This window comes from Dermacentor albipictus, chromosome 3, assembly GCF_038994185.2.
Source record: "Dermacentor albipictus isolate Rhodes 1998 colony chromosome 3, USDA_Dalb.pri_finalv2, whole genome shotgun sequence".
NCBI classification, from domain to species: Eukaryota; Metazoa; Arthropoda; class Arachnida; order Ixodida; family Ixodidae; genus Dermacentor; species Dermacentor albipictus.
In genome coordinates this window covers 155,172,352-155,233,299 of record NC_091823.1, presented here as the reverse complement: position 1 = coordinate 155,233,299, position 60,948 = coordinate 155,172,352, and the positions used below count along the sequence as shown (strand labels likewise).

At 45.6% G+C, this 60,948-nt stretch overlaps 2 long non-coding RNA genes across 2 annotated transcripts; one reads left to right on the top strand and one right to left on the bottom strand.

Moving 5' to 3' along the window:
- Positions 1–14,673: 14,673 nt before the first annotated feature.
- Positions 14,674–17,139, top strand: LOC139056997 (uncharacterized). The gene is made up of 3 exons (XR_011512507.1): positions 14,674–14,697; positions 15,885–15,941; positions 17,004–17,139. It is a non-coding gene; the product is annotated as an uncharacterized lncRNA (long non-coding RNA).
- An 8,799-nt stretch (positions 17,140–25,938) lies between these two features.
- Positions 25,939–43,180, bottom strand: LOC135920585 (uncharacterized). Its single transcript, XR_010570279.2, has 2 exons — positions 42,868–43,180; positions 25,939–27,017 (listed from the first exon to the last, which is right to left on the bottom strand). It is a non-coding gene; the product is annotated as an uncharacterized lncRNA (long non-coding RNA).
- Between the last annotated feature and the right edge of the window lie 17,768 nt (positions 43,181–60,948).

Genomic DNA, 60,948 nt, shown 5'->3' with positions numbered 1-60,948 from the left:
TGGAAGAGATCGTCACAGGATGACGTAGCAGCTGTGTTGGGGAGTCGCATGATGTGCTGGGATACCTGGCAGCTTTTAGCATGCTCGAGACGGCGGCACTCTTTGAGGATGGTATCGACGCTGGTGACGTTCTTAAACACCAGTAAATTGAAGGCGTCGTCAGCAATCCCTTTGAAGACATGATTACCCTTTTCGTCCTCAGTCATGTTCGGGTCAGCCTAGGCACAAAGGGCCAAGACGTCGAGAATGTACTACCCGTAGGACTCGGTCGACGCCTGTACACGAGTGGCAAGGGCTTTCTTGGCATTGACTTGTCGACCAAACGAATTGCCAAAAAGGTCGCATAGCTTCACTTTGAAGAGATCCCAGCTCGAGATATCCCCTTCGTGTGTCTGGAACCACGCCAATGGAGCTCCGTCAAGGTAGAAAAGTACGTTGGCAAGCATAATTGTCGGACCCCACCTGTGACTGGTGCGGACACGTTCGTATAAGCGGAGCCAGTCGTCAACATCAGGACTGCCGACTCCGTTGAAAACACCAGGATCCAGAGGTGGGGAAGCGGCGACGTAGGTAGGGGCTGCAGGCGGAGACGCTTGCGAAGATGAAGTGCCGCCAGCAGGAGCCGAAGTTGAATTGTCGTCGTTGCGATTGCTGCGAAGCTCCATGACAGGTACGGGGAATGTCCACCTCCACCAAATTAATGTTACGTGAAGCTGAAGCCGAATACCATTTACAATTTATTTACAAGGAATCTCACGGAGGCCAAAATGGCGACGCTGTATCAAGCCGGCACACACGTCGCCTTCGTCCTCCTCAGTGCAGTCACACTCTGGCGGCTGTTCCGTAGCAATATTGACACGTGTACTTATCTTTATCGGCCGACCACGTTTCGCCACCTAACAAAATGTTATCGCACAGCGCGGCACGCGCCTGCATGCATCCGAAGTTATTGGAAAGTTATCGATGCTTCTACCTGGCTCTATGTTGTCGGCGAACCTTGTATTATCTGATTTCATCGCGTAACGCGAATGGTGTAGAACTTTGTGGAAGGCACGCGGGTCCGAACGTTTAATCTGGAACATTCGATGATTCCTGTATGAAAGCCGACGCGCTTGACCCGCTGATCAGTTTTTCCGACGATCGCCGACCGTGTTCGCCGCTATCGTTGTGTTATAAGTGTAGCCTGTTTTTTTTTGTGGGCACAGGTTCGCCCAATAAAAGCTAGTTTTGTATTCCACCGTATTGCTTCTTTCTTCACCGTCACTACCACGTGACAATATAAAGGCAATAACTAGTCATAGAACTAAGCCAGTAGTTAAGGAATTCACAACAGAACAAACTAGGTGAACAATCCACTAGATGGACTCTTACAGAATACTTTCCAAGAATGCGTCCCCGGGAAACGGAACGAGCGATCGCATATTTACGCTAACGCGCTTGTTTTCTACCATGATACAGCATAAGCGATCAACCATGTGGTGATGAGCACCCATTCTATACCACGTTATCTCTATCTCGAGAAACCAAAAGAATGAAAATCCTAACCCCAACTGCCGAGAGCACTCGACAGAGATGCAAATTTTATGAACGCGTGTTATGAGCAAAAAAATGTCATGGCTTCGACGAAGGGGAAAATGCGGAGATGTGAATACCGCTTGGCTGCCATTGCACGTGGGTGATCATGAGTATACGCGTGGCTCGTCGCACCCCCAAAAAGTCGCACTTGGCTCGAAACACGAAACGTCGATGGCGATAGCAACTGCTTTATGAGGTAAGGCTGCACTAGTTTTATTGGCCGCATAAACTTGGAAACGTTCTCTTGCTAACTGAAATAACAAACATGGCATCAGTGCGCACAAGCAAACGCGACCACATCCCACTCGGTGAGCGCGGACACTCCCTGTGAAAGCTCTAGTGTGAGCAAGCGCGGCACGACCTTCATGCCGTCGGTGGCTTCAACGCAAGAGCGGCTAAAACACAGGGCGCACAAAGGCATGAACCATCTGCAGAACCGTTTCAAAATATGGCGCATGTGACCGCGCGCGGCCGTTTAAAGCGCGCACTTGTTGGCGGAATCGAAGCCCTCGACATCCCTCCAGCGCTGCCTCCCCACTTTCCTCCACATATGGCGCACGAGATTGAGCCGCGATCGTCGGTTCCCCTTGCGCCCGGTTCCCCTTGCGCCCGGTTCCCCTTGCGCCCGGCTACCAGAGTGTCACGCGTCACGCTCTCCCTTCCTTCCATTCCCACACGGCCTTTCGCGCGATGGAAGATGGTGTGTTTGTTCTCCGCTTTCTCCTTCGCGTGCCAGATTGAACCGCGATCGTCGGCTTCCCTCGAGTGCTTTCACTCGCACGTGCCGCATACGAGGCGCGGCGACGGTGTTATCGCCTTGGACTTTATACAGAACATCGCGGCAATGTTTTGATATAATTGCTATCGCAATAATATTAGCGGAACATTTCTGCAATGGAGGCCTTGCGCAACGTCATGCAACGTCAAATTGGTGTTTGCGAAACGGCCCTTCCTGTGACGCTGCTCACAGGCTACTGCTTCCTCCAATCAGCAAGCTGACGTAGTTGTTACCTTGGACCGCGACCACATACACATTCGCAAAATTGCAGGTGCATTGCACAGACTTCTCCATGCTGCCGATAAGTTTTTTTCAAGATCTGAAGTCTTATTATAGGTGCCGAAGGGCAGCAAAGTATTAGTCGACGAAATTGATGGTTTGACGTCAGGATAGGTTCGGACAAACTTTAGTAAATGTCGTGCATCACGCACGTCCGCGGGCATTGGGTGTCTCCCACGCAGAGACCGACAGAGAATACCTGGCGGCCGCTGCGCGAGCCTGTTGGACGGCCCATTGAGCGGGCTTCATAGGGTCTTCTCCCACTTGTCCGAGGTATAGTCGGGTGGAGCGTTTCTGCACTCCCAGAGCACGTGTGCGAGTATCGCCGTGACCCCGCACAAGGGGCAGGCATTGTCGGGGTGGTCATCCGGGTAGATGATGTGTAACATGGCGGCGTTGGGATAGGTATGTGTTTGTAACAAGCGTAGCGTTAGCGCCTGCACCTTGTTTAGATTAGGGTGCGGGGGCGGAAACAGACCTCGTCGCAACCAAACATGTTTAGTGATTTCGTTGTGCGTTACTGGAGCGTCCCTGTTCGCCTCCAACTCATCGAAATGGGGTTGCCCTCCCGGCGTGACGGCGTGATCGGTAAGCGCGCGCGCAGCGTTGTGGGCTGTCTTGTTGAGGTTGAGCTGGGCGCCCGAGATCTGACCCCGGTGGGGGGCAAACAAGATGACAGTGTGGACGCGTAACGCCTGGTCGGAGACGACTCCTCTCTCGAACGTTTTGATGGCCGGTCTCGAGACGCTGAATATTATCTTTCGCTTGCCGTCGAGCATTGCCATGGCTATGCCCCCTTGCTCTGCCACCTCGGGGTCGCATGTGTGTACCGTGGCAGAGTTCAGGGTCCGCTGCAAGGACGAGACCGCTACCGCGGCGAAGGCTCGTTTGCATGAGTAGGCGCCGACGTCCCCGAAAGCGATGTAGTCGGCTTTCTTGTCTAAGCGTTTGAGGAAAGCGGTCACCCGTGCTAAGCGCCTGCCTCGATTGTGTTCCGGATGTACGTTTCGCGGAATGGGTGTGATTGTGATATCGGATCGGATCGGAAAACATTTATTGGGCTCTAGAAAAGAGATCTTCGCGGCTTCAGACGGCCTCTTCTATTTTCTGACGGATTCTTCTGTCTGCAATCACAGGGTTGGTGCCCTAGTCCAAGGCTCCATTGAGTATGGCCAACCAGCGAGCTCGCTCTACTAGGCGCTTTTGGCCGTTCAAGCTTACGCTGGAAAGCATACTCTCCCACTGTTCCGCACTCGGGTTTTTAATTTTATAGATAGTTGGGGACTCAATATTTTGACAGGCCCATGATGTGTGGTACAGGTCTGGTTTCTCTCCGCACCATGGGCACTTAGCCTCATATTGTGTAGGGAAAATTTTACACAGAAGGTTTAGATTCGGGAAAGTACCCGTCTGCAGTTGTCGCCATGCAACAGCATTCTCTCTGCTTAGATCCTTATCCGGGGGCGGGTACTTCAATCTGACCCCTTTATAATAATTTAGGAAATCTGAGCAGCCCATGGGTACTGACTCGGGTTCCTCAAGGCTGGATGCGTCGGACGCCCGGTTGGTATGCCCTCGAGCTATCCTATACGCCTCTTGGTTCCCTGTTATGACAGTGTGCCCTGGTACCCAGATTATGGTACGCTGAACTTTGTTTCCCGGGTCGCATGAGCAGAGTATGTGGCCTCCTCTGCGCCTAGTTCTGCCGTTTGTATAATTACGGCGTGTTGCTTGAGAGCCTGTTATTATCGTTAGGGACCTGCAAGATCGATAGCCCTACAGTGCTGCCTGAGCCACAGCTGCCTCTTCGGCCTCGACTACCGTGCAGTCCTGTAGTGATGCGCTCGTGATCTCCTTGAGGTCCGAATTAACCACCGGCGCCACTGCTCTGCTGTTGTGTCTTCCGTCTTTGACGAACGTTGCCGCGTCCGTATACCTTGTGTTGTTCTTGTTCACCAAGGTTCTGTGCACGTACTGCGCTCTTGCTTCTCTACGCGCCTTGTGCAGGTTCCCGTCCATATTCTTGGGTATCGGTGCGACTCGCAGTGTACTGCGATACCTGTCCGGAATGGCGTCGGTACGCTCGATCTCTTGGATCGTGTTGCCGCCGCCATATCTTCGAAGGAGCACCCTTCCTGTGGGGGTCTGCATCAACCTACGTGCCTGAGAGCATAGTAGTGCTTCTCTTGGTTCACTGAAGGTATTGTGCAGTCCCAGGGCCAGCAGTTTCTCGGTCGATGTGCGCTGCGGCAGGTGAAGCGCAGTTTTGTACGCCTTTCGCAGTATGGCGTACGCTTGTTCTTCTTGCTTGATCCGTTTGTGGTAGGAAAGGTCTATACACCACTCTGCTAACCACGAGGCTCGTGACTAGCCTAAGTGTGTCGCTCTCCTTCATACCGTGTCTCTTGCTAGATACTCTGTTGATCATACGGGCTACCTGCATGGTGGCAGTCTTCAGCAGTGTCAGAGTATGATTGCGCCGTTGATTGGACTGAAGCCACATCCCCAGGATCCGAATGGTGGTCTTCTCCGGAAGGCGTTGTCCCGCGAGGTATACGTTGAGGCTGAGCTCATCGCTTGTAGGGACCGTTCAATTTTATTTGCCTATCCACACCCTTAGGAGCTCGGACTTCTCCGTCGAGCAGGCTTTTTGCAGGCACTCTTCTTGTTCGCTGAGCGATCTCCGGTTAACCCATACCGTGATGTCGTCAGCGTAAATGGCGGGCCGTATGCCTTCAAGTGGTTCGAGTTGTCTTGCTAGCCCGATCATTGCGACGTTGAAGAGGATGGGGGAGGTGACCGACCCTTGAGGAGTTCCCTTGTTCGGGGTGCGAAACTTCTCTGGTCTGACTGCTCCCAGGCCGATTGTTGCTGTCCGGTTATAGAGGAAGGCCCTGACGTAGCCATGAATCCTTCTGCCACAGTTCAGGTTTTTGCCAGGAATCCTTCTGCCACAGTTTTTTGCCAGGTTTTGGAATCATCACTACCTCCGAATGCTTCCACTCCTCGGGTACTGTCTCCTCCGCCCACTGCTTGTTGAGATAGTCCGTAAGTTCGACTACCAGCTCATCACTGAGGTTCCGAATCAGCGCGTTTTTTATCTTGTCTGCGCCTGCAGCCGTATTCCTAGTGGTATTTCTTATTGCTGCGTATACTTCCTCTTTGGTTATAAGCCTGTCCAGATCAGAATTTTCTTTCCCCTTGTAGGACTCCGTGCAGGCTGCTGGGTCACCATGCCCGAAGAACTTGTGCCTTACTCTTTCTATGAGCTCATACTCTGTGCCCTGAAACTGGTGAACCAGCCTCTGTATGGCCCTGTTGTTCTCCGACTTGGTTTCAGTCGGGTCCAGGAGTGCTTTGAGTATGCTCCACGTGCGGGCGGTACTCAGGGTTCCGCTTAAGGAATTGCTAAATTGCTGCCAATTCGCTCTCGCCAATTGTTCCGCATATTCTTCTGTCTTTTGCGTAATTTCCGCAATCTCCAGCTTTAGCTTCCTATTAAACTTCTGTCTCCTCCACCTTTTGGTGAGGCTCTGTCCTGCCTCCCATAGCCGAAGCAGTCTAGAGTCAACCTGCGGTATTCGCTCTGTGCGGTCAACCTCCTTGGTGTACTCGCTTTGCCTTTCCTTCAGCATATTCCCCCATTCCTCGATTGACAGTATCGCGCCCAGCGGATGTCCATCACAGGCTTGTTTAAAGGCATCCCAATCCGTTATTTTTGCTGTACCTATCCGACGCTTTACGTGAGCCATTCCGATTTGCGTCTTGATGATGTAATGATCACTACCCAGGCTTTCCAGCATATTTTCCCAGACCGCCTGTCTCGCTCTTCTTACGAAGGTGAGGTAAGGGCTGGTCAAAAGCGTGGCAGTTTGGGCGAGTTGGTATGTCATGACTGTTATAGGCTTGTAGCGCAGCTCGGAAGAGCAAAAAAGGAATAGGGTAGGGGTAATCAAAGGGAACGGGAAACAGAGTGAGCGCTCACTCTGTTTCCCGTTCCCTTTGATTACCCCTACCCTATTCCTTTTTTGCTCTTCCGAGCTGCGCTACAAGCCTATAACAGTAAGGGCTGGTGTCCTCCTGGACGCTGTTTCCCATCCTGGTGGGGACCTCTGGGTCTGGTAAGAGTTGGCTGTTTATGTTGTCAGCCGACTCCTTGACTGTCGTACCCTTTTTATCGGTGGGCTTGTATCCCCAGCTAGGATCCTTGGCGTTGAAGTCTCCAACGATTACGAGCGTGTTGTTTTTAGCCAACCTGCTCACACCGTGGAAGAGGTGCATGAATTTGCCCTTCTTCTGCTTTGGAGGACTGTATAAGTTTACAATAAAAGTACTTCCCCCGTTCTTCTTTTTCGGTATAATTTCGGTAATCTCATGATCAATGTCTGTGTCAGCAATCTTGTCGTGTGCTATGGCGGCAAGGGTGCTGCTGATCAGAATGGCTCTTCGACCAGTGACCTCGTTTGCTTGGCATGTATACCCCTGCAATTGTGGCGTGAAGCCCCAGGTCTCTTGCAGAGCAATGACGTCGGGTGGAATTAACTGCTTGTTGATGAACTGTTGTAGTTATCCTTGTTTTCTTCGGTAGCCTCTGCAATTCCACTGCCAGATTTCAAGTTTTTCGTTTTTGCCTTTTCCTTTACTGGGTCTGGCCATGATTAGTTATGTAAATATAGGCCTAATGTTGGACATCGCTGGTCAAATTTGTCTTTGACCCCTTGTGTTCTTTCTTGCTTACGCATGTTGCGTATGTCTGGGTTTTGCATCTGTATTCGTGGCTCTATTATGTTGAATTTCTGTCGCATCTCTGCCATGAACTTGACAAAGTATTCGAGTGCTTCTGATGCCTGTTGTTGTGGATGCGATGCCCTGTGAGGGGCTCCCGATTTGAGGTCCCTAACTGCTCTCATTTGCTCTTCAGTCTTTTTATCCTGCTCCTCTACCTTTTGTCTGAGGACCTTATTTTCTTTTTCGAACTGAGTCTGGTGTGTACTGATGTTATTTCGACTATTGTTACCCGAGTGCGGAACAAGCGATTTGGGAGGGCTTGCATCCCAGCTCACCTTGCCGTTGTTAATGTTGTTGTTGGGCTTCTGCTTCTTCTGGTGCCGCTGCTGCTGCGGCTGTTGCTTGCCTCCTTTGATGCCTTGGGACGACTGGGGAGCGTTGGTCCGTGATCGGCTTCGCGAACTGTTCCGTGAACGGCTCCGCGAACTCCCCCTCGGCTCCTGGCTCTGGTTCCGAGATTGGCTCTGGTCGCCCTCTGAGCTGAGCCATCTCTTCCAATGCTGCTGCTGCTGCTGCCCGCTCCGGCTCTTTTGGCGGCTTTGCCGCCCGCCATAGGCCGGCCCGCGAAGCTCCTTGAACTGCTTCAGGCACTCCTTGCGGTCCCTGGACCCGGTGACATGGTCGCCTCCACATACCAGGCACTTTGGCTGGCATTGATGTCCTTCCGGCGGGTTCCGTGCTCCGCACTGCCTGCAGGCCTTGGCATCCGGCGTTGGACATACGTCAGATCTGTGGCCTTGCTCTCCGCAGTTGTAGCACACTTGCCTCGTCGGTCGGTATGGGTGGCATTTGTATTTGCCTCCCCACCAGTTGAGAATCCTGGGAATGAAGGGTACGTCGAAGGTAATGAGGGCTGTCTTCGACTTCCCCAGCATTCTGGCCCCCAGTATGGTTACACCCTGGGTGCGCAGTGTCAGGTTTTCCATCAATTCTTCTTCCGTGGTCCTGGCGTCTATCCCGTGGATCACGGCACGCTTGCAATCTTCAGGTGTCGCTACGTAGGTGTTGACTTGAAAGGAGGGTCCTCCGAAACTCAAGCTGGTGATTCCTCGAATTATCTTCGCGGTCTCGTCGCTTGGTGTGCTGGCTATTATGATGTTGGAGCCTAGTCGCAATCTGATGATAATGTCCTTGCCGCCTCTAATCTTGTTTCCGCAGGCCGCGTTGATGGCTTTCGCTACATCGGCTCCTTGTAGTGCCTTCACCGGCAATCCATCCTTCGGTCTAATAATAACCATCGCGTCATTTTTCGGGAGCCGTGGCACCCTTTGCCTAGGCCGCTGCGTTGCTCTCCCTCGGATAGAGTTTGACGCGGTCGCGCTTTCCGCGCAGGCAGCTGCGTCGCTCGTTGTGACGGCACTCGCCGGCGCCATCTTGCCATTGTTTGCCCCAGCTGGGGCTCTCTGTGCTTTAAAATGGCGGCGTTCCGTAAACCGCGTTTTTGGGCCATAATTTGGTGCTTGGTCAGGAAGAGTGTCCAATCGTACTCACTCTTCGGATGATTTGTTGGGTCCGCTGCTTCATGAAACATAAAGGCGCCTTCGTAGTCCTCGGTTTCCACTGCCTCTAGGTCGGAGGTGGCTTCGAGGTAGTCGGCTTCCATTTCTTGAGCTTCGAGCGTATTTTCGGCGACTCCGCTCAGTGTTGATTTAGAATTCGGCAAATTCGTGTGGCGGAGACCGATTTCAGGCTGCGTCGATGCCATGGTGTCGGTCTTGCTGCCCGCAAGCACCGTCAAAGCGCTGGACGTAACATCAGGCCCAGCGCCTGCGCTCCGCTCGGCTACGCGGGAGGCGTCGAAAGTCCGATAAAAACCCCAAAAACGGGCCTATCGGCTTGAAACCGGTAATTAGGTGGTCGGAAACTTGAGCCGTATGAGACACAACCAATGGTTGATGGCTCATTTATGGGTAGCGGTCCGAATTGGTCGAAAAATGCGGAGCCCATCTGTGATTATGATAAGGTCGCGGAGCTCGTGGGGAACCGACGTAAACTCCGGTGGATCCTGGCTGTTCGGTGGGAAGAAGCCGAGCTCGCGCAAGGGCCCGTCTTGGTCGTCGTCAGTCGTATCACCTGCGCGCTCTCCTGAGACTCGGCGATCTCGTCGACCGTATTGTGCACCCCGAGCTCTGGGAGTCGATACGTTTGCGTAGCGATCGGGAGCCCGAGGGCCCGCTTCACTACCTTTGGGATGAGTGTCTAGAGCTCTTCATGCTCCGATTGTTTCCACTTGTGCGTTACTGCGACATAGGTAAAGCTACATAGGACGAACGCGTATACGAGACGTAGCAGACTGTCTTCGTTGAGGCCGTGCTGACGGTTGGCCACTCTGCGTACGAGTAGTATCGCGTTGTCATTTTTTATCGTCAGTTTGTGGACCATTTGAATGTTTGATCCGCCCTCCTCGATTATCATTCCCAGGATTCTGATGGAGTCGATCCTGGGGATGAGGCGACCGTCTCTGGTGCGAACGGTGATGTAGCGCTCGATCGGCGGTTTCTACCCCTTACCATGTTTGCCTTGTTTGTTTCGACAGTACTGTATCAACTCCGTTTTGGCGGAGGAGCACTTGAGCTGATATGGTGTTTTCGGTACCTGTGTAATCGGGATGTAGGGTTGGCGGGCCTGTGGGTATCGGCAGGCACTTATGCACAAAGGTCCTGACGACGTCATCCGGCGAAACAGTGCCTTTGGCCTAGTGAAGGACTTTGCTGGGCTAGTGGCGCTGGTTCATGTGGGTGTTGGTGTCATCGAGCAGGTGTTCGTGGAGGTTCCACGTCTTCCCGTTGCGGACCTTTCTACCGACGGAGTTACAGACATCGTCCGAATGCTGTTTGGATAAGGTGCTGCAGTGTTCTGTTATGTTCTTGTTCAGTTCGCCAATGCGTTTGCGGAGCCTACTGTTGAGATGCTGGCTCTTCCATCGTGTCAGGAGAGACTATTTGGCCTCGAGCAAGTGGGCGAGGCGGCTGTCAATCTTCTCGGTTGGTATATCCGTGCTGGCTGTTTTCGTGGCCTTACCGACGTTGGCCTTGAGCTAAGGCGTCGCCGTCTCGAGGTTCGGGGCAGTGCGTTAAGAGAGTCGTCAAGCGCGAGTCATGCGAAAGAGGTCTCAGTTGACCAACGTGCACCACTTGGACTTTCTGACGGTGTTAGGTAAGTGCACGGTCAGTATGAGATGGTTACTACCAAGATCCTCCGCAAGATTGGACCAGCGGGCATTGGCTGTGTTCATGTGCCGATGAAGGGGTAGAGAACGCCTTGTCCGCCACTAGGGATAGTTTCAGGTTGTTCGCATACTGCCACAGTGCGGTACCCTTGGAGGTGTCATACACGTAACCCCAGATGCGATGTTCAGGGTTAAGGCCGCCAGCTATCACGAGCGGGTTTGAGCCTGCAAGACGGAGGGTTCTCTGGAACAGGCGTCAGCTTTCGTCAGCTTCATGAAAACACAGAATTGTATTTTGCAAGACTTCCGCTTCTCGGCAGAAGTTCAAAGCCAAGAAACCTCTCGGCAACCAATCGGAGAATCAACATGCTGGATAATGACCACCATACAGCCGCCTTGCTTGTCGAAAGTGAAACCGCAGAGCTACATAAAAAAAAGACGGGATGCCGAACAACCGAAACAACCCCCGGAAGGCGAGTACTAGTTGAGGTTTCAAAGAACATGCGCGCTCCTTGTGGTTTCCGGACATCCCAAGATCTCGAGGAACGAAGTAGATTTTGATATTCACATTTCTTGTCATTCGGAAGATTTTATATATAAAGAAATTTTAGGGAACAGAAACTATTATTTCTGTTTAGTTATTTTTTTATGTTTGTTTTGGGGAATTTTAAATCGGGTGAAGCGCGGGAAGTGGTTGACTTCTTTGATCCGTCCAGCGTTCGTCCGCTCACACTTTTTACTCGCTCAGCGATATCACAAGTCGGATCGTGCTGGGTCATCAGCTTTGGTTGTAGTTTCAAGTATGAAGAAGGCTTCTTCTGGCCTGGTCTTTACAAGTGTCACCACGTAAGCGCGCTTATGTGAGTCATGACATCAAAAACACAAGACATTCCTTCCCACCTGTACACTACAACATGTGCTTTGCCCCATCAGACCGCTTCGTATTTCTGTGCAAGGACTTACGCGGCTCCCTTCTGCCAACAACCGCGCTAAGTCGCTGGATTATGACTGCTGTGGGTAATCGAACGCTGTATGATGAGACTGCAGGTCTTCACTCTGGTTCTGACACTGAAGTGGCCGAGTTTTTTCTCCGCGCTATCGTTTTGTGCAAGGCCGTACCTGAGTAACCTTGGAAAAGTGTTTCTTTTATGTGTTCTTGTTGAAGTACTCGAGGTATTTACCAGCGCTCATAAGACTACATCAATGCACCCTCAACAATCAAATGGTCTTACTGAACGCCTGTGCACGAAATTTGTTGAACATGACCTCTAGGTATATCGAACCCGAGCAGACGAACTGGGACAGCTCATTTTGTCGCGTTTGCTTATAACACGTACTGCCGTCCAATGCACAACTAACTACAGTCGATTTCTCCCCGTATACGGCCGCACTCTCTCTTCTGCCTTGCCCAACCTTCCTTCGGACACCCACTGCTCCATCCGAGTGCCCTCCGAGTACAGCTTGCTGCCCGCGTTGCCCGCTGACGTGAGATTGCTCGTGCCGACATCAGGGTCACTCAGCAAAAGAGGAAATCTCGTTGTGATGCGTCGTCTCGGGTGACTTCGTTCCTCCAAGATAACCAAGCCCTCTGGTGTACACCTGTCCGCCTACCGCGTATCAGGAAAAATTTTCTTTATGGTTAGTTTGCTGTATACTCTAAGAAAAAAGAGAGTAAAAAGTGAGTCTCGGCAACTTGAGTCTCTTTTTTCTTCCGAAGACCCACTTTTACGCGAGTAGAGTCAGAAAACAAGAGTCAACATTTGCGCATGGGTCGTTTGACTCTCAATAGCACGCGAAGAGTCGTCGTGGAAAATCGCCATTCCTCTGATATTTGAGATGAGTCTGGCGAGAGAAAGATTTTAATGCAGGAGAAGTAATACCAGATAAACTCTTCTGTTTTAGGCAGGCCCTCGGGTTCCTGTCCTGGTTGTAATGCGGTGTATCATTCTTTTATCCTTGTCATGTTCTGCAATTACTTCGAACTCTATATACTGATTTTCCTTGACCATGTTTGTTGATACCTCGCACGCTTAAGCGATAGCTGGTTTCCTATGCTAAGGAAGACCTGGATTTGCCACACTGGATTCTGACCATAAGTAAATCTAAAAAAAAAGTATTGGCTACTAAAGAGAGCACAGCAACGAGATAACAAGTTCAGTAGGTGCCCTCAACAGTGTCGATAGCAAGTGTAATTCCGCGACTTAAAATTGAATTTTGAAAATTTAAGTTCAAAAATCAAGATCTTGTTATGAGGCGCACGGTAATGGAAAGCTGCAGATTTATTTTCAGCAGCTCGGGTTATTTAACGTGTACGGAATCCACGGTATACGCGCATTTTCGCATTCTGACCCCGTTGGAATGTGACTGCCGCGGTTGTGGTTCGACCCGTCACCTCGAGCTCAGCAGCGCAACACCAAAGCCACTGGGCTACCGCAGTGCGTTGCGTTCCGCGACCAGAAACAAATATTAGTGTACGCAACACTGCTTTGGAACCCCCTAGAAATATAAAAACAATAACACAGCAGTTTCACCCCAATGCTGCATGAACCACTGCACGAACTATTGCACGAACCAAGGTTCGCAGTTTCATCGGCTGAATAAACTGCAGTAAACATTCCCTTACTCCTGAAATTAGCAAGCACTGGGTCACGCGCGCACGTGCAAACATCAACAGATCTCACTGAATGACGGCGAACACTCGCTGTCACAGCGTTGGCGTGATGAAGGGCGCGAGCAGAGCGGACCGAACGCTTCTGCTGCCTCTTCTATCAAAGCGTCTCCGAAAATTTGCGCTATCTGAGCACACCCTTACCTTCCCTCGCCCCCCCCCCCCCCCCACTCCCAGCTTTGCATCCATCGGAAATTATCTCCAAAACAGAGCGAGGGTGGCGCAAGACCGGGCTAGAGCAACGGCTAGAGGAGGAGAAGCGCGCTAAACTAGCGCCTCCCTCTCCCGGCTTGCGCGCGTTTTATCACGTGACCTCCTTAGATACTTGACTTGGGGCGCCCATCCAGCCCGGCTCAGCCTCGAACACTTCCTTTAACGCGCACAGTCAAAGGCGCGGGATGGGATCTTATCGCACTTGACTTTATACGTAAGCTCGCGGTAAAACCAACAGATATATTTCGACGGTTGTGCCCATATAACTGCTATCGAAAAATTCGCAATAAAGAGAAAATTTTACTGAGGACCAACAACGCTGCTTCTCCACGTCGTGATACAGCGGTGAATGATATTTCGGGAAAATGTGTTGCTAAATCTCCGTCAAACACTACGCTCGCATTTGGTGACAGCGGAACGCAGTCGCAAGAAATTGTGGAGAAAATACCGGAGTTCTGGCAGCTTCAGGTGCACTAGATTATTCAGCAACGTCGGCGGCTTTGTAGTTATACCTTACATCAGGGCAAACTGCACTCGACAGAGATCAAGGGCAGCCGCACCGTTATAGCTAAGCAAATTAGTAACAATTACGCCGCGTCTTCCCACTTCGAGCACGCTCCGACAGCCCAACGATAGATATTTCAAACGTAACCGCACTCGGACGAGCAAATTTTGCTTATGCGAAGTGAACGTAGCGGGTAATTCAAGACGCGTGTTAAATTCACGGCTGCTTCATTCGTGAGCATTACTTACATGACGTAAAATTATCGGTGAGCAAAGCAGTTTTTGTTTCAACGCAAGGAAAAAAAACCGAAACTAGTTGTGCGGATTCAAATGATCCAAAGCCGAAGCCGTCAATAGTATGACGCCAGTTTTCAGTCGTGTTGCATCTCGCGCGAGTACGTTGTTGTCGAGTGGTGGTTCTTTGTTCTATGGAGTGGTTCTGAAAGCGCTGCGTTATGGGCGACTGCAACCAGGCGTTGCGGCAAGTTACGGTGGGAACTTCTGTCCGTGCTGTGTGATTGCGACGAGGACGACTGCCGCCAGCAGTGGCGTGTCGCCGATTTCGTCTTTGCCGACATCGAGGAAGTGCAGCTCGCCGGAAGTGTTGCGTTTTGCACTGCATTTTCCTCGTGATATGGGAGATCGCAACGCAGAGACGACCAGATGCATACAAAAGACTACCAGCGGAGAGTGACCTGAGCCATATTTCTCTTAACCTCTCAGGTAAGCATATCAGCTTTTGTTCCGAGTTTACAAACGGCGCGTAATCGGCCCTGCCGGCACGGCTACATTTTGCACCACGTTTCTCTTGGCAGTTCACCGACGTTTCTTAGGCATGCGTGGGCGTATGTATGCGAAAATACTACTGGCAGACGGAAGCCTCAGGAGAGCATCTGAAGTTATAGCAAAGCTGTACTGCCATAGATAATAGACTCCAATGACGAGTGGCCTGTCGCATCGAAAAATCCGTAGAATACCAAGTACTGCGTAACTTGAAGTGTAGTGTGACCAGTGTGACTTTCGCTGGCGAAGACAGGTTGTCGAAAAAAAAACAGTCGTCTATGCTGAAGATTTACTAGCGCTTTAGGTATATTACCGCGAATAATAAAAATGCTACCACGCTGTATGGCAGTGTCAGGCGATGTGGCAGCACAGATATTTTCGTAGCAGTAAGGCGGCTGCATGCACGAGCGAACAGACACAACCTTTTAAAAGCGCTGAAACAGAACAAATTAAATGTGCCTTTGGCGTCAAGTCGGAAACACATTGGCTTACAGTATAAGCCGATGTATAATGCTATTATTTTTTATGTCATCCTTATTTTCACGGTTGTAAATATTTAAAAGCATGAATTTGCTGCAACCTTTACATAGTAAATCCTACTAGGCGCACAAAACCTGGCTGTGTTGTGTAGAGAATTTGTGCTATTCCTACTGGATTTTCTATTTTGAGTCCGGTGTTTTATGAAAAAGGGGGTCTTTTTATTTGTAGTCTTATGTTAGTGCAGATATTTGGCAAGCAGAAATGAGTTGATTGCAAAGTTGTATCTCCCGGTGAGCTGCACATGAACCCAAGTTTATCCTGTCTTGGCTATTGTAAGGTGCATATAACAATTTTAAGTATATACAGCCGTAGTTGGCTTTGTCACTGTAGCGTATTTTGTGAAAGTAGAATGCTATGATTATTTTACTGTTTTCATGCAGAAATACCTTTTTTTCTTGTACCAAGAAACGCTCACATCATTGAATGAAATGAGGTGTGGTGTATTTTTCTACTAATTTAATAAAGGAAATTTCGTCTGCGGTGTATCAGAGATTAGTTTACTTTCTTTTACTAAACAATGCATTATCTCCTCTGCTACTGCTGTTGTTCTGTGTATCTTTGTAGTTTTGAAATGTACTTTATTTTAGGTATTGAAGAAATGGCAACATCCAGAAGAAGACGCCATCTTATCCAGCACGTTATGGGTGAGACAGATCGTAGCAGGCATTTTTGCATATCTCATTAGCATATGATGCTATTTGTTTTAATTTTTGTGTCCACTTTCCTGGCCATTTTCATTTCAGCATTATTGTGCAAAGGGTAATACTTTTACATCTGGATAGAGTAATCGTCCAAAAGAGAGAAACATGGCTGTAGGAGACGACGCACATAAGCCTCCTTTGTCCGTATCTCTATGTTGCGCAGTTACTCCTGTCATTATCTACCAACAAGCACAAATTCTTCATCAGCTGTATTTACTAATTCTCCGTTATTAAAATTTAATTGATACAACATTGAAAGTACAGAGGTTAACAGGAAGACAGAGACTTGAAATGGTGAAGAGCCGTAGAACAAGGAGCATCGCTGGAGCCAATGTTTCGACAAAGAGAAGAAGAGAAGTTTTCTTGCCAAACATTGGCTCCAGTAAAATTTCTTGTTATATCACTATTTACGATTAAAAGACAGCATTAGTGCTCTTGCTGAAGTATTATGCATTATGGAATAAAAATTTGCAGGGTTAAATGTCAGGAATGTGAAATTTCTTGTGTATTTTAATGCTACAGCGAAAGCCAGAAAAACAAGATGTAGAGAACCACATTGTTATTTGTCACTACCCAGTTTGGCCAGCTTCATTCAGAGCTTGCACTTTGTTGCGTTAATGAACACTGGAATTCATTAATTGAATTGCTTCGTGATTTACTTATATTCAGGGATATTGAATTTGTTTTAATGCAGCTTAACCTAGTGCATGTAAAAAATATACAATGACATTTTAAGAGGCTTGCAGTTGACTAGCAAATCACTTGATGGTATGTGCTCAGGTTACCATTGAGCTTCCATGCACAAATCGGATGCACATTTTTTTTTCATTGCTTGGATTTTCATAAACATAAGTACCATTTCTTCTTTGTCAATGTTCTAGTTGTGTTGTAGGACCTAACTGTTTACATTTATGTGTATTGGTATCCATGTTACACAGACAGCTGAGTTTTTCTTGTAAGCTGTGACATGGTAGGACTAAGAGCGTTTGTGCAAATTTGCTGCAGGTACACTCTGGTGGCTCCCGCCCCTGCATCCTACGACCACCGTGTCCTCACTATGTTCACTAGGGAGTTCGAAGCCTTTGGCGGATCCTGCCACCACCGTGTCCTGACTACGTCCACTAGGGAGTTGGCAGCCTTCGTGATGATGCCAAGCAGGCAGGAAGCTGACAGAAAGATCGAGGTAAATACATGTAATTAAGTGGCAAATTTTTGAGTGAAGTGGCTTGTAGCCACTCAGCAATGAAAGAATTAACTTCGAAGCAGTTTAGACTCCCTGCTATCGGTGCAGGAATGCTCAAGTCCATCCATTTTGCTTTAGCCGCCAAGAGGCTATGTGGATTAGACGAAATCCGATGCAAATTTTGAAACTTGTAGGAGACCAATTGTACAGTTTTTTTTCTTGCTTGACACAAAACTGCTTTGATAAAGCTTTAGCAATTTAAAAACAATACAGTGTACTTTCATACATGTTATTGGGCATAAATTTACTAGGACTGCCTCAATAATAATTATGCCGATAAACTTACACCAAAACTGACTGTTTTTGCTAGTTCATCCTCATCTCTCTGCACTGCTGCATAATTTATCTTCCTGAGACCAGTTTTTGCATGCAGCACAAGCCCTAATAATGTGGATTACATAAATTTGCAGCTTTTGCTGTAAGCGAGTTCTATGAAAATAAAGTTAATAGGCCATTTTGTCCATTTTTAATGACCCATAATAAACTGAGCAGTGGCTTATAAGCAGTTAAATTTTTGGTGTAAGGCCTCACTTTATTGTCCTGAAAAATTTGGCCCCCTTAATGAAGGAACCAATTTTTTGGCTATGCCTTTTATGATGCATAGTTTGGTGCGTTACACAAGTATTTCTTGAAATTAACATTTGTCCTATATTGAAGGGCCTCCAGTTTTTCGAAAAGAAATTTCAAGTGGTCGTGTGCCAGGTCGGGACAACTCGCATGAAATAGCCTACTTACAGAAATAGGGAGGGCCATACCCGCCGTTGTTGCTCAGTGGCTATGGTGTTGGGCTGTTGAGCACGAGGTCGCAGGATTGAACTCCGGCCACGGCGGCCGCATTTCGAGGGGGGCGAAATGCAAAAACACCTGTGTACTTAGATTGAGGTGCACATTAAAGAACCTCAGGGGGTCCAACTTTCCGGTGTCCTCCACTACGGCGTGCCTCATAATCAGAAAGTGGTTTTGGCAGGTAAAACCCCATTATCTGAATTTTTTTAGGGAGGGCCCAGTACACTTGACTTTATGTTAAGATACTAGTATTGATCTACAAAAGACGGAAGGAAACATTCCGTCCTATAAGCAGCTTTTCACATTCATTTAGACTTTTGCACATCTGTATACCTCACGTCTGGTGACCCGTGTCTGTTTTCATTATCTGCTATGTGCCAATGGTAAACTTCAGGTTTGCCCTATGATGGAGAATATTTTGTTGCTTATAGATATGGATCTGTGTTTTTCAGGTTGCCTCGAAATTTTACCCAAGCCGTGCCACACACTTGGGCCAGGCCTCTTGCAAACGACGTATAACCAGGCTCAACGCATGATGTCGAGTGAGTCCGGAGATCGAGGCAACCTGCTGTGCAACCAGCGTGCAACCTTTGGTGACCCTCAACATGTTCCACCTATTTTACAGCTGCACTCAGCTTCCACCTATACAAACCGCATCACCAGCTGTGGGCACTCATCGAACCATGGATGAATGTTGGGGTGGAGTGATTTGAAGAGACATTCTTTTTGTCTCTTCAAATCCTTAGCAAATACTTGTGTTATTATAATTATGTGTCTTTAGTGCCTAGTTTTTAATGGTTCCTTACTATTAGAATTCTCGCCATCGATTCCTGCTATTATAATGTATGTCTGTCTTTATGCAAAGTTTTTCATAGTTATTTTGTACTTGTCTATGTAATTGATAGGTTCATACTTCTTGTTATACAGAAGGCTAAAATGCAAACTTACGGCATTTTTTTCTTCCTTTGATAATCCACAGCACTGCAAAGTGTTCAAGAAATGTAACCCAACGTGGGCTCTGGTGCAGGAAAAATTTAAGAGCAATATAGAGTACTTATTTCAAACAGCCATTATTTTTGGAAAAGTAAAAAATGTAGGAGCACAAAAAAAGGAAATGTTAAACTAGACAAACATGAGTTCCCCTCATACGTCTGATAATAATGTGACTTCCCTTCACTGCAAAGATACCAGTAATATACTCGCATACAAGGTTTGAAACAAGAAAGCTATGATGCTCTTGGCATTTCTCAGTGCCTATTTGTCACACTGACGAATGTCAAAGGCATCGTAGGTTTCATGTACACATTGGTTGTGTTACACTTTTGAGTATTGCATTTCTCAAACACAAAGGTTTACAGCAGTGCTTTAAATAGCAAATGCATTTCCTAATTTATTAGTGCAAGAGGAACAGTACAGATCATCTAAAAATTCTTTTACAGACTATATGTTCATGGATGCACGCTTCTGATGACATAGCAGTGACGTGGTCGTGGGATGAATGACTTTATTTCAGATTTAAATATTGGCTTCCAGGTCTGGGTTAGTCTCCTACACTGAATGGTCTAGGTCAGAGCCCATTTACTAGAGAAAATGAATTAAACTAGGCATTATAAACATCAAAAGATCTTGTTTAGGAAATTAATGTGACAATCAGCAAGATTCTTTGGGCATTCATTTCCAAATTTGTAGGATATATTTTATGACTGGTTTCATTATTGTGCGAACAAATATTTGTTTATTGTCACACTAGAGTTGGCTGCCCCCATTTGTATACAACTGCTTTACAGGCTAAAAATTCAGTGTGTTGCCCTATTTATGTGCATAATGATCGCACTTTATTGTAAAAAAATTGCCTCAAATTCAGAAGTGCGATCATTACGCTGGGTAAATTTCCCACAAAAAGATAAAAAATATATCCTCTGGCATTTGCTACGGGATGACAACAGGTCAACAAAGAGGTGGCTGCCTCTGCATGTACTGCGGGACACAACAAAAAAAAAGCATGGTGGCTGGCAGAGCAAGCCGAACGTGCCGAACACGATTTTTTTTCTCGAGTACATTACGTGCATTCAAACAGTTTCTTCCGTATCAGTAATGAATAATATCGGCAAGTTTGCGGCAATAACATAGCCATGTCCACTTTGAGGGGACAGAAACAGATGGGCGCACTTAGCTGCCTGTGACATAGGAACACATGGCGGGCAGGCTGCGGAAACTGCGGCATTTGTCTTCACCAGTATCCTAATATGGCACGTTTCCGCTAAGGGTGGGCGAATATCTTAGCTGCGTTACAAACATCGGCGAATGAATGCGGTACACTTCTAACGTATCACTGTAAACGTGGCTGCTATCATTGCCACTCGCGATTTGTTGCGTGCCCACAAGTGCAGACGAGAAGAAACGAAAGACGCCTTTTTTGTTGTTTTTGTTGACCACAATCATTACAAAGCCTACACATAATAAAGGCAAGTTTGGTTGTAGCTTTTTTTTTGTCATATAAGTGCGGAAAGTGATGGAAGGAATGAAATGGGGCATCTGCTTAAGAATGTTTGGTGCGTGCAGACTGCTTGGTTTGTCTTGAAGAGTTGTTCGCATAGCAGTTGACAGATGGTAAGCGCGATCATTACTAGCAAGACTTGGCACATGACATATCGCTGCGGCAAGTTTGGGGTGCAATCTTACACGAGAAATAAAAAAATTGAATTTTGACATCAGAATTTAGGGGTGCGATCATTACGCGAGTGCGATCATTATGCGAGTAAATACGGTATTAGGTTGTTTTTGGTTTTGCGCACTCAATGTTAGGGATGCAAATGGTGACATATATGCAACAGAATGCAAAAATGACTAATGAATGCAAGCAGGGCGTCGGGCTTTTTAGGCAGATGCGTGCGTGTGCTATTTATAAAGCTCCCCATGGTATGCCTGAAGGAATTTTCTGACACTTTGGTAGAAAACACTGACACCCACTTATTAAGGGGAAATACTCCTCAAAACAACTTTTTTATATATTTGTACTAGAGATTTGAATACACTGTCATTCATAAAGTGTTTTATTAGATTTGAATTGTCATTTGATTTTTGTGTAGCTGCTGTTCTTTAGTTATGGTCCTACACAGTGGCAAAATATTCTTGTGGGCACTTTCCTGTGTATAAAATTTTCAGAAATAGCTTCATGCTGTATCTTATTTAGCTAGTTATATACTGCAAAGTGATGACACCTATCGAAACGACTTGTACAATTACTGGAACTATGCAAAAATATTAAGCCACATTAAATAATTTTACAGATTGCAATTTCAATTAGATATCAGCATTCTGCATATCTTGAATAGTATCTATGCGAAATTTCGTTAGTATAGGACAATTATAAGTGCATAAGGTAATTGTCATGCTATTGTGAGAAAAAGTTTTTGAAGTATATTCTAATTTTTTTTCACAATAGCATGAAAAGTATGCAAGACTAGTAGGCAGGCCTTGCATACTTCTAGTAACTTTACATGCTGTTTGAATAGATATTGGCACTTTGCAGTCTACAAAGAGCTGAGTTAGCTGCAGCACACTGCTTTTGTGAAAATTTAATACACAAGAAAGTGCCTGCAAATATGACTATGTATTTTGCTGTTGTGTAGAACATAACTCGACAAGCAGCTAAACAAAATCTAATGGAATATATAAAATCTGCATGAAGAACTCTACAATTGGCTCTTTTTTCAAACCTCTAGTACAAATAATAAAAATATTTCGAGTAATATTCAATCAGCAAAATGTTCCCCTTGCTACAGTGACCTACAACATAGCGACAAAAGTTTAAGGGAAGTCCTCTTCTCAAAGCGACTCTGGGCTGTCTTCCCAAGGGCTTCTGTTAAAGACTGAATTTTCCTGCATTTGTCAGGAGAGCAATACAAAAATGTTTGTGAATGTGGAAATGGTATTGGCACACTAACTAAAAAAAAACAGTTCTGTGAAATGTAGACTTGATTATAACTTCGTTCGACATTTACATTCCGACTGCATATATTTATTTCGTGTTTTGTACTGAGTGTTTCAGCGGTGACTGCCGCTAATTACTGAACATAACTGCTTCATGACAGTGCGACTAACAGAAATTTATAGCAGTGGCAGGCATTAGAATTACAGTACTCAATGACGTCTACTTTGTAAGAACTCAGACTAGCAGCAGTTCTGAGATACACATACCCAAAAGGTAATGATCAAATAGATTTCTCTTTCACACAGAATTGTCCCACAAGGCTTACAGAAGTCATTGTTTGTCATCTTGTACAAGCAGATTATGCACCAGATGTAATTTATGCTCAGTAAATACATAAATCAGTCATGCGAGGTGTCTCACTTTAGGTTGCAAGTTCGAACTTCTTTTAATCTTGCTTGTTTTTATTTTGTTTCCTTTGTGAGCATGAGTGAGTTGGTGACCTTGGCACATATTGTCAAAACTGTTTCTTCATCACTGGGAATTTCAAAATTTCATTTACACATGAAATTCCCAGTTACTGATATGGTAGGCTTCGAGCTTAATTCCCTTATCTTTCATATGTTTATCTACCAAGTAGTTTTATCGTTCATTGAAACATATCCATGGAATGCAGAGTGGGCACCCAAATTATAAATATCTGTTCTTGCTTTCTACCCTGCTCTGGTGTTTTCAAAACCTAGCATTGGTGCAATGGCCTGTCTGCACCTGCAGAAAAGTAGCGAAGTGGCTAAATTTAAAGGTCAACAACATAATTAAGATACAAAGCGAAAATATAAGTTCGCAATTGTCCCTCATAACCAGAGTTTTGGTTAGAATTAAAAAAAAATGGACATCCTGCTCGGGTGTGAGAGTTGCTTTGAGCACCAAGGGGACTACGTAGCACCTGTGCTGGTGTACAGAAAGCAAAAAAAAATCACTCCAGATTGGAGCGGCAGCGGAAAGTTAAGCACAGATGTTTTATTTCACGCACCATTAATGTGGCTTATCATCTGCTCCTGTTGTATGGGAACGCATGCATTGGGAAGACAATCCTCTGCACCATTGTTACCTTAGCAGGACACCAGAGAAAGGTAGAAATAAACAAAATCGAGAACAGGTATTCAAACTTGGTTGCACACAGTGTATTATCTGGAAGTGTTTCACTCTACAAAAGACTACTGTGATAGATAATCATAATGACAAAGACAAAATAATTAAAAGAGGTATGTGTCAGTCATCCGTCCGTGACCTCCAGTGTTTATAGAAACACTTCTTTCTGCATATGTGCCAAGCCGTAGGGAGGCTTTATGTAACTCAGTCATGCTTGCTTAGGTAAAGATTGGAATAAGGGAAATCACAAGAACATTGTATGAGTGATTTGTAAATGTGGCACCTAATGTAACTTATTCATGTATGGGCTGAGGATAGATCACAGCCAGTGCATAATGTGCTCTTACAGGATGACTTGTGATGAGTAAAAGAAGCCTTCCTCACATCTTCCTCTTTGTTTCTTCTGGATCTTTGTGCACTATGTGTATTGTTACAGCTGCGTGCATGTAGCTGGGTATTTATGTGTTCTGCTTCCTTCCTTGCCCTCATAATTCATGCGCCATCTTTGCCGTAACAAAATACAGCTACCTGTGCTACTTATTTTGTAAATGTGTTTGCATTATGGAAAGTTTTGTATTAGCGGTTATTTCTACCTGTGAAATTGTCTATGTCAGCTATTATACTTAGTCTTGCAAAAGTATGTTTCTCAACATAAATAAATGATCAGTATAAGTGTTGCTGTATTTATTTTTGTAATCTTGTCAGTGATGAAGTTTTTATACACTGTTGCACGTTGTATGACAGAATAAAATTGATGCACAACTTTTTAATGTGGTGTTGTTCAGATCAATTTTCATCTCACGCTAACATGCACAAATTGTGTGGGAAAAAGTGCCAACAAGAGTACCATAAGGTAAGACAGCTGTTTTTACTGTTAGATTGGATTATCGATTGCCAACCAGTTGTTTTTAACAAGCATAGTATGATGCATAGATAATGTAATCTAAGTTGGAATGTTGTTTTTATTGCACTTTATTATATGGGTCTCATTTGCACATAAGTGCAGCCTTTCTTATTTGTTATGTGTAGCTTACTTGCTTAGAATGTTAAGTCGTAAGTTTAGAACAGGGAAATAGGTTGAACATATAAATCTTTTGGCATATTATAAGAGACTTGTGCGGTGGTGAATTAAACTTCTACATGAGTTACATAATATTTTGGGGTCTCATCAAGGTTCTGAGTGGCATTGCGGTGTCATGCATATGCAGCTGCAGGCTACATATTGGATTTTGCTTTTGCTACATTTTGCTTGGTTGGCTATTGATTCCAGTTTAATAGTAATGAGAACTGTCTTGCTTTCACAGTGATTCTGTGCTGACTGATACATTTCAATTTTCCAGAAGACAATATCAAAGATGGATGAAATATTAGCTTTTTCTTGCTAGCCTGCCATGTGCTTTTTGGCACGTTTACTGTGGTGTCTTTGTTATCCTATGTTGTCTTTTCACAGTAGTCTTCTTGAGAACTAGCCGTAGTCGTGTGTACTTACAGCAAGAGTTTTTGACACATTTTGAAAAGCGGCTCGACACTGCCATCCAAGAGTGAAACGACTTACGTGGATCAGTTGCTTTACTTTATTTGCAAGAGACCGGCACCACGCACTAAGGGTAACTTGACACACACTGCTGGGGTCATCAGACTCATCTAGAAAAGTTACCGGAATCATTCTTTCAGTGTTCATGTGACACTTTATCTTGAGTCGTCTGACTCAGCAAGAATTGTTAACCGACTCCCTCAGCACTAGTCTTGTAACCCTTTTGAGAGAGTATAGGCGACTACTACAACAGAGTATGCATGACTATTGTGTGCGGAGTCGCACAAACACCTTGTATGGAGCACAGATAGTCTCGGGACTCTCCGCCAAAAGAGAGTTCGGGTGTCTCCCACAAAGTGTGTCGTATACGTGGCGAGTCCAGACTCTCCGAAAAGAGTAAGCGGTACTCTTTTTTTTTTCTAGTGTGTATAGTAATCGGGCAAGCAACATATGCCATCGTCTGCGGCGTTGCTCCTGTTCTCTCAGCGGCTGACCGCCATTTTCGCACTACAGAAATCATGCAGGTCTCTTGCCTAAAGCCGTACATTCGCTGTTTCTGCTCTTTCTAACTTGTGACCTGTCTGACCGCTTTCGCGGTGGGTAACAGTTAAGGCTACTCACACATGCTTGCACTCCATAGCCTTAATCTTTATATACTCATCACTCTTTTGCTCGCCTTGGTTTTTGTGCCTGTCTCACGCGGCTCCTTTAAAAAAATACCTCGTCATCTGACTTGCAAGAATGTTATTATTTATTCCTTTCTCTTACTCATTTCTGAAAGCCACACAACTATTAGCCGATCCGCAAGAGTGGGCCGCAGTGCCACTTTCATTAAGGAAAATGTTATAATTTTTTTCTAGATGGTTACACTTCTTAACGTGCCTGTCATGTGGTTTACCCTTCTGTTTATGAAGTGTGTTTACCGATATCAAGCCACTGGGCATCCACTGCAATATTGGTTGGGTTTTGCAGAAACATACGCACGCGGCGTTAGACGTTCGAGCCCGCCTCGTTGGTTTAAAACACCCGACGGCAACAGGTTCCTACGAAAGGAGATTTGCTAACATTACACAATTACCAGATTACAGCCCCATGTCGAATCCAAAAGCTACGGCAAACAAAATCTGCACAGAGAAATTCTTTACCTTGTGCTGTGACGCTACACACGGAAACTTCTAATCTACAAGGAAGCAGATAGCAACGTAACTATACAAACGGTCATTCGTCCAAAGCTCCGTCATGCATTTCTTAAGCCTTGGTATTTCTTCAGTCTTGAAAGTAAAATGAAAGGACACAGTTGAAACAGTTTTATTTGAATGTACTCTTGAAACAACTAAAGAAACAGGGTACATGGCTTGAAAAACGCCATGTTCGCGCCTCTATTTTCTGTATTTCGCAGCAGCCACCTCGTTGGCCTCTTCACGTATATCGCTCCAAAGATCCATCACAGGCGACATTCTTTCTACTTTCTTTATTGCTTCCTCCAGGCGCTGCAGCTGTTCCTGTGAAAAATACTTCTTCCATCCGCCCACTTTGCCACTTCTTACGAAGTGGTACTTATTGTTGCTGTCGCCGTGGTGTTCATTCTTACAAGTTTCGCCAAGGCGCCGCAGCACTTTTTCCATGACAGGATTTGAGATAGGGCTCAGGTCCGCGACCATTATATCTCTCATTCGATCCGCTGAACATCTTTCAAGTAAGTCACGAAGGAGGCACTCATCTTTTTCCAAATCCACTGCGTAACTTTCGCCCAGGAAACGGGCGAGCTTCAGTACGGTGCCTCGGGTGTCTGCTATCAAGTTCTCATAAGTGAGGAAAAATACGTTGCGCATGTCCTTGATGGCATATCCTGAAACCACATGATTAAAGTAGTTCCCATGGCCGGCAACGTCCTCGCCAAGAAAAGCATCAAAAAATTCGTCGAATGTGCCACCTTGGAAGCGGTAGACGCTCATAGTGGTCACCATGTGGTAGAATGACACGCAGACGTCCCAAGGGTTCCGCGTCACGTAGATGTACTTTGCTTCACTGCTCATTAATTCCTTTCTTACGGGAAAGTGTGATTGGAACAGACGTAGCGGCAGGCTTGGCTTTAAGTCGTCGGGGCCTCCCGATCCAAGATACACCATGTTCTGCGAGAAAGCAAGATGACTTGTGATTGGTTGGCCTTTCTTGAGAATGAGTTGCACAATATAAAGAACCCAGTGGGTGCCGCTTTTCGGAAATGAATGCAGGACTAAATCTCCTTGTTGTGCTCGAAATTTCAACGCTTCTCTAACGAAGGCTGGATCCCAATGCGGATCTCGATGGGTACCGTCTATGATTTGAGTGAATGGCTTGGCCTTGGACATGAGCGCTACGTAGACGCTTCGCCTGAAACAGCAAAAAAATTACATTGTTCTTAGAACACACTTTGTAACTTTATAACTGTAATTTTGCGACTTTTATTCGCATTATGAATTTTTTTTTATTCTGGTGCACTACTTCCTTTCAAAAATTCTCTTTGTGAAATGATTGGCACTGCGTATATTTGTGTTTTCAGATTGCAGTGGTCCTGCCAATCATGCTCAGTACGCTGACTCTTGGTCGTACTGTACCAAGGATAACGTGTGTTTTGACGGACACTTAGGAGGCATATTATGCTACCAATATTGACGATGTTCCGGGTCCCATGGAGCAGAACCACCTGTCCTCTACTGTCCCGCTATTTATTCTCTGTCTTATGACATCGGGTGGTCATATACTTTGGCAGATTTCACTGCAAAGAATGCATGTTTGCTAAGCGGCATCAGGCTCACCAGAGTAAATGCACGCATGTAAGAATGCATGCGTGCATTCTTGCTAAGACACTCGAACTCTGTAAAGCCGCACTGTACTTTTCTTCCGTCGGTCGTGTTACGGAGAAAAGAGTCTTTCGTTTAGTTTTCTATCGTATGTCTGACAGTGAGTACTACTGGATAAAACAAGAAGTTAGCATACTTCATCCACGTGCGAAAGAACACTCGCCTCACGAGCAACGAGCGTTCTTTGAACTAGCCATGATTTTAGCAATGCTTGCTTGTAGCAATATAAGGGGATCGGGGGGGATGTATCAATATATTTTGATTACTCTGTGTAATAATTTGAGCTACGCGAATGACTTTTTGTCAGTATTATTATTGGCAGTCTATGTACCGAAAATAATATACAACTGGTTTTCTAATATGCCTTTTAGTTTTCTTGCATGTGGCGATCGAAGTTAGCGTTCCGGGCGATAGCGACTTTTCAGTCTCGCAGCATTACAAGATTTCCTGAACAGTGCACAGAAAAAAACATGATGAAGCGAAGACTGTCTATGTTAATGATTGTTCATCATGTGCCACTGTGTTGAGGTAGCAAGGAATTATAAAGTGGTCAGATGTATCTCACTGAGAAGGCTAGTGTTGGCCGATCAGGTGTCCTTGTTACGAAGAAGGATGGTTCTGTTCACTGCTGTGTAAATTGCCGATGCTTTAACAAATTTACTCGCAGAAACGTATTATGGCCTGCTGCTAATAGATGACGCCATAAACTGCCTAAAAAGAGCAGAATTCTTTCCCTAATTAGATTTGAGGTTGCCCTATTAGCACGTGCCAGTAAGAAGTTGATCATCCGAAGACAGCATTTGTTACCCCTGATGGTTAACACGAATTTAACGCCATTCCCTTTGGACTTTGTAATGCGCCCGCAACGTTTGAGTGCATGATGGACAGAGTCTTAGGTGGCTTGAAATGGTATATGTGCCTCTGGTATCTCGACGATATTGCCGTTGGTTCGGACTTGAACGCGATCCTTCAGCGTCTCAAATGTGTCCTGGCAAGGTGAACGATCGCCTACTGCAATGGAACTTGAAAAAGCGCCGCTTCGCAGCGTACAAGGCCATGTATCCATGGACGGTGTCTTGGGCAAATCAGCCAACCTTCCCGTCATCGCTGAATTTTCCTAAACCAACGTCCGTAACAGAACTACGCAGTTTCGTTTGACTCTTAGTACCGTTCGCTCACTCAAAATTTTGCCGCATTTGTATGACGCATGAAGAAACTACTCGGAAGCAACGGCACTCCCTCTTTGGGGTCACATGAGTGTTAGCACTCTTTCAAGAATCTGTACCTTCTTCTTACTTCACTTTCCATTTTCCAGTACGCACGGAAGCTAGCTGTGTCGGCCTCACCGCTGTTCATGCGCAACGCAAGCTCGATGTCGCTGAACATGTCGGTGCAGACGAAAGTCGAACACTGACAAAAGCAGTAATCAATCACATTTTGACGCCGAAGGAATGTATAGCCATTGTCTGGGCTGTTACTGAGCTCCGTCCCTATATCTATGGCCGCCCATTCAATGTCGATACAGACCATCATGCACTGTGATGGCTTTCATCATTGACATATCCCTCAGGCTGTCCTGCCCACTAGGCACTCCGCTTTCAAGGGTATGACATCCGCTTCGTGTACCGAAAGAGCGCCAACATTCTGACGGCGATGCACAGGGACGCTCTCACCTGTCCAGTGAAATTTCCTGTTGCCCAGCGTCTCAGTCCACCATTTCGTCCATTTACATTGGCACAATCGTCCCTAGAAGTGCAAGAAGCACTGGATTGCTCCCTTAAAGACTTTCTCGCCGATTTCTAAACACAACTCCCCACTCACACAAATCACACAACCGAACACTTATTTATCAGACGGCCACTACTAGTTACTAGTACTTATTACCTCGAAGTCTGCGTTCCGCAACCTATCCATTCTTATACACTGATCGGGTGCACATTCAGGAGTTTTATAAATTTACTGCTACTGGCGGTACTACTACTAGCGGTACTACTGGCGAGGGAACGTACATCTACGTTCAAAAGTTTGTTCACTTTTGCCCCGATCGCCGACCGCATATGTTCACCCTAACTGTCGCCAGGCCTCTACATTGTCATATATAGCGTACAGCACTGTGTATGTCGTCTCTCGCAGCCCTTGTCCTTCGCGCTGTAGGGTATTTTTGATCATGAATTACCAACTGGCCCAAGCAACCACCCTCGTTCGCCTCTACATTGCCCGGCTCAGCCATTTGCACATATTGACATGGATTGCTGTCAGCCACTTCTGATATCTGCTGCTAATCACTGGGCCATCGTTGCAAGTGCCACTTTGACACCCTACGGGGAAACCACCACCATCTCGGGAGCGAGAAAACGCGACGTTGCCTAGTTCCTCCTTCGTCGTTTTATCCTGCGTCATGGTTCCCCCCCCCCATAAACTGCTTATTTATCGGGGGCGTGTCTTCTTGCCTGAAACATTTGAGGCACTCCTCTATCAGTGCCACGTTCTTCGTTAGATAACTACTGCGAACCACTCTCAATTGCATTCCGCCTATGACCACGCAAACTGAGACCTCATACCGTCCTTTGTCGCCCACGCATACAGCGCTGCTGCTTAGAAAACCACTGGCATTTCGCCCTTCTTCCTACTATCCAGTCACTACCCGCCGCGCACTATCGCCAGGATTCTCCCGTAGGGGCCGAATACGTCTAAATGTGTGCCTGTTTCTGCAGTTGCGAAGCATTTTGAGGAGTGCCGTGAACAGGCGTGGGCCTTAACTTCAACTGACCAGGAGCGCCAGAATAGCAACCCCGCTGAGACCAGCGGGCCCATATTACATCTTGGCGATCTAGCGTGGCGGTCAGTTCCTGCCAAGATACCTGGTGTCTCTTGGAAACGTTTACCCAACATGAAGGTCCTTACCACGTCGTTAACTACTACGTCACCGAAACGGTCGTGCACTCGAGGACCTGCGCAGTTGCGGATGAGACATTTTACATCTGAACCGCCTCAAGACGTACTACGACCCGCCCATCATGGTAACCAGGACGGCTTCTTTTTCATCCACAGGGGTAATTGTAGCAAAGGCGACGAATGCTGGACAATCAGAATCAAAGATGGTAATGGGCTAGTTGGAACATTTTTAGCGAAGGTAGCTAAGCGCAGTGAAACACGACGAGAAAAGAAGGTTCATTAGACACGCATGCTCAAAGCGCCTGTGCGTCTAATGTACCTTTTTTGTCCTCATTTTTCCCTGCGCTCTATCATATGTATTGTACGTGATCATAACCACCAACGCGAGTCATAGGATCATCGCTTATGCTCGGTGTTCAGGTATTACCGTTGCGTTCGCCACTATAAATTCCCAGTCAATTAAACTCTTTACACGCTAACGAATTCGTAATGGCCAGCTATTTTTACAGGGCAGGGAAGAGAACGATAACGGCTCCAAAGACAACGGAATTTCAAGACGGTCTGACTGGGCGTTCCCACGTCTCCGCTAGCATTTTGCATCTTCGTAAATGCATCTTGTGAATAACTTCATATGCGCAAGATTGTTGTATTTTTTGGAAAGAATCAAGAATGATGAACGCAGGTTTGGCTGAATGCGACGTGAGTGGTGCTTCAGTGAAAAAATTGTATACGGGTTGGGAAGTGACGTGTAATCATGTGGAATATGTGGGAGGTGCGAAATGGAAGGGTCTTTTTCGGTGGCGGCTTGGTATGTTTGGGTCTCGTAAGATGTAACTGATCTTGATGTGAAAAGTATGAACTGTGCGTTGATACGATCTAATTCAATGTGTAGAGGTAATGTGCGCGTCTCATCGTATAATGAATCTATTCGCGTCGCTCTGGAAGCTCCTGTGATCTAAAGAAGTAGAGTACACTGTGTAAATGTAGTTGTTGATGTCAGTTGTGAGGCGGATATCTGGACCACCAAACAGTCGAAGCGTATGTAATGGAAGGCAGTAAAACGTGGTGGCCGAATTGTCTTATCTTTGTGGAGAGTTAGAATAATCAACTATGAAAAGGCGTTAGTAGAAGTGATGTTGTGAGCACGGCTATTCTGTAGTACGAAGAGAGTAAATAAATGGCACACACCTGTAAGGAATGTGCTGCCGTTATGTGTACGGCACAAAACTAAGATGCAGCCTTGCTGTGACACACGCACTATTTTTACCTAAGGAATACATCCGAGTACGTTGATTTCAGTTTGTGCCATAAATTTGAATGACTTTCACTTTCACTTTATTTCCTTAAAGACCCCTCTTCGGGGTATTACATAAGGGGTGGGCGGGTGGTTATTACTAACTTTTCGCTGAACGTTCTCGCACTGAGCGATGATAAAACCTACTTCATAAGCAACTGCTATGTGTTTCTTTAAAAGCTTTGAGTCATTTGAAATATAACGCTTGAAAGGCTTTTCTTTCAAAAATTTAGCAAAATTGTGTTTTCATAATGACTTCCAAAACTTACAGGGGTGAGAAAGCAGCCTGAATAATGCATGCACATTGTGGACGCAAATGTTTGACAAGGGAGCATTGCAGTCACTTAGCGTGATAGCTGGACTAAGAGAGCAATATGCGAGAAGGTAGAAAGGTACAATCTCATGCATGCTACAGCGCCGAATAATAGGAAACAAAATTGGTGTGCTTCGGATATGGACTGTTGTTACACCTACTGCTAGTGCGATTTCGTTACCGCGACTCATTTTCTTCCTCTAACAGCAGATGGCTCTATTTTGCGCTCAGCTGTTGCCTCAGGGACATTTTAGTCATACGCGCCTACCTACAAACTCCCGCCGCTTGGTAATCTTCCACAGCACCGAAAACAATTGAAGTGCACATCCGCTGAGGTTGGAGGCGGCAACAGAAGGATTCGCGAGAGCTTAAATAATTTACCTTGGCGTTTAACTAACGGGTAACGTGTGACGGCGTAGAGAGAGGTTGCAGGTAAATTCTCACCAAATAGGCTTCATTACGGCTCACCCAAAACACGGTAACACACAAACAGTTATAGGCGATAGGGTTCGAAATTCAAAGCACTGCCAAAGGAACGTATCGGCCGGACGAGTACTTCTGAACTCCTGTTGAAAGTTCAGCAGAGCAAGTCTCCTGATGACTGTAATGTGTTCAGCACAGAACCAATATAGCGACAGAAAGTATCGCCAGCGTAGAAACGAGTTATGTAGCAGGCCTGTTGTGCAGCGGGAATACTCTCTCACGCTGTGCTACGAACACTCGGAGCATTCTAGCGGCGCGAAATGCAAGGCGCACCGGCATGTGCGAACGTTGAGAAATGTGTCAAGCCATTTTCAAATGATGCGAATATCGTCGCACTGGATGTGCTATTTCGCTCGCATGCGACCGAAACCGCACTCGTAGGGGCCTACTTTGGCTCTTCCCTCTGCGGCTGCGACCAACCGTTTGTTGGCACTTCGCACCGAAGCTGCGGTTTATCGTCGAAATTGCTCCGAAACACACAACGGTTCTTTCGCAGTTTCTTCTCTTTTTTTTTTGTGAAATGGCGTCAGTAGCTCATCACAACGTCTATAACAACTTTTTATATTTATGAATGTTTGTTCAACAAGCCTTGAACATGCAAGAAATTGAGTGGCGTCGTGTATTGAGCAAGCGGTATCTACCATCAGCACCGGCATGCGAGCAAGGCAGACAAAATCTCGTAGGTCAGATTCGGTTCTGTGATTTTATGCACATTTGTTGTCACAATGTGTTGCTGACCAGGCGAAGTTTCTTTTTTTTACGTTGGCTTCGGTTGCTGATAACACGTATTTTTCCGTGCCTTTCGGTTATTCACACGCATTGCGATATGTGAATACTACGAGGTGCACCTCACGAGAAAACATAGCCTTCGGATATCGTCCCAATTTTCTGGTCTGTTGCGTGCAAGCTACACGGGATACACGAAAACGCCACAGTTGTAGCATGGTATGATGTTACGGACGGAGCAATTTAAAGAATACGCAACTATGGTCAAACACTGTGTCGATGGTATATAAGATAATCGTGCAATATCCAGAATGTCCCGGTACATGCGCCACCATTTAGTTGCATGCAGTCGGGGGCTTCGGCTTTCACGCGTATATTTCTCGGGGAATTATTTCATTCCGAGGTTCTGGTAGTTCCGCTGCGTGACGCGACTGATTAGACTCACGAAGTTAACCCGTAAAATATATATAAGCAGAAATTTTCTAAAATAGTATATTTAACGCTTTGACTGGAAATAAAAAGCATCGTTAATTTGTTTTAGAAGCGTTAACGCGCGATACTCATCATATGCACAGATGTATCTCTTTTTCCTAATGTGTCATTTTTCTGCTGCATAGTAACGAATAAACATTCAACGTGCTGCATATGTTGCGCCCTTGCTGCTCCTGTATTAAGCATCACTTCGAAGGGTAAATGCATATTGCACCTACTTCACTGTGCTCAATTTCTTTTGTTTCTGCTGGCCGCAACATGTAACAGTGTTCTACGAAACTACTTTGCCATAAACATCCTTGCCTTCCCTTGCTCCTCTCTCTTTACGTGCTTTAAAACACACGCAATAATAATAAAAGCAGGCAACACGCATTGTTTCTATAAGCAGTAGATAACACATTAAACGAAAGCGAATCAAAATCGTGCATTGAACTCAGCCGGTTGCCTCCCTTCCAGCGAATGTTAGCACCTTTTCAAGTGTGGACGGTTCTTGCCCGTCCGCAACTAATAAACTGTGCATACGTATTACGAGCCATAGGCTGTACCCAGCATGACGAAATTGCTAATGAGTTTGGAATTGTACCTGTTACAGCATAAACTCATATAACCGTCTCCCGCCATTACTGCCTCTGTAAAATAAGTATCATGCAACTTGCAAAATATACAAAGACGGCATGGCAGTTGTGTATCTGAATCTTCTTTTTCTTATATTGTTAAAATAGCTGTGTGCTTTTATATTGCATGGCGTGATTTATTAGTAGCGTGTCTGCAGACTCCCGTAAATTCTACTCAGCCTAGCTTATGCGGTGTCGGGTGAGCTTCAGGTGAGCTTGCGCTGCCTCCAGGGGCGTAGCAAGGGGAAGGGGGTGGTGAAAGGAAATTCAGCCCCCCCCCCTTGAAAATTTTGCGTGCTTTCGTGCAATGCCGACCAACACAACTTTTAACGCGAATTTCGTGGCAACGAAGTGCACCTCGAGTCAAGGAGGCAAGGAGCCCATCCAAACACAAAATTTCTAGGGCATTTTGATGGCGTGCAGGGTCGTCGCGGCATCTCGTGCATTCCGCGTACTCTACGGAGCTCATGAATTTCAATTGTGAAACTTTACGGGTATAAATGTCTCGTAGACGTTTGATACGAAAGCTGCATTCACATTTCCAAAGTCGTGGTTTAGGTTTTCAATTCTGAAATTTGTCGGCTTAATGTTGTTATAAACATCTGACGCCGAAGGAGCATTAACTTTTCAAAAGTCGTACATCGGACCATAGAGCGAACAAGCCAAATCAACACACAATCAGACAAGTTGACAAAGCTTGCAGCGAGGTTCTATGGGACGGAGCGTTACGGTGGTTCATTTGTGCCATGATGTCACAAAAAAGAGTATCAACATTCTTTTACCTGCGCCAAAGTATTCATATGAAGACACTAAAGCCAGCAAAGGTAACAACGTTCTTATTTATTTTTCTGCTTTGACTTTTATTCGCGAGGGCACATTGAGCCTCTTCAATTTGCTTGTTCGCGCTACCCTCAGGCTGCAAGAGCCAGTTCGAGCGCATGCGTTTTTCTCGTGTTGCCCCGCCCACCGCGAGGCGCGCTTCTGTGCGGGTTCGTTTTTCTCTCGCCGATTGAATTCTCGCCTGGCAGAGCTTTGGACGCTTTCTAGCTAGCGGACGAGAAAAAGAAAGAATCGGCGCTCGCCTCCATCACTGTCGTTACTCAACGGATGCAACGCATTTGCTTGGGCGCAACCTCTCCGGTCACTCTTGTCTCACCGGTCATGGAGACCGAGCATTATGCTTACGTTTCCGTGTGGACCACGCGTCTCACATTTTCTACAATATTCCTTCGGTAGCCATATCACGTGCCCAAAGTAGGCATTCGATTGTGACTACTGTGGTTTCCTTGGCGTCTTTTTTTTCATTTTGGTACCCCGTCCCCACAAAAGATAAGAAAGGACATTGTTGCGGCGCAGCGAATTACCGCATGGTGAAAGTTCGATTTTGTTAGTTCTTCATCTTTTGCGGAAAGTATCGGGCCGCGGGACGCTTCAGTTACCGGACACTCTTATTATATTATTTCGATAGTAATTATATGGACACTCCAGGACATTCCTGCCATCACCATCACCCTCATGTTCCGTATAAAGTCCAAGAGCGATAACATCATGACCGCGCGATGCAGGCTGCAAGTGTGAGTGAAAGTGTAGAGGGGGTGGCATCGGTGAGCCGACGAAGGTGGCTCAGTCTTCTATGTGCAAGCGATAAAAGCGGGGAGGAAGCGCGCCTTCTTCCGTCGCGCGCAATACATCGGAGGCAGTGGAGGGAAGGGCGGCAGGCATTAGGATTCTATGACCTGTGAGTCTGTAATTGCGCAGCATGTTTGTTTGCCTTGTTTGGCGCATTACATACAGTGTTTTTTTCTTAGATAAGGAGATTCATTGGAAACATACGTATATCTCTATATATTGCTGTGAGGTGTTGTGTATATGTGCAGTCAACTTTGTTTCCAGTTACACTTTTTTGCGCTTTATCAAGCTGTACTATCGCATTTCTACTTTCGTATATTCGCATTTCTAATGTACAGGGGCGAGTCAAATGCAAGTGAGCCTAACCATCCCGCTCACCAATGGTTCGGTTCAATATCTGCGGGACATGCGCGTAGTACACAGGCACCTCATTTACAAAAGTGAGAAACGGGTTCGAGGATAAATGTTGTTTATAACCTTCATACACTCGGTTGAACATGGATGCGGGACATAATGGAGGCTTCAATAGTTGAACAGCGTGGTGTCGTGAGATTTACTACAGCTGGACGTGTTTCCCCAGAAAGAAGTTTGTCGCCATGTGGCAGCCGTGCACGTTGAACATTGCATTTAATTGGCCACTGTGAAGCGTTGGAGCAAACGGTTCAACGAAGGATGTCAAACTGGCAAAGACGATCCAAGGCAAAGCCAATGCTACCATGCAATCACTACCAACGCAATTGCATAGGTTGATGAGCTGATTAGACAAAAACTGAGGATAAGCATCGGTGAATCTGACAGAGCGTGTGAACAGCGGTCACGGTTCGGTTGACATCATAATTCGTGAACATCTCGATTATCAGCTCTTTTGTGCGCAACTGATGCCAAACATGTTGAGTACCCGCCAAAAGACGGATAGTTTCGGCGCTGTTTTGACTCACCTTATGCGGTATCAAAATTAGCGTGACAACTTCTTGTCTCCAATTCTGAGCGACGACTAATCGTGGCGCCACTACTACGAGTCTGAAACAGGACGGCAAAGCTTACAGTGGAAACATTCGAATTCACCACCCCCAAAGAAAGGAAAGCCCCCTATTTCCACCGGAAAGTGTTGACTTTTTTCGATCATCAGGGGCTATTACTGATCGAATTTCCCAAACCTGCAGAGAATATCAACCGTTTGCGATATTGTTAAACGCCCGATCGGATGCGCGTCGCAATCAAGAGCGAACGATGTGGAAAATTGACGAACGGGTTTACCTTGCTCTACGACCATGCCTGTCCAGACGCCGTTGATGTGGTTAACACAAAAGTGGCAAAGTTCAAGTGGGAAACACTCCAAGATCCGCCATACAGCCCAGACCCGTCGCCTGGCGACTTTCACACTTTAGGGCGTTTGAAAAAACCGCTCAAGGGAAACAGATTTGTGTCGGACGCTAACGTGTGACAGTCACAGATCTTTTGAAGCTGCAACCCGAGGAGTTTTATGAGACGGGAATCACGGGACTCGTTATTCAGCGGGACAAACGTCTAAATGCTTATGGAGGCTACTTTTATATAAAGTACCCCATTTGTCATATATTCTCATTGGATCGCTTTCGGTTGACTCGCCCTCGTATATTTTGGAGAGCTCCTGCTTTTTATATGTGCCCTCTGTTGCGACTATAATTTCGGGGCCATTACTCACAATACACGACCCGGGACAGCTGCTCCGGTGCAATACATTGGAAGAAAGGAACGCGTCATTGATATTTTCCCGTGGCCGTTGAATATGTACAAAAATGTAAAAAAGGTTCTTCAATGATGAAATTTCATTAAAATACTTGTCTTCAACTTGTTCATTTGACGCCTTTACATTTTTCATATCAGTGGCACGCACTGATTTGCTGGTCTCGAACTGCTATAGTTCTAAAGTTTGTGTGATATTTAGTTTACTTTTTAAATCCACAAAATCATGGAGGCATTGACATTAGTTATTGCGGGCGCAATTTTCGGGACATACTAATATATTCTTTATGACAAAACGCGTATTTTAATTGTCTTGACAGTGCGCAGCGTTCAAAAATTTCTTTGTAGAATCTTTGGCAATGGCAAAGTCGTTACTATTCAATCATTTGGTCCCTCGAGAAATTGTGTAAGGAGGAGACCGAGCTACAACGTGAACCCCCCCCCCCCCCTCCCGAAGGAAATTTCTGGTTACGACACTGGCTGACTTATATTATAATAGCGATAGTTCGTCGACATTGCTGCTAATATTACCGTCATGGGATTTAGAGGAACGCCCGGAACCAAAAATTTCGGAATTATTGCAACAAACCTTACGTAATTAGAAAGAATGTGAACACAAGATAAACAACATCATAAAAGAAGTCTCTAAACTTAGTAAGAAGACAAGGAATAAAAAGGCATTGCATGGCCATGCAGAAAATGCAAAAGTAAATTAAGACTTGAAAGCATGGTGCAACAAGCTGAACGACTACTGGATTATGAAAACAGAAGCAGAATAAATAATCTACTAGTTTTTGTTGTTCCCGCTGACAGAACTGAGAATGTAACCGATTTGCGGAAAGTCGTCGTAGAGAAGCATTCGCAAAAGCATGTAGCGGGTAGAAAATAAATCGGTAGGAAGAATTCATCGCATTGGCAAACAAGAACAAGGCAGGGAAAGAAAAGTAAGTATGAACTTCATGGATTTCCTCCAAAAAGAAAAAGTGATGCGGAACCGTAAAAAGCTAAAGGGCACTTCTTTCTGCATTCGTATTGACTACTCGAGAGACAGAACATCTGAGAAAGGAATTATGGGAAAGTACTGCGCCAGACCGAGCAAAGGGTTCGTGGGTCTCACTGGTGTATGATAAATTTAAGATAAATGGATGCATGTATGTTTGGGATCATGATCAAAATGAACCGCGTCGTTATACATGCTGGAGTGGCAGGACAGATAAAGACGACATGACTACAACTGCAAGTGCGCATAACCCAGACGAATTTTTTTACTCAGACAGTTCTGCGAGCAGTTCAAGAAAACCGCCCCAGTCATTGCTGCGAATTCTTGCGTTATATCCCCGTAGCATTGTTGACAAAGTGGCAGAATTTGGATACATTCTACTGGCGCATAGTCACCATGTAATGTCTCTCACAGAGACGGTGCTGCGTGCGCTAATAGGCAGTAATTGCATTGTCCCTTCCGGGTACAAATTTTTTAGGTGGGACAGAGATTCATGAGGTAGTAGTGCTGCTATCATTGTTAAAAATCCCATCCAAGCATCTATGATTGAATGTAATGTTCCTAAAAGTGTAAGATGCAAGCTAATCACATTTGAAAACAGAGTGTACTTCATTGGCGCAGTATACAGACCAACCCAGTCTTCACCAGAGTTTCTGGATTTTCTAAGCGAATTCCTGGATGACCACGTTAATAGGAACACCAGGTTGATAGTGGCTGGAGACTTTGATTTGCAGCATGTTAACTGGCAAAGCTTATTAGCCGGCGAGACAGAAGCAGTTAGCTGAAAAAAAATTTCGTCATGGCATAGAACAAAATGTACAAGAACCAACTAGGGTTACAGAAAAGTTAGTCATTGTTGGACCTCGTGTTGTTATCGCACAACATAATAGATTATGCATTAGATATTTTGGAGGGCATATCAGATCATAAAATGTCGAATCATACAGACCAGTGTGCGGAGTGTAGAGAGACCGTTCTTTCCTGTTAAAGTAAAAGACTTTAAAAATGCTGATGGCGCCACCATCATCTTTATTTTAGAAGTACAGTTTAATGAAGCCTAGCAGGCATTACAGTGCGAGTCTGCCGAGCAACTGGGCTAATATTTAAATGCAGCATCATAACTTGCGTTGAGCGCTTTGTTCCTACTCGTATTAGGAAAACACGGAAACGAAACCCCTGGATAACACGCAGCATTATCCTTATGAAAAGGAAAATTATAGGATTAGAAAACGAAAAGTAAGAGTGACGGAACTTGCAGCTATAAAAATTGAGATGAAGGAAGCTTTTGTAAATTCGAAAAAAAAAGTTTTTCAATCACAGGCTTGCCAACTTTCTTAATAGCTCATCATGCAAATTGTGGCGTTATATCGGGGAAAGAAAGGAAAAAAATGGCTGTGGCTTAGGTAAGGTTAAGCCCAGGATGCGAAGCATACTAGCCTTTATTTTAGTTGTTGAACCACTGTTTAGCCTGGTGAACTGCTGTTGCTTGGCTATATTTGGTTCGGCTAGACGAAGAAACAACTCATGCATTACTTCTTCGCCTTCAAGAGTGGAACGCGACAGCGTTCCCGTCGACCCGCCAAGGGGTGTAAGACAATGGGCTACAGGGCAGCGACTACGCGCCCCGCATTGGACGCGGTGAGCGTCGAGCAAAGCAGCGTTCGGCGCGGCAACGAAATGTGCGCCTGAGCAAGAGACGCACGCCTTAGAAACAGCGCGTTTCTAAGGCAACACCGCATTCACTAGAGGCGCTTTTGTACCGCTTTGAAGCGTTGTACTCGTGGCTCAGTGGTAGCGTCTCCGTCCCACACTCCGGAGACCCTGGTTCGATTCCCACCCAGCCCGTCTTGCAAGAGTTGAGCCAAAGCCACTTCTCCTCTGTCGTGACGTCACGGTGTCACGTGATTTCATGGTCACCGCCGCGCCTGAGGAGCTGGGTTGAGCCCTCGTAATATGCTTCGCATAAAAATTGAATAGCTCAAACGCCAGGGGAAAGGCCCTGACACGCGTTGAAGACTTAGCTGGTACTTTCAATCGAGTCTTTCTGTCTGTTTATATAACAGACAAAGGCATACGTCAACGGCAATATGACGGTCAACATAGGCGAATACGTCAACGGCAATATTACGACCGCAATGGAACCAGTTATTATCAGCCATGAAACTGTTTTACCGTTGCTGCTTGAATTAGACGCGAAGAAGGGATCTATCAGGAATCGCGAAGAAGAATATCGATCAACTAAATTTTTTAAGCAATGTTGCGAAAGTGTTTGCTTTTACTTAGTGATGATATCTGTGAAATCGACTTGAATGCATTCACTTCCACAAGGGTGGTACAATGCAGTAGTAAACCCAGTTTTTAAAAATGGCAACCATACGCAAGTAAACAATTAGCGACCCATATCCTTGACGTCAGTTTGCTGTAAGGTCCTAGTGCATGTTATTGCAAAACATGCTATTTGTTATCTGGACACTAACCAGTTACATTTCTCAAACCAACATGGATTCCGGAACGGCCTTCATACAATGACACAGTTAACAGAAACACTCCATGATATCTACTTGAACATGGATGCACGCCTGCGAACAGAAGTAATAAGTGTTTATTTTAGGAGAGGCTTCGATAAGGTTTCTCACCGTAAATTGCTTCTTAATTTTTGTAAATAGGAATAGGTAAAGAGTTATTAAAATGAATAGAGGCCTACTTATCTATGCGTCAACAGTCTGCAAGGATTGAGAATTGCGCTTCAAGTCCACAGTGCGTGTATTCGGGGGTTCCCCAAGGTTCTGTTTTAGGATCACTACAGTTTTTGTTTTTTGTTAATGATATCAGTGTACTAGCTGAACAGCCAGGTAAAATAAACCTTTTTGCCGTTGATTGTTTGATTTATTCCACAATAGCTCGCGAAGGTGACCAAATTCGCCTGAACAGACGCTTACAGGCATTCCATAAGTGGTGTTAAAAATGGGACATGAATATGAACTATAATAAAATAACCTTTACGGGTATTTTCTCAAGTAGGGGCGAAGTTTCCTTCATGTACTGATCGGAAAACATCCTTTGAATAATGCAGCTTGTTTCAAATACTTCGGAGTCAGAACTATGCACACATTAGAATGGCCCTCACACCACACTGATAATATGTGTTTCAAAGCAAACCAGACACTATACACCAAGATTCCACTCAGAAAACATTGCTCTGAATCATATTCACCAAAATTCTACTCAGCCAGGCTCACACGAACTAAGCCTAACCGGTTGGTTCAAGTCCTATTGAGCTGACCTATAAGTGAGTTCATCGAACTATGTATACATTACATTAAAGTTGGGACCCGTGCAGTGCATAAGCAAGTATTGTATATTTGTCCGTTTTGCATCGGATGAAACTAAAGACAACTATACATATTGCAGCTAGCTATGTAAGGATTAATTGACCATTGAGGGAAAGCTTCACCTTATGTCGATTCCAACAAGTGCATTGGATCTGCATCATATATTATGCTGATGCTATTTTTATGCGAAGCATATTACGAGGGCTCAACCCAGATCCTCAGGCGCGGCGGTGTCGCCTTGAATACCACGTGACACCGTGACGTCACGACAGAGGAGAAGTGGCTTTGGCTCAACTCTTGCAAGATGGGCCGGGTGGGAATCGAACCAGGGTCTCCGGAGTGTGAGACGGAGACGCTACCACTGAGCCACGAGTACGATGCTTCAAAGCGGTACAAAAGCGCCTCTAGTGAATGCGGTGTTGCCTTAGAAACGAGCTGTTTCTAAGGCTCAGGCATGCGTCTCTTGCTCAGGCGCACATTTCGTTGCCGCGCCGAACGCTGCGTTGCTCGACGCTCACCGCGTCCAATGCGGGGCGTCCAAGGCGAAGCAGAGTAACGCATGAGTTGTTTCTTCGTCTAGCCGAACCAAATATAGCCAAGCAACAGCAGTTCACCAAGCTAAACAGTGGTTCAACAACTAAAATAAAGGCTAGTATGCTTCGCATCCTGGGCTTAACCTTACCTAAGCCACAGCCATTTATTTAACTTGGTCACACTAGGGTGGCCACATTTTGTACATTTAAGCACAAAATTGTATAAATCAGCGTCATGATAAATGTTTAAAAAAAGTAGCTACATAAATTCTGCGAGTTGTCAACTAATGCGTAAGGATTCTTAGGCTCGGCTGTGACTTCGTTTTTACTTAATCTTTGCTTACTTGATTTTCCTAGCTTATGCGTGTCCGAGGCCTTCCCGGTGGCAAAGAATGCTTAGGCTTTAGTGGGCAGGGGCCAGATTTTCTCGCTGCCTCCGGTCCCTTCAGCGCAGTTGTACCAACTGAGCCGGAACGCCGGGCACGAGCGCGCTTCGATGGAGCAGAGCGGTCGACAGGTGAACACCAGCTGCCACAGTGTTGCGTGAGAGAGAGCGCGGCGCCGCGACGTCATGTCACCCTCGCCGTCGCTCTCGCGAGCCTATGTTATGCGCGCCGTTCCCTGTCGACGCAAGCTCGCTCCTGCACTCCAATCGTGTCTCGGTAAGGCCAAATGAAAACGCGCCAAACGTCTCAACGTGCTTGCTTGCCTGCGCGCGAGAGAGAAATCACTTTATCCTAAGGTAGTACAGAAGACCAACGCTTCCCCTGCCGAAAAGTCTGGGTAAATCATGCTTGTACTACGTGACCTGACCTTCGTCAACGTTACGCATCCCACAGGTTCGGCCTCCCGCTCGCTCAGCTCGGAATCTTTGTCTCGTTAATCTCCCATTGCCGGGGCTGGGGCCACACTGAGCTGGATCGGTGCGCCGATGGCGAGCTATTTCACGGGCGAGTTCTCACCGCCGCTTGTGGGACGCTGCCTGTTCCTCGTGGGAACGCACAACGCGTGGATGGCCCATTCGTTTTCCGAGACGGAACTGAATCGAAACGAGGCCGGCCCAGTGTGCGCGAGACCCTTTCCTGCCATTTCCTTTCCAGGCTGAAGCGAAATGGCTCTAATTGGTGGCGCACGTGGCGTGAGCGCGCACCTATGCACCTGAAATCCTTAATAATGACTCGCGCTCCGGCACCGGTGCAGCTTTCAGCTCATCGAACCGCCCTGTCCCGCAGCTGCTCTGCTCTGGGAGCAACTGGGTTTTGGTGGGACCATATACGCACCGAGACTTGTGAGCCAATACAAGCTTCGCTTGAAAATGCATTGGTATCCTCATTTAAGCGCGTCGCTTGCAGCGTGCTTCAGCGTTATACCAATAAAGTCCGCAAGGAATCGCTGGTCGTGAAGAGCCTCGGTGAGCCACTCGGCGGTAGTGATAGGTGGGAGAGATGAGGGCTTGGGCAAGGGGGTAGTTTTGGATGGCGTTGCAATATATTGGGCGATGTGCTGTGAGGACTTTGCCCACGCGATGTTAATAACTCGAAGGGAGCTCAGCAGCGCTCGAATGGACATTGGACCACCTCTAAGTTTCAAGTTGGTGCCACCCAGATATAAAGTTAGCCCAACAATCACATTTCAGTTGTTTCAACACTAAATACTGAACGCCAGGCCAAGCAAACGCGTATAGCCTAACACGAGTTTGCTATGCTTCACGGAGGTTTTCCTGGTCGCCACCTCAGCAAGATGAATCAACCAACGACGCATGCCTGGCGGCCTCGCCCGTATCAGCGACGCCCTGTTGCTGCCCTCCTGTGATTCGTGCCATTACCAGCATTGGGCCGTCTACCAGCGGCGTTACGCCATAAATCGCTCGTATAAAACACTATCCACAAGCTTTCGAGTTCAATGGGCACGGCGGACGGTGTAGAGATATGTGGCATAACACGTGTTTCCTGTGCTTCACGCAGGTCAGGGATTATTACTCCACAAGTGCGAGTGATCCCAGCTGCATCTTGGTTCTTCCATGACCACGTCAGTGCATTCCTATTGCATGTGAAGTGCTTAGTCTAAGCATCTAAACCTACCCACACCCAAAATACATTAACAAACTCACAGGGGGCAAGGAAATCGACCAACGTAGGCTCTGTTCAGAAACAGGAACACTCACACGCATAATGTGCGAATGCACCTCACTCCCGCTCTCTCATCCCCCCGTCAGCAGCGAGACTGACTGGACAGCCTGGCTCAGTTTCGGGGACGTCGACCGACAACTTGAACTAGTGGACTGGGCGGAAAAGGCCAAGCACTCCCAGGCCCTTACTTGAGCCCAAACCCTCAGCCACGTCCCTCTTTACCCTTCCCCATTTCAATAATGTTTATCACCACCACCAGTGTGTGCACGCTCATGCTCTGCTGGGACGTTGAGTTAAATGTCGGTTTGAATACAGTACAGTGCTCAAACAGTACAGTGTTCAACATCTATAACAACTTTATATATATATATATATATGTTTGTTCAACAAGCCTTGAGCATGCAAGAAATTTACTGGCGTCGTTTATTGAGCAAGCGGTATCTACCATCAGCACCGGCATGCGAGCTAGGCACATAAAATCTGGTAAATCAGACTCGGTTCTGTGATATTTGTACATTTGTTGTCACGATGCGTTGCGGACTAGGCGATGCTTCGTTTTTCTGTAGGTTGGCTTCGGTTGCTGATAGTACGTATTTTTGCGTGCCTTTCCGTTGTTCACACACACACGAGAAAATATGGCCTTCGGATATCGTCCAAATTTTCTGGTCTATTGCGTACAAGCTACTCGGGATGCACGAAAACGCCGCAGTTGTAGCACGGTATGCTTTTACGGAACAAGCACTTTAAAGAATACGCAACTACGGTCAAACACTGTGTCGATGAGATATAAGATAACCGCACATTATCCACAATGTCTCGCTACATGCGCCACCATTTAGTGGCATGCAGTCCGTGGGTATCGGCTTTCGCGCGTATATTTCTCGGTGAATTATTTCATTCCGAGGTTCTGGTAGTTCCGCTGCGTGACGTGACTGTTTAAGCTCGCAAAGCTAACCCGTAAAATATATATAAGCAGAAATTTTCTACAGTAGGATATTTAACGCTTTGACTGGAAATAAAAAGCATCGTCAATTTGTTTTACAAGCGTTAACGCGCGATACTCATCATATACACAGATGTGTCTCTTTTTGCTAATGTGTCATATTTCTGCTGCATAGTAACGAATAAACATTCAACGTGCTGCAGATTTTGTGCCCTTGCTGCTCCTATTATAACCCTCACTTGAAAAGGTAAATGCATATTGCACCTACTTCACTGCACTGAATTTCTTTTGTTTCTGCTGGCCGCAACATGTAGCAGTGCTCTAAGAAACTACTTTGCCATAAACATCCTTGCCTTTCTTCTTCCTCTCTCTTTACGTGCTGTAAAACACACGCAAAAATATTAAAAGCAGGCAACACAAATTGCTTCTATAAGCTGTAGATAACACATAAAACGACAGCAAATCAAAATCGTGCATTGAACTCAGCCGGTTGCCTCCCTACCAGCGAATGTTAGCACCTTTTCAAGTGTGGACGGTTCTTGCCGATCCGCAGCAAATAAACTGGGCATACTTATTACGAGCCATAGGCTGTGCCCAACATGACGCAGTTCCTAATGAGTTTGGAATTACACCTGTTACTACATAAGCTGATATAACCATATCCCACCATTAGTGCCCCGACAAAATAAGTATCATGCAACTTTCAAAATATACAAATTCAGCATGGTAGTTGTGTATCTGAATCTTCTTTTTTTTATTGTGAGATGCAGCTGCCTGCTATTTTATTGCATAGTGTGATTTATCAGTGCGGGTCTGCAGACTCCCTTAAATTCTACTCAGCCTAGCCCATGCGGCCTCGGGTTCAGCCAAGCTTGCTGCGACGCGTATTCACCAGCGTTTATTCAGGCGAGCTTGCGCTGACTCCAGGGGCGTAGCCAAGGGAGGGTCTTCTGCTCTCCCCCCCCCCCCTCCTCAAAAAGTTTTTCGTGCTTTCATGCAATGCTGACCAAAACAACTCCTGGCGCCGGAAATTTTTTTGTATTTTGTCTAGAATGTCTTTTTCACGCGCAAAATACATTTTGGCGCGAGAATTGTGAACTCGGGTTGAATTTTGTGGCAACGCAATGCGCGTGGAGTCACGTAACGCAAGAAGCCCCATCCAAACACAAAATTTCTAGGGTATTTTGATGGCGAGCGGTCTCGTCGCGGCATCCTGCGGAGTGCGCAGATTCTACGGAGCGCATGGATTTCAATTGTGAAACTTTACTGTTATAAAGTTCTCATAAACTTTTGATGTGAAAGGTCCATTGGCATTTCCAAAGTCGTGGTTTAGATTTTAAATTCCGGAACTTTGTGGGTTTAATGTTGTTATAAACATTTGATACCGAAGCAGCATTACATTTTCTAAAGTCGAACATCGGACCATACAGCGACACAAGCCAAATCAACACACTATCAGACAAGTCGATGACACAAGCATTGTTGATCATCTTTCACTGTGTTTTGATGAATTCACTTCGACGGATGACGTCAATGCGATGTGGATTGCATTTAAAGATATTGTTTTTTACTGCGCAAACAGATTTGTGCCAACTCGGAAGAAGAAAATAAATAAACGGAACCCGTGGATCACCAGCGAAATTATACATTTAAAGCGGAAAATTAGCCGTGAGAGACAGAAGTCAAAGATCATAATAAAATTTCGGCGCTAAGCTCTATAATGAGCACAAATATGGCTGCTGCTAAAACAAATTAATATGACGTGACAATAACTAATTTTATGAAGCACGATCCGCACCGCTTTTGGCGCCATTTGTCGCATAATAATGAAGGTCCAATTGTCATTGTCGCTAATGACGAACTTGTGTCGGACAACTCGCGTATGGCAGAATGTCTTAATGATTTTTTTTGAACCTGTCTTTACTGACCCTTGTGCAGACGGTCTTTCTGCCCTCTCTCTAGAATCCCCATACACATCACCAATGCCTAATATTCAGGTTTCGCTTGAAGGCATTGTAGCTCTTTTGCTTAAAATTAACGATAAGAAATCTGTAGGTGCGTTCGGCATACCAAATGCCTTTCTGCGCAGATATTCGGAATGGGTAGCTCACTATCTAGAGATCATTTTTAGTTCTTCGCTGAAAGAAAAACGGGTCCGAGATGACTGGCTGGTCGCAAAAGTGGTTCCGGTTCACAAGTCTGGTGAAAGGCAACATATTGGAAATTATCCGCCAATTTCACTCACGCGTGTATGCTGCAAGCTACTTGAACACATAGTTGCAAAGTCAATCTACACCTACCTTGAAGGCGAGAAAGCTTTTTTTCCCAACCAGCACGGGTTTCGACAGCACCTTTCGACTGTCACACAGTTGATAGAAACGATCAACGATTTTTCAGCTTCCTCAAACAATAGAAAGCAGGTCGACGCTATATTTTTAGATTACTCGAAGGCTTTCGGTCTGGTTGTACATATTGAATTAATTAAAAATACTGACGGAAATGAACATAAATTATGATGTTGTTATGTGGATCCGCTCATATCTTGCAGATCGGACACAATACGTTGAAATAAATGGCAACAAATCTAACCAATTAAAAATGACCTCAGGCGTTCCACAGAGATCCGTTTTAGGACCACTTCTTTTTCTAGTTTACATAAATGATATTGCTCCCAACATAAGTAACGACATAACCATCCGGTTATTTGCAGACGATTGTTTATTATATCGTGAAATCAATAACCTAAACGATGAGGCGTCACTTAGTCAAGCCCTTAATGCTGTAGAAGTCTGGGCCGCAAAAAGTAAAATAAAAATTAACGAATCTAAATCAGTCTAGCTCAGAGTTACAAACAAAACAAAGCATGATGTTGAGTGTAATTATGAGATGAACTCAACAATTCTTACCGAAGCTGAAGCGATAAAATACCTAGGTTTAACAATTTCGAAAGACTTAAGTTGGAAATCACACATAGAGAGAATTTGTGGAGCTCCAGAACAAAAGTTATGGTTCCTTCGCCGAAAATTAAAGCTAGCAACGACACATGTCAAACTACTTACATATTTAACTTACATTAAACCAACGTTAGAGTATGCCAGTGTCATTTGGGATCCGTTTCAATCCGGAATTATAAACCGCATTGAGAAGATACAGAGAAAATCTGCAAGGTTCATTCTTTCCCGGTATTATCGTACTGACTCTGTATCCGAAATGCTTCGGTTGCTTGATTTGCCTCCACTGGCTCAACGGCGGAAGTTAGCTAGACTTAAATTTCTTTTTTTGTTATCAAAAGGCCACTTCAATATTGAAACCACGCCCTATCTTGCTTCCAGGCAGGCTAGAAACGTCAGATGAAGCAATCATTGCATGTTCTCAATTCCAAAAGTATATCTGGACATTAATTTTTTTCCGCGAACGATTAAGGAATGGAACAGTTTGCCGGCGTCTGTTTTGCAGTCGAGTAGCATTAAAATCTTTGAGGAACACGTTAAAAGCCTTTTATGAAATTTAATCTTAGTGGTGCCGTGCAAACACTGTCACAATATTCTAGAAATACATACAAAAGTCTTTCTTTCATGCTGCTTCTAGTATCACTGTCACAATGTTAGAAACGTGCATTTCTTAGCCATACTATTGTATTTGTATTTCATTACTTGTTTCGCATTGTATTTCCAACATTCATTACTTCATGTCCTATATAAGTTTGTAAAGCGTTTACATTTTTTACGCTATGTGCAAACCAGCTGTACCCACCCTGTTACGGCCAAGACGGCCAACAGTATTTCAAAATAATAAATGATAATAAAAAGTTAACAAATCTTACAGTGAGGTCAGGCTTCGCATGCTCTCAAGTTGAAGAAAGGGCCATAGAGGGCGAAAAACTCGACCGCGTGCCGCTGCTAATAAAACAAGCATAGTAGAAGCACTCAAGGGATGCCCGAGTTAGTGTTAATATCTCCCGCTTGAAGCGCCGTAATAAGCGCAATTTTCTCGTACAAACTTTCTCCTTCAATTACCGAAGCATGTTTATAACATAAACTAGGCCATAAAATTATCATTGCTAATTAGATACTGCACTTTTCATTAGTAAGTTTTATATCTTTTGTCATTATAAACCGATATAGCATCCAGCATCATCGATCTTCCACGTGACCTCTGGCCGGGATCTAAAATTTTTACTGGCATTTTTGAGTGCATGGCGGCACGGATTCATTTGTTCGTACACTTACACTGGTTCCCCATTTGTTGCTAAAACTAGTTATTGCGCTTCGATGTCTCCCGTTATTTAACTTGTGGTGAAGTGACGTGTTTGCAAGCGGACATGTAAGCCCGAAAGCTACGTTTCGCTCGCGAGCCATGCATCTGCATCGAAACGGGAAGCACATTCTGCGACTGAGGACAGGAGTACAGGTGAGTCGTTTAATATTGCTCCCCGAATACTTATGTAATATTGATCTCGTTAACTTACAGGCGGAGGGAAGTTAACGAACCAGATGTTGCATTACATATGGGCAGTCAGTACCCTCCATTCCTGTTTCCGAAATAAACTTTTAGTTGCGAATTTACGAAAGGCAAAGCGATATTGGAACGCGCGTCACGTTTTTTATCTTCTTGTAGCCGTAGCCATGGGTGACAGAATAGCCTTATCAATGTACCTTTATTTAGAGTCGGCCTGCAAGTTTTTTGTCCACAGAACCGAACAACCCTTTGATAAAGTGGAGCTAAAGTACTGAATTTATTGTATAAAACAATTTAACGCCTGATAATTCACCCTTATTTCGTACCTGCTGGTTCCAAATGCTCTTGCTTTTCAGTTTGGTTTAACAGAGGACGTTTATTTTTATAGTAGTGAAGCGGTGTATCACGTTCATGCAGAAAATTAATGCATCATTTCTAATAGATTCATATCTTTCACGCATTCGCTTGTGAAACCAGCAGCGTGATCTGTTTTAGTGTATAAATGAGGGGACAAGTGTTCTCATTTGGGATCTTAATAATACTTAAGCTGTTCACATGCATGTTAGTTAGGCAGACATCAATTTTATGGAGAGTCGCAATATTTATTTACCATGCTGCAAAGCACAATAGAACAAATAGTGAACATTTGCATGTGTTCTGTAGTCACAAACCATTACAATGTATATGTCACACCTTTTCGCATTTGATATTCCAAAATTTTGCTTATTCAATTTTTGATGCAGCCAAAATTTCTCTTCCGGACATGCAGTAATGAGGACGGCACTAATACAAAGCAGAGAACTCCACGCACTAAGGAGAAGTTGCTGCCTCCTGCAACAAGGTCATTGTGTGGAGTTTGACTGCTGCTACAAGATAAACAAGACGTGGTTCAGAAACAGATATGCTTAATATAAGCTATATTGGCTTGCTAGTCTTGAGATACACGTAATTCGTTTGTAGCGGATGATATGAACGTTTTTTCGTATTTACAGTTCAGCATAATTGTTTCAAACATAAAAGAAAACACTACACGAGCTTCGATAATCTCTGCTGTATCTCATGTGTCACTGTTTTGCCCCGACATAGCCTGTGCCAAGCACATCTTGGCCGAATTCGCAAGGCTTTACACCACGAACGAAGAAGCCGTTGCAAAAGTATTTAGATGAGACATCAAGTCTACAGACGACTGTGTCAAGAGGGAAAAGAGCCTCTGCCATCTTTACACCAGCACGTATATTGGCCGAGTCGCCCAGGTACCTCAACAAAAAAATTCTGTCTTCAGATGTACCTGCAATCTCTGAAGAAGCACAAACGACGCTGGCCAAAATAGTTCCGTCAGTTTGCCCTTCCTTAATGAGCTTCCTGGCCTTGTCAAATACTATTTGGGTCGAGTATAATTCTTTTCAATGAATGAAATCATTTTCATTCCACATTCTTGTTAAAGATTATTTCTCTTCCTCATTAAAACATTAAAGGTCAACCAACTCATTGCTCATACTTAATACCACTCAGCGTTTAGCATAACATATGTGTAGTAGTATTTTCTAGTATACGTTGCCATGTGCGATTCCTCTCCTGAAATAGCTTATGCGGCATTGGCGTGTCTCTTGCATTAACATTTGCACTGTGTGCTATGTAGCATTAAACTTTTGTTAATGTTTTTGGCTTTCAGTGCTTGCAAGGTAGAGGGGCTTCTTTCTTGAATGCAAGCTTTCTCATTCCCATATTTAATTCCCAGTCTCGTACAGAATTGCTATTCTTGCTCGACGGCTTGTGTTCTTGCGCAAGCTACATTGAAGTAATCTATTGGGGAATCTTGTTTCGTTGCTGTCCGACTTGGTACTCGTCACCGTGTTACGTTTCTCGTATGCGGGAGCCTGGTCAGTTGCATTGGGAAACAGTGCCTTGAAGCAAGCACCTGCTCCTGCAGTCCGCACAGCGACATAGACTCCGAATTTGCACGTACCGTGACTGGTGCTCCCCATTTCGTTCTTTCCTGCTGCCACCGTGTGCAAATTTCGCTTGCGGCCTTCCTGGGCCATGATTTGGCGTCAAGAGAGATTATCATAGTGATTGCAAGGGTGAAAGTGTATGAAGTTGATATCCACATGGGTGGAAAGGCCTGCAAAAGTGACTGTAAATTGATGATGCCCACAAAATCAACCATGCCCATATTTAGAGAATGTGGGGTCCCAAGTGTGAGTTACACATTAGCTGCACGCGAAAGAACAAAAAACAAATGTGCAAGTTAGAAAGGAGGTAACGCTGAACACAGGTGCGGGGCAGAAACCTGGAGGCTCACGAAAAGGGTTTTACTTGAATTGAGGACGCCTCAACGAGCTATGGAAAGAAGAATGATAGGTGTAACGTTAAGGGATGAGAAACGAACAGATTTGGTCTGGGAACAAACGCGAATTAATGAGATCTTAGTGGAAATCAAGAAAAAGAAATGGGCATGGGTAGGGCATGTAATGAGGAGGGAAAATAACCAATGGTCATGAAGGGTTACGGACTGGATTCCATGGGAAGGGAAGCGTAGTAGGGGGCGGCAGAAAGTTAGGTGGGCGGATGAGATTAAGAAGTTTGCAGGCACAACATCGCCACAATTAGTACATGACCGGGGTAGTTGGAGAAGTATGGGAGACGCCGTTTCCCTGCAGTGGGCGCAACCGGGCTGATGACGATGATGATGATGCCTGCAGTCGGACGGTTGAATGTGCCGTAAGCGACCCGTGTGCACGTATGCTCACTGTTGTTACGTGGATCATAGCCAATGTTTAGTGTAGAGTGCCAATGCGTTATGTTAGAGGTATGCTGAAGTGATTTGATTGCATAGCCTTATTTCAATAATGTACCACTTGGTAATGGTGCGCCGTGTTACATTTCTTGGATGTGGCGGCATGGTCAGTTGCATTGGGCAACAGCCTCTCATGGTAAGCATCTGCTCCTGCAGCACGCACAGCGACATAGACTTCCTGTTTGCGCGCACACTGATTTATGCTGCCTTTCCGTTCTTTCCTGCTACAGCCGTGTGCAAATTTTGCTTGTGGTCTTCCTCGGCCATGATTCGGCGTCAACGGAGGCTATCATACTTGACTACATGGCCCGGAGTGCACGAGGTTGATATCCACATGGGTGGAAAGGCCTGCAATATGGCGAATCCCACAAAACCTCATGTCCATATTGAGAGCAGGTGGTGCACCAAGTGTGAGCAACAAATTAGATCCCACCGAAAGAACAAAAAGAAACGTGCAAGTTTTAAAGGAGGTTACGCTAAAGTGCCAGGTAGTTTAAGTCGCTGCGTTGGCTATGGCAGCAGATGCGTGTATCACCCAATTGATTTGCAATGCAACTTGTCGATGCAAACAGGTGGGACACTGTCCAATATGCTGGCGCCACTGGTTGTCTCTCGGTACTAGACCACCATGTGCGACGAAGCGAAGCACTGTGCCTGAAGTCGGATAGCTGAATATTCTGTAAGCGACCCGTAGTGCGTGAATGCTCACTGCTGTCATGTGGATCTTAGCCAATGTACAGTGTATTGTCTGAGTCTTATGCGGCGATTGAATTCCGAGTCTCATTTGATCATGGCTGCCGTGTTATGTTTTTTGGACGTGGAAACGTGGTCAGCTGCATTGGGCAAGAGTCTCACGAGGTAACCATCTGCTCCTGCAGTCCACACAGCGACAATAACTCCCAATTTACACACACCGCGATTGGTGTTCCCCGTGCAACCGTTGATACTGGCTCAGTAGGCAAGTTATGCCTGTGGGTCTGCATCAGACATGATGTGGCGTGAACGGAGACCAGCATACGTGATTACATGATCCAAAGTGTCTGAAGTTGATAGCCACATGGGTGGAAAGGCCTCTGAAAAAGTGCGTGCGAAATGATGATGCCCACAAAACCGACCATGCCCATATGGAGAATGCAACGCACCAAGTGCGAGTTACACATTAGCGGCACGCGAAAGAACAAACAGAAACGTGCTGGTCGGAAAAGAGGTAACGCTAAAATGCTGGGTAGTCCACGCCGCTCTGTTGGATGCGGCAGCAGATTCCTCCGTCACCCGATTGCTTCGAAATGCAAGTTACGCTGACTGCCCATGCAAACAGGTGGGGCACTGTCCAATTTGCTTGCGCTGCTGATTGTCGCTCGTCGCCAGACCGCCATGTGCGACGACGTAAGTGAGCTTGTCCGCGCATCTCGAAATGCAAATTTTATTTCTGCTCTTTTAGGTGGACCGCTCTACTTCTGCCAGTGAAGTTTCACGTCCTGTTCACTCACTTGTGGGTTCTTTGCATGGGCGTCAGTAGAGGCTCTTTGGTCTCCTGGCAATTAGAACGTACCAGCTACGCGGCAGCTTAGGCAATGAGGCATGCCGCATAGACAGCAGGGCGAGTACGGAGCGTACCAGCGCACGCCACAGGCGGAAAGCGGTCATATTGGATTTTGCTCTAACAAAAACTGCACTTCCGCTTCCTGGTTGAGCAACGCCATTTGGCGTCCGCCCCGCCAAGTTCTATGCGCTGCCGCTGCTCATTTTCGTACCACTGTGGAAGGTACAGTTTTCCTTCTCTAAAGTTGGTTCTTTTTTTCCATAGCGATGTGCTAGAAGACAAAGCGCTGTGGTGATTCATTTGTGCGGTCATGTCACAGAAAAAAACATCAACATATTTTTTACCTGCGCCAAAGCATCCATATCAAGACACTAAAGCCAGCAAAGGTAACTACGTTCTTATTTATTTTTTCTACTTTGAATTTTATTGCCCAGAGCACAATGAGCCTCTTCAATTTGCTTGCTCTCACTCCCTTCAGTTAGAGCGCATGCGTTTTTCTCGTATTGTTCCGACCACCGCGAGGAGCATTTCCGTGGGCGTTCGTTTTTCTCTGGCCGATTGAATTTTCGTCGGGCAGAGGTTTGAACACTTTCTGAATAGTGGACTAGAAAAAGAGTCCATCGGCGCTCGCCGCCATCACTGTAGGAACTCAACGGATTGCAGCGCGTGCGCTTGAGTGCAACCTCTCCGGAAATTCTTGTCTCGCTGGTGTAGGACACTGAACAGTATGCTTACGGTTCCCTGTGGACCAAGCCTGTCACGCTTTCTTCGATATTCCTTCGGAAGCCACACTAAGTACCTAAAGTAGGCATCCCATTGTGACCAACAAGGTTTCCTTTGCGTCTTCTTTTTTTCATTTCGGTGCCCCTCCCCAGAAAAAAAAAGGGCATTGTTGCGGCGCAGCGAATTGTCGCATGGTGAAAGTTCGATTTTGTTGTTCTTTCTCATTCGCGGAAAGTAATGCCGTGGGACGCTTCACTTGCCGGATACTCTTATTTTATTATTTCGATAGCAATTATAGGGACACTCTAGGCACATCCCTGCCATCGCCGTCACCCTCATGTTCCGTATAAAGTCCAAGAGCTATAACATCGCCATCGCGCGATGCATGCTGCATGTGCGAGTGAAAGCGTAGAGGGGGTGGCATGGGTGAGCCGATGAGATGGCTCAGTCTTGTGTGCGCACGGGAGAAAAGCGGGGAAGAAGAACGCCGCCTTTCGTCGTGCGCGATACATCAGTGGAAATGGAGGGGGGGGGGGGGGGGAATTGGGATTCTGTGACCTGTGAGTGTGTGATTGCGCAACATGTCTACAGTGTATACCGTGTATACGCATTATATACAGTGTCTCTTTTTTAGGTATGTAGAATAATTGGATACATACGTATATTAATATATCTTGCTGCGATGTTTTGCACAAATCTGGAGTGAACCTTCTTTCCAGTGACACTTGTTTGCGCTCTACCAAGCTGTACCTTCGCATTTGTATTTTCGTATCTTCGCAATTCTAATGTACGAGGGCAAGTCAAATGAAGGTGTGCCTGCCCATCACGCGCACCAGTGATTCGGTTCAATATCTGCGGGACATGCGCGTAGTACACAGGCACCTCATTTACAAAAGTAACACACGGGTTCGAGGATAAATGTTGTTTAGTACTATCAAACACTCGGTTGAACATGGCTGCGTGACAAAATGGAGGCTCCAAAAGTTGAACAGCGTGGTGTCATGAGGTTTTTTTTTCTCATTTTTTTTTTCATTTCATTGGCCAGTGTGAAGCGCTGGAGGAAACAGTTCAACGAAGGACGTGAAAGTAACAGAGATGATCCAAGACAAGGCCAATGCTACCATGCAATCACCACCACCGCAATTGCATAGGTTCATGAGCTGATTAGACAAAAACTATGGATAAGCATCGGTGAATCTGCGAGAGCGTGTGAACAGCGGTCACGGTTCAGTTGACACCATAATTCGTGAACATCAAGATTATCACCTCTTTTGTGCGCAATGTATGCCAAATGTGTTGAGCACCCGCCAAAAATTGGAGAAGATCGGCGCTGCTTTGATTCACCGGATGCGGTATCGAATTGAGCGTGACAACTTCTTGTCTCCAATTCTGAGCGAGGACTAATCGTGGCGCCACTACTACGAGTCTGAAACAGGACGGCAAAGCTTACAGCGGTAACATTCGAATTGACCACCCCCAAAGAAAGCAAAGCCCGCTATTTCCGTCGGAAAGGTGTTGCTCACTTTTTTTCGATCGTCAGGGGCCATTACTGATCGAATGTGCCAAACCTGGAAAAAATATCAACCTTTTGTAATATTGTGAAACGCCCGATTGGATGCGCGTCGTAATCAAGAGCGAACTATGTGGAAAATTGATGAACGGTGTTACCTTGCCTACGGCAATGGCCGTCCCAACGCCGTTGATGTGGTTAACGCAAAAGTGGGTAAGTTCAAGTGGGAAACGCTCTAAGATCCGCCATACAGCCCAGACCTGTCGCGTGGCGACTTCCACACATTTGGGCGTTTGAAAAAATGGCTCACAGGAACCAGATTCGTGTCAGACGATGACGGAAGACAGTTACAGATCTTTTGAAGCAGCAACGCAAGGAGCTTTGAGATGGGAATCACGGGACTCGATATTTAATGGGCAAACGGCTCATGGAGGCTGCTTTTGCATAAAATAGCCCGTTTGTCATATATTCGCATTGGCTCACTTCCGTTTGACTCTCCCTCGTATATTTTGCAGAGCTACTGCTTTTTACATGCGCTCTCTGTTGCGACTATAATTTCGGTGAAAAACTCACAATACACGACCGGTGACAGCTGCTCCTGCGCAATATATTGGAAGAACGGACAGCGTCATTGAGAGTTTCGCGTGGGCGTTGCATATGTACATAAATGTAAACACGGTTCTTGAATAACAGAATTTCATTAAAATAATTGTCCTCAACTTGTTCATTTCACGGCCTTTACATTTTTCATATCAGCGGCATGCACTGATTTGCTGGTTTCGAACTGGTATAGTTCTAAAGTTCGTGTAATATGTAATTATTAAATCGACAATAACATGGAGGCATTGACATTAGTTATATTCTCTCAGTAAGCACGGATAGAAGCCTACGCCAAAGCAGAAAAAGTCCCTCGAAACATGCGAATTTTACCTCTCCCTGAAAGAGAGAATAGAAATTGAAAAACTAAGGTTTGCACTCATGTGTTCTAGGCAGCGCGAGTAGCGGTAATCCCTACACAAATCGCAGCCAGACTCACGAAAACAATTACGAGCTTTCTGTGAAAATATAGCCCACCTTTCAGATAACTTCTTCCACCTGAATGAAAAGAGGCGGCCGTAGTCTCCCCAATCTCCCAAGAATTTCATGCATCATCAGCCCGACAGCCACCCAAATGCGAACAGATGACAAAAAATACTTAGGTGGATCGCTCCTGCCATTGAAGTACGCGTACTACTTTATCTTTCTGAGATAACTGCTTTTCACGGGCTAACAAATGTTAAATGTTATCGCTCAGAGCAGGTTGCGGCTTCGTGTAACGGAAGTTTTTCGTTTGTTATCGATCGTTTAATTCGTAGTCCGCTGTCAGCGAATGTTGTGTAATCTAATTATATGCGTGACACAAATTATGTTTTACCTTCTGGATGACATGTGGACAACAGCGATTGCTCTGGTCCCTTTGACGACTCATCTGTACAAGCCGACGCGTTTGACCCACAGATCAAATTTTCGACGATCCCCAACTAGGCTCACCGCAGTCGCGGTATTTTGATCATCACTACTACGGGACAATATATTGACGAAGCCCGGTGAGGAAAACCCTGATGGCGGATACCTACATAGGACCCACGGCAGAACCCACGTACATTGTCAGGTATGAATAAAACATTACACACAGAAACACCAGAATTAAACCAATGCCAGGCTCCCGCAAACACCTTAAATTAAGAAATTACGTATGTGCAACTCAAAGAAGATTAAAAAAGTAAGACAATAAAATGGTTCTATTTGACAAAATTAAAATGCCCGCTGAGGCACTTATCTGACAAACGAAACGGGGAATTCCATGAAGGAGGCAATGTCTGGCAGCCTGGGGCATTGTACCAGACGGGATATTTCCCAACTATAAATAAATTGAAAGAATTGACCATGCAACCCTCCAATGCCACGCTACACAGGCTACCTGGAAATTAGCCGCAAGATAACTTTACACCTAGACATATCTAAGACAAAGAAAACACACCAAAGAAAAGAGGTTGCTCAGCATCATACTAATGATGTTTATATCCAAAGAAGTTGTGAAGAAGCGACAACAAAACCACTCAGAACCACCTTCGCAACTGCGCAGAAAACAAGACTCCTTATGATGAATTCTCTCACTAAGCAAATAAAGAAGAACAAAGAAAGTAACTTCTTACACAAGTGACACCAACGTTTGATATTATATCCGACTTATAACCGACGTATAACCGACTTATAACCGATATTATAACCGACTTAGAATATAGTCTACTTTGACACTACACCCACAAGCTCACTTCGACACTGATCGCCACTAAGCCCCTGTCAACGCCCATCTATAAGGGCATCTATCAGTACACCATCAGGGGGCTCGATACCACTGTTCGGATGGAGCAGAAAGCATATTCGCTATTTCAGGTTCCCACGCTTCTCAGCGCATTCTCGTCATTCCGGGGCGACGAAGTTTTCAGCCAGTCACATCCGAAACTTGGACGCAGACGTCATGGCCAACCACTCATTCCTAGATCCGAGGTTGGCTATCAGGACCACCTACCGGAACCGATACGGCTATCAGCATGTACCGGAAGCTATATGCAGCGTTTCACCAACAGGACCCACCGGCGCTCGATACCACTGCTGAGATGGAAAACTTACACTGCGCGCTATTCCAGGTTGCCTTGCTTCTCAGCGCGTTCTCGGCATTCTGTGCCGAAGAAATGCCACCAGGATGGCTTCGCGCTGTCACATCCGAAGCTTGGATGCACGCGCCGCGACCAACCACTCATTCTTGGACCCGAGTTTGGCTATCAGGACCACCTACCGGAACAGATACAGCTAGCAGCATGGAATGGGGTCTATATAAAGGATTTCACAAGCAGAACCCACCAGGGCTTAATACCACTGTTGCGATGGAGCCCTTATCGTGTCTGCTGTTCCTGGTTAGTTACTCGGATTGTTGCTGATGTCTCAAAAGCTCAAATAGATTTCTTTCATTGGTATCCTGCCCCGGTGGTCGGTGTTGTGTTTTGATCGACCCAAATATTGATTTACGTGTTATTTATGTAACCTACTTCTAAACCTGTAAGGCGAAGTTGAAACAAACCCTGCACCCGACACGAGTCCAACACTTTCGAAGATTTTAGAGAAAGTTCAACGGATTGAAGTCGGTCAAAACACCATTTCAGAAGGGTTAGGCGAGCTTCAGCACTGGCAAGCTTCCAATAACCTTACCCGCTGTAGTTGATTAGTAGCTATGTAGTTGGGCTGCTGAGCACGAGGTCGCGGGAACAAATCCCGGCCACGGCGGCCGCATTTCGATGGGGCGGAAAAGCGAAAGCACCTGTGTACTTGGATTTGCGTGCACGTTATAAAATTCAACATGGTCAAAATTTCTAAAGTCGTCGAATATGGCATGACTTATATTTAGAAAGTTATTTTGGCGCGTCAAACCCCATTATTTATTTAGCTTGCCTTGACGTGGAACTTACACAACTCTGGGCCAGAGCACGCACCATCCGAGCCGACGCCGTTGCCTTAAAAACAAACCCCGTGCCTACATCGCTTGAATCACCAGATAGTACGCATACCTTTTTGGCAAACTTAAATCTATTGAACAACGTTCTAACGATGCCGCAAACAGATTACGTTGTTCAAATTTGTTATTCTTTGGAATTCCCGATAACCCGTCAGAATTTCGGTCCACGTCTGAGGGCAATGTAATCGATTTATGCGAGAAATACTTTGACATCCCCTTAGCATCAGCCCAAATTGACCGAGCGCATTGCCCAGGTCGATACTACGAGTAAAAATGAAGACGTATCATCGTCAGGTCTGTATTTTTCAAAAATAAACAGCGCATGATACAAAAGGGCTTTAAGCTCAAAGATAGCACATACGCCATACGGGAGAATATCTCTCTGCAAACAAGTGTAGCTAGAAATAAGCTACTGGACTGTGCAAGATCAAAAAAGGCCACATGCAAGCTTACTGTTGACCGAATTCGAATGGACAATTCAGTGTATGCGTACGATGCCGTAGCCGACACCGTAAGGCAATTACCCTGAGAGATAGCGCGGCCTGCTAAACAGCGTTATCCGTGTCATTTACTACTGTACGAAGCCTCATTCCAGAGCATGTAGAACTATGTTCATATTTAGGTAATAGTGACCTCGACATTCTACAGCAAACACAAACCTGGCTTCATTGCATTCCAAATTCTGAAGTAGTAGGGGACACAGACGAATAAACAATATATCGGGAAGACGGAGGCATCAGAAGAGGTGGAGGCACCTTCATTGCTGTAA